Here is a 60,478-nt window from a genome sequence, read left to right on the forward strand (position 1 = left end):
GCTAAATCACCTGAGTGCTGATAGCCCTCCAATGTCTTTCCCCCCAAAGGACATATAAGTTCTTTGGCAATTGCAGTATTGCCACTTTTCACGATTTTATCACAAGTGACAGGGTTTTGGACCCCGTCTCATGAATATACAAGAAGTTCCAGCTCCCTTGTGAAGTTCAGCCAGAAGCTGGCAGAGTCTCTCCCCTCCACTTGCCATTCTTACAGGAGGGGAGGAAGTTGCAAAAAGCCCTGCGAGGCTTTGCTTCCTCCTGTGAGGAGAACAGACAGGATGGCACCTCTGCTCCTCCCCACTCCACCCTGCAGGGGAAGGGCAGACAGGGGGGTGGAGAGCCCCAGAAACAACCCCCTCAGCATGGAAAAGGGGAGAGAAAAGTGGACCTACTGCAGCCGCAGGAGAGGATGACCCTACAAGAAGCAGAAGGTAAGGCTGGGAGTGGGGGGCCTGAAATGATGGTGGGGGGGGATGAGAAGTGCTGCAGGGCTCAAGGAAGGAGAGAGGCCCTGAAGGCAACAGGAGGGAAGAATAAACTATAATAAAATAAATTTTTAGCTATTTGGACAATTTGAGGTTTTTATAAAAAGAAACTAAAATGTATATAATTTAATTATCAAATTTATACAAAGAAAGATTTTATATTATTTTTGAAGTATTTTCAATGTGACTGAATGGATTTTAGAAATATTTCAGAATTATAAATATTAAAGAACTGAAAAATATAAAACCCTAAAAGCTGGTTGATCTTTTAACAATATTCTTGTATGTAAAATATTTGCAGCTCACATACATCTTTACTGAAAAATAAATGGAAAGTTTGATAGAGAGTGCACTTTGGGTTCCTTGGATGTTCGTTTTCCAGCTCCATTTTATAGCCCTTATATGATATATTTCTAAATGTGTGACTTATGTTTTTCCATCATATTTTAAACTTTACCATACCATAAAGCTCTCCACGGAGTACATATACAAAAAAAATGAAGTAGTACCCTGTGAAAGGGGTCAGCTCACCACAGGAACACCTCCTGATAGCCAGGCATCTCTCTCCCCTAGAATTCCCCTGCCAACGACTCCATTTCTGTGGTGGTCCTTCATCACATAACTTGGCCTCCTGGCTAGGTCATGATTTATTCCTCCCCTTCCAGGGTAACAGAAAGCCCAATATAAGATAGTCTAATGTCCTCACAGAAGGTCTTTGACCCCAACTCCAGGCTTATGCCATTTTGCCAGTAGCTGGTATGGGAACCTATGCCCTCCTACTACATTGGGGTCTAGTCCAGAACTCTACAACCAACACAGTCCCACTAGTTTTCATACCCAGTCTCTCTCAGGAGCTTCTTTCCCAGAGCTTCTCTAGGTTGACTCTTCTTTTAGGGCTAGGATCCTGGGCTTATCATTTCCACTCTCCCAGTTTCTTCCTCATCACATCTCTGTTCCCAGAGCATGACTGTAGACTTTCTCCCTACAGTCCCCTTCTAGGGGCAAGCTTACTTTCTTTTATACTTACCAGCCTGCTTCTGCCCAGCTGGGCTGCATGATCAGTTAAGCCTGGCTCTACCTCCAGGTGTAGCCAGACAACAACCAGGCTCTCAGGCCCACATTAACCCTCTCAGGGCCTATGTGGGGTACGCATCTCATCACATACCCCTTTTTCCCACCAGCATGGATGCCTTCCTTTCATTCCATCTCCATTTTTGAAGGAATACTTTTGAGGGGATATCCTTCCTATTAATGAGACACCATTAACAGAAGCATTACAATTATATGAAAGTGAGTGGCTTGCTATTTAGGATGAGCCCAAATAAAACAAACATTTACCATTTTGTATCTTCTCCATTCAAATTCTCCTTAAATATGTTTGTGTACCTTCAGCATACACTGAGTCTCTATTTGAGCAGCCAAAGAGAGGCATGTGTGCATTAAAGGTTGACTTTTCAACCCGAAATTATCACACACATCTTGCCAGAAAAGTAGAGGGGAGTTAAAAAGTCACAAGAGACATAGCCTTGTCACCACTGCTTCAACTGTGAGGCTGCAGAAGCTCCCAAAGCTCCTGCATCCCCACTCCACAGCATCCTGTTGACAAAATATGAATGATGGAGGTGATGAGTACAATTAAAAGCAATTCAGCTGTTCCCAAAGGAAAGGGAAGAAAGTACAGTGGAGTGTTTGTGCAGAAAATGCACATTTAAGACAGCCTTTCCATGATAGCCCACTTTATCACATGGTTGGATACCAGAGGGTATTTGGCTTGGCTTAAATTGTGACACAAGACTGCTGGGTTAGCTTGGATTATTTTTTAAACATTGTATACAGATCTTGAGAAATGGGAAGGCAGATTATAAACATGTTTAAAATATGTCAAATTTTGATCCTAACTAGGTTGACCATATTGCTTGAAATTGTGAGCTCCTCTGGGATTTAAGTAATCACTCCACGTGACCCTCTGACTGCCAAAATGGTGGATTGCCACAAGTGACTATCCTTCCCTACCTTCCTTAGCTTTCACATTCACTTTTCTTTTGGACAAGCAGAATTGAATTCACCCACTGCGTTCCCACACCGACGATAAGCTTGTTCCCGCAACAAAATAGATTTAAGGGTTATTCACTGTTCTTTTAGCTTTGTGTTATGCAGGAAGTAATGTTTTGACCATCTTTCAACCTGTCATCTGTTTTCTGGAAAGGGTTCAATGTGAGCCCTTTTATATATTTGCATTATTTCATCCCAGAGCTATTTTATTGCTGTTAAATATCAATAGTGTTACATTACACTTAAACAGGCTACATCATTAGCCAGGTATGGCAGCCTGGTGAATGAGACTAGCTTGCAATCAACAACTCCTTAAAACCTTCCACATACTTCAATTAACCTTTCACTCTCTTCCACACATGCCTCCAATGCTGATGCATGCAGCAAATAAAGTTCACTCTCTCAGTAGGGTGGCATATTCATAAGGTCATGGACAGTAGGTGCTTAAAATGTTCACATTAAATTAGAACTGAGTTTGAACTAGCTAGTGCATGTAGAGAGGGAAAAGTGGGCTACATGCTATCCTGTGCTGAGGGTCCAAAACTCTGCAAGTTTGAACTCACAGGACCTGACTCTGATCTCACACACTAATTTGGTGCCAGTGTAACTCTATTACTCTAGTGAAAGTATGAGAAGAATCAGGCGCATGGAGTTAAAGTGATAGCTTCTCCTCAAGGTGGAATTGACAATGGCTGCAAGGAGGGGGAAAGGGATGTGGGCTATGAGGAGAGTAGATCTACAAGGAATTCACAGGCCATCCCCACAGAATTCCTACCCACACACACGCAGCTGCTTCGTTTCTATCCTCCCCAGACAGCCTGGCTTGAGAGGGAGAAGTGCTGCAACTAGCTAATTCCCTTGTATTTTTGTCCTGCTCCCCCAGCAATGGGGCTGGGAGGTAAAAGGTTAAAAGAAGTAACTTTCAAGCAGACTTCCACCCCATCCTGTAGAGAGTTTGCCAGAGAGAGCAGATTCAGCTGCGGCGTTGGAATGGCAGGACCTATGTGACAGCAACTTGGAATCTAGGCTGCGTGTATTTGGCAGAGCTGTAACTAGGCATTTTAGCATCCTGGGCAAGAAAGCATATTTGCACCCCCTCCCAGGCTTTTTAGATGATATGAGTTAGGATATTATAAAGTAATTATAATGTATTTATTTTTTCATATTGGTACAGTACATAGACAATAAAAGCTACCGTATGATTCTGTTAGGTGCCACATTAATTTTCACACAATCTTTTATCATCCCTCCTGGGGGCGTGGATCACCATTCACGTTGCACTCCCTGTCAGTACTCATCCCGGGCTGGGGAAGTTAATGATCCAACTAGCAGACCAAATTCGGTGATGAATCGTTGCGCATACGCTAAGAGGAAATATCCTCTTATATAACCTTTAAGTAAACTCATTGATAAGTACTGAAAAAAACATGGAATGAAAATAATTATAACATATATATACTGCAATGACTTAATAGCGTGAAACATATTCAGAAATGCATATCTGTTTATAAAAAAGGGATTCGGGTGGTTTTTCCATCACCCCACAGTGAGACTGTGGCTAAAATAAACAGCGACCTCATAGAATAAAAGGGACTCAAGAGTAAACAAAGAATGAAATTACCACGGAGGTGGATTATCTAGCAATTGAATTACCAACATAGCCTCTGGCACTGTATAAGCAGAAGCCACCCTTTCTCTGGCCTTTATATGAGGGAGACAAGCAATTTGTGGGGCGTGGGAGAGGAGGCTGTAGGATTTCTGGTTTTTACCTTTTGCATTGTGATTTTATTTTTCTAAGAAGAGTACTAATTATTGTTTGCTTCCTGGTACAATATTATGGTTGGTTTATACCTGATCATTTCTCCTGCTGAATCCTGCCAAGCAAATTGTGATTATGCCCCTTTAAAGGTGAAGAATCATAGCAGCATGGCTTGTTTGTATAATACCAGTGTGGGAAGTATCATTCAGCTGGGGAAGCTATGTTGTGGCAGCTGAGAAGAGGCATGACGCATCCTGCATCTTTTTGCAGGGGGTTAGACTAGATGATCCTTGAGGTCCCTTCTAACCCTATGGTTCTATGACATTTGATTTCTGGCCAGGCAAGGGCCCTCATACCTAAGTGTGGAGACAGAAGAAAGTGTATGGCTGTGGTGACTGTGATATCAGATTATGCTCTGCTTCAGTGTGAGACAATGCTAATGCCATGGTTGTAGTGGTTAGTTGGACATATCACCGAGGTGATGGCCCCAGTCTTACAATGTGGTAATTGTGGATGTTGGTGTCTTTGTTGTGAAAGACTTCTTTGGGGTGGAGTTGGCAAAAGAATTCTTCTAGTTCTCCATATTAGTATGGTATTAGGTTCTGTAGTGAGGCACAAGTTCACAAGACTTTAAGTTATATGCACTTTAAGGCAAGGACAGTCCCCTTCCTTCATACCTGGAAAGCACCTAGCACATTTTTGACACTTCTGAATTATAAAAAAATTACTTATTAACCTGTTCTGGCAGTAACCTATGTAAATATATTCATTTATTAAACAGTGCTTCCATTTTAAAAAAAGTGTGCCAAGCGAAACAGACCCATATAATGTTAAGAGCTGAAGTATTAAAAAGCAAACAGTCTGAAGTGCTTCTGAATTGGTACGTGACAAAGAGCCTTCTTAGCAAAGGGTCCCCTGTTCTTTACAAACAGCTCTCACCTAAGACCTGACAAACTCACTAAACCAAACATGTCTTGCAGGATATTTTTCCATAAAGAGTAACATGTAAAGTATCTATAGCTCCTAACTTTGTCAAGATTCAATCACTGCAACATATATGTACAGATAATATTTAAGGAATAATGTATTTCTACTGAAAGTATGTTTTATGGACTTGGAGTAGAAATTAGTCATCCGATGGTAATGTGTCTGTGATAAATGAAGTGGGGGGTAGATCCATTTTATGGACACCCAGCCAGCCAGTTAGCTATAAAATCCGTCTTAGTAGCTGTTCTCTACTTGCTTTACCTGTAAAGGGTTAAAAAGTCCACAGGTAACAGGAAAGGAGTGGGCACCTGACCAAAAGGGCCAATGGGAAGGCTTTTTAAAGTTGGGGAAAACTTCCCTTTGTTTGTTCTGTTGTTGTTCTCCAGAGAGAGGGGACAGAGCAGAGACAGGGCTGGGACTATGCTGTAAAAAGCTTTTTGGCAGGTATGGAAATCATCAGATCATACCTAAAACCTACTCATAAATCAGAAAATGTCTAGAAAGATGCAATTAGGTTTATTTTTATTTCTTATTGGCTTGTGGACTCCTCTGTGCTAACCCCAAATGCTTTTGTTTTGCTTGTAACCTTTAAGCTGGGCCTCAAGAAGGTTATTCTTGATGTTTAATTTTTGTAAGTGGGTTTTTTTTAAATCTTGCAAAAGCCTAAGTTCCAGATGTATTTTCTTTTTGTTTTTAATAACATTTACCTTTTTTAAGAACAGGATTGGATTTTTGGTGTCCTAAGAGGTTTGTGCATATGTTGTTTAATTAGCTGGGGGCAACAGCTAATTTCCAGCTGTTTTCTTTCTCAGCTCTTCCCTGGAGGGAGGGTGAAAGGGCTTTAGGGTACCCCACAGGAAGGAATTCTCAAGTGCGCATTCCTGGGTTCCTAGGCATTTTGCATTTGGGTGGTGGCAGCATCTACCCATCCAAGGTCAGAGAGAAGCTGCAACCTCGGGAGTGTAATACAAGCCTGGAATGACCAGTATTAATTTTTAGAATCCTTGTGGGCCCCCACCTTCTGCACTCAAAGTGCCAGAGTGGGGAATCACCCTTGACAGTGTCTTAGAGATGACCCAAGATAGAAAAGAAACTGAACAATGACGGAGGGGTTTGCCCTGACTGTGAATAGAAATAAAAGGCTGTTTTCAATATAACAAAGTGTGGGGAAAGGTACTCTGGATCCATTCACTGAGGAAAACCCCTGGCAAAAGGGGGTGCTTTCACGAACATTTGGATCCTGGTTCTTGAGAAGACAGCCACCTCTGCAAGACTGAACTTTGAGAGGGAAATCTATGTTCTTAGATAGGAGAGGTAACTATTGATAAGTGTGGACCAGATTTGCATTTTATGATTTTGTTTTTTATTGTAAACACTTGTTTCCACCATTCTCTCTTGTTCCTTGTTAAATATTTATCCTTTTCTAAATAAAATTTTTGTATTTAATGCTTACAAGTGCTGCATGGTTGACAAAAGCGTTGGTTTAAGGTAAAAATGGTAAACTGTGGCAAGCTGAACGTTTGGGTGCAAAGGATCTAGAAATTCTGTGAGTAATTGGTATCAGGGGCTGGATATCACAGGGGAATGATTCAAAGAGATTCGAGGAGTGGGGTGCACCTATCGTTAACCTGCAAGGCAAAGGAAGGGCTTGCCTAGCCCAGAGGAGAGTGCTTGAGTGGCTGAAGAGCAGGCAGTGTCAGGAAGCTGACACCCAGCTACCACAAGGAAGACACCCTTTCACTGGAGGCAGGAATAATAAACTCACTCAGTCCTGGGTACCCCAAGAACTGTCACAATTCATGCTACCTAAATTGTCAGCGATTTGGGCCCTTTCTGTATTTCTAGAAACTAAGCTGAAAGTTTGATGGCTACAGCAGCAAAATTATACAATTCTGTAAATATACAAAATATGTGACGTTATTATGACTTTCATTATCTCCAACTTTAGTACCACATCTGCTTTTAGACAAAAGTTTATCAGATGTAAATATACTCTACCAACAGTTAAGTAAATACCAAAACAGTGAGAGAAAAGGTATGCTTTATTTGAGCTTCTTTTGGCCTGGATATAATCTCATTTAGATAAAAGAAAATTAAGGAAATAAAACTAAGAGCTATTGATTTCATCAAGTTTTACAGAATTTACAGACAAACAGGAGAAAACTCATGCCTATCTCATGAGCATATAACTGGATTTCTAGGTCAAAATTATCTCTCTTCCTTCAGTCATTGTATAACATGTTCTTATTATCCACTACCAAATTTTATATTTTTGCTTGTCAAAATAGCATCAGCAATGTAAACATCTGTTCCATATGTAAACTTTAAACAGTAAATGTGAACACATTAATTTACAAAAAAAAAATCAAGAACAGAGTATCACTAAATTTATTACAATTATGGCATATAATGCATAATACTGTTTCAACAAAAATTTGCAGCCTACTGAATTTATAACAAAAAGGAAGCAGAAACAAAAAAGCATATGTGTAGTGCCACACATCAGAGTAAATATTATTATAAGGCTATAACAAAAAAAATCTATGTATCCTAGGGAAAAAGTAAATTTTCTGGCTAAGACAAATCAAGACTACATTTCTAATCACTTCACAACTGTAGTGTAGGGTTTTTCTTAGAACAATCTAAAATGCATTGATATTATTCTCCTTTGCCTTGAGTATATTCATGTATGGTAGTGTTTGACAGTACTAACTGTAATAGCGTAGAATTACTGGCAGAGATATAACGTGGATTGTCAGGTTTATGCTTTGGACAAGAACTGATTTTTTTAAATTGTGCTCAAATTCTTTAAATGGAAAGGAAGGAAACAATCTGTTACCAAAAAAGCAAAGGTAAAAAATAAACATAAAGAAGTCAATACTTGAAAGAATATTTTTTCCTAAATAATCACCACACAAACATAACTGATTATTGAAGAAATTAAACGTTCTGTAGACTAAGTCAGAGTGAGTTTATTTTATATGCTTTTTCTGTATCTTTGTTTGCTTTTTGTTCAAAATTAGTAAAGAGAAGTAGTCACAAGGCAATCTAGAAAGCCCAGTGCCACTATAGACTTCCTTTGTAATGTTTAACATGTCTTTGTAGTGCAAGGCAGAGTCACATTCTCAACCATTTAAAAAAATATCACATTTCAAAGTTATCCTCAATGGTCTAAAAATAATATATATATAAATCATCATGGTAACCAAAAAGACTTTGTTCTTTTTCCTCTAATTATATTCCATTAAGACATTTGCTGTTAACAAATGCTTTCTTGAAAACTACACCACTTTGAAATCTAGTTAGGCAGCTTGTGCATATCACAGCATTCTGTTTGCAGACACAATGAAAAGGAAAAAGAAAGCCGAAATATAGTTCAGCTTGTCAGTGTCTGTAATGTGTTGCATCATTTTTAGGCAGCACTAGAGACGGCAAGTTTCTTCAGATGATCCATAAAGACTTGCAAGCTGACATCATCAGTCAGAATAGGTGCTCCAGACTCCTCCAAGAGAAAGTAAAAACAAGGAGAATTCATTAGATTATATTAATTATGAAGCAAGTGTAGTTGGAAAAAACAATTTTTAATGCACAGTATGTTCTGTAAAATAATCTAATATTTTTAAAGGGCTTTACAAACATCATTTTGACAAAAATGCTAGATTGTAGGTTTACATACATTTAATATATTTGCATAAATTCAAGTATAAACCATCACAACTATATTCCTTCCCATTTTAAGCAGATTCTGCAACAAGACATAATGTGGGGAGATAATTAAATGTATTTGTGGGAAGCCTAAAGTTTTAGATAGCTGACAAATATTGAATATATATTTTATAGAGAAAATTAAAAAGTCATGCCATATGTCCGACACTGTTCCTATAAATTGGTTAGTCTGTAAGGTGCCACAAGTACTCCTTTTCTTGTTCCTATCTTAGTGCACCAAATAAGAAAAAATAGAAAGACAGAGGAATGCCTGTTACTACCACCACTAAATTAACTATGATTTAACACACACACCCAAAATATCAATGGGAAACAAGACAGCAAGCTGCCCAGGGCCTGATCCAATGCCCACTGAAGTCAAGGGGTATGTCTACACATTGACGTTCATGTCACTCCAATGTATAGATCTAGCTAGCTTGAGTACAGAAGCAGTGAAGCCGGGCAGCACAAGCTTCCAAATGAGTAATACATTCCAGGCAGGCTAGTATAGTCCATTGCTCCAGTACCCAGGCCAGCTCGGGAATGTCAACATAAGCTGTAATTACACCCCAGGATTGCACTATAGACATACCCAAATGGAGAAGTCTTTCCATAGACTTCAATGGATGCTGGCTCAGAGCTGAACAGCCGTTCCATTCTGCGATTCTTAAAACTGGTAATGATATCTAAAGGTCATACACACTGCAGAGTCAGGGATCAAAAAGATGCAGTCTCCCCATTTTTCTTTTCTTTGCTCTCTGACCTCAGGGAACAATTTGAAGAATTCCAAGAAGTTCCCTGTGAAGTGCTCATGGCAAAATACAAGCTTTCAGAGGATGAAATGAAAAAACTGAGTGTGGATATTGAAGAGACATATTTGCTTGGACTCACTTGGGAGAGAGCCTTAGAGAGCTAAGAAGTCAAGGAAACAGACAGTAAATTTTCAACATTTTAGTGTGAGCACTATTTTTAAAACACATACAAGTGGTTCTCTGATTTCATATCAGATCTGCCTATACTAAGCAATGAGCCGAGCATTAGAAAAAAATTGGCAAATTGCTCAAGTTTCCATGTAAAAAGGCCAAAACCTGTAGTACATAAAGAAAAACAACAGACCTGGCAGCTCTGCAAACATTAAGTAATTAAAGCTCACAAGACCTCTTAAGAAGCTCAGTCTCATTATACCCATTTTACAGAGGAGCAGGAGGAGCACCCCATAAACACCAGCAAAGCTGCCTCATTGTCCTCCCTCAAATCCCTCCTTGAAACCCTCCTTTGCTGTGATGACTACAAAAAACCTGAGAATAATTAGGCTGTGGTTGTGCTGAGGCCACTGCCTCTTATGCTGACCTATACTGTCTTCATGTACTCCCGCATCTGTCTGTCTATTTGTCCATTTATGATATTTTTTCTTACAAACTGTAAGCTCTTTGAAGCAGAGACCATCTTTTTGTTCTGTGTTTGCACAGTGCCTAGCACAGTGGGGTCCTAGTCCAAGGCTGTGGCTCCTAGGCACTATAAAAATGCAAATAATAATACAGATGAAGAAAACAGACAGACCACAGAGGTTAAGGCCACATTTTCAAAAATGCTCACTATTTTGGGGTACCTGTCTTTGCATGCCTACCTTGACACAACTAAGATTTCATTTCAGAGACACTGAACACTCATAACTCCAACGAAAGTCAGTGAGCTGAATGGGTGTTTGTGACACTTTTCATGATCAGGAAACAGATGTCTAAATTAGGGCACTCTAAATTAGTAGACATTTTTTTAGAACTGGCCGAAGCCCCAAAGTGATCAGTGGCAGAGTTGGGTTTAGTAGTTTAGTCTGAATTCTCCTCTCCTTGTGCAAGGAGCAGCAACAGGATTACAAATAGACTGTCATCAAGGAGTGAGAGTGTGACTCACCACTCCACAATTTTTAAATTGGAAGAGAGCTCGACATCACCTAATAATCCAACACTAATGTAGCTGAAGACCATCTAGAGAGTAGCTCAGTAAACAACAAATCAAACACTTTGTCTACTGAGAATTCTGGGCTCTATAGTTTACCAGTGAGAAAACTAGCAAGGTTTCATTGTATGAAACTGAGAAGTACATGAAAATTAGCTTTGTTTTTGCACAGACTGAATATATAATTTCTGTTCATTTAAAAACCCAGCACTGCGGCATGCAAATATATACAAAATTTAAATTTAACACAGGCAGATATATTGATGCCAAGAAGTTTGGCATTAGTAGAGACTTAAGAAATTGTATGCAGCTTTTTCTCTTAAAAACTGTAAAATGCCCAGTCACCACCAAAGAAAGAGTACAGTTGAAAGCAGTGACAAGCACAGCTAGATATTATCTTGTACCAGTTCAAATTAAACTATTACAATTGCTTAAAGAGTAATTTGAAGATGTACTTTCAAGTAAATACAATGGAACTCTCTACTGAAATTTTAAGTTATTTTTTCTGAATATGTTTTAAATACAGTAAATGCACATACAGGGCCAAAGTCTGAAAAATCTTCACTTCCAATTAGATATTAAAGTGTAAACTATATGACTCATTGCCTCCTGAAACACGGTTTCAATGGTGTGCAGGTGCCCTCTTCAGGGCAATGTGGAGTATCAAATTTTATTGGTGATTTTCACCAATTCAGACATCAGCCAGAATTACAAGAAACAACCCACATAACTCAGGGAAAGGTTAAAAGCAAAATTAATTAAGTTTAAAATTGAAAAAAATGGCATGTATCATGTGATAAATGGACTAGTTTATTCGGCTGAAGTCTGTTTGCACAAGTAACTGAAAGCTAACCTTGCAGGAGTTCATGCAGAAATTATATAATACAGTGTCAATGGAAATGTGAAAAATTCTATTTTTACTTTGCAGCTGAGTCTATGTCAATAACATTGGCCTCAAATACAGTTACTTAGTTTTCAAATTGGGTCAAAGTTTGGTTTTGGTTACATTATAAATTTGGAGAAATACTCTGACATCTCGTTAATGTTTCGGACTGAATATGCCCTTTATCAGACTACTTGGCAAGAGCTTCTGCTGTTTTGGTCAACAACAGAAGCGTGTACATACCTAACGTCAGTACATTTTTGTTTGACAATGCCACTAACTTAGCATTTACCCATAGTTATATTTCTTTTCCTGTTATAAAGTTCAAAGCTGGAAGGGAGGGTAGGGGATTGGGGTGCAGAGCTGTTATGGCTGTAACAGAGTCAGAAAAGTGAATTGCTGTAGGTAGCCCTACCTCCTGAATTTCTCTATATTTAATAAGCTTTCTTCCTGGAGCTAGGACTTGAAAAGTTAATTTTCCTGGTTACTCAATGGCAGCCTGGACCATGGGAAACCCAAGTATCAATGGTAGGTTTCAGAGTAGCAGCCATGTTAGTCTGTATTCACAAAAAGAAAACGAGTACTTGTGGCACCTTAGAGACTAACAAATTATCAATAAAATCAAGTATCAATAAAATACTGGTTCACTGCCCCACCCTTGTTAAACCTTAATCTCAGAGTCTATCAGTTTGTAGGACAGTTTTCTGGCACTTTTTGGTGATCAATTCCTGAACTATATTGCTGAGATGAATAACAGATTTTTCTGGATGCAAAAAATTCTTTGCCCAAGGATTAGTGCCCTCTCATCAGCATTCTTTTCACTGTAAAGAATTTGAAGATAGTGTCTGATTTGGGAAGACATCTCAACTCAAGCCTAAGAGAAGTTTCCAAGCAGTAAACTGGACCAATTTTTTCAGGGGAATAAAGTAGCAATGATGCATCTTCTCTTTAATCTTGGTAGTTCTAAGTGGCGGCCAGGAATATTGTATTTTTTTCTCATTTCATTTTAACTGTGGACATTACTGCCTGTATGCAACTAATATTTCACTGTGTCTAAAGCTGGGAAACTCTGAACGTAGAAAAAAAAATTCCCTCAAGCATATTCACCACTGAGATAAGCTTAGCACAATGTTTTGTATGCTTACCTGTCCCCAGGCATACATGTTGTTGTGAGTCTGAGAGGGATTGACTTTAGAAAGCAGGAAGCGGGCCTTTGAAAACATAAACCAAAGAGGAAATAAATCACTAAATTTAAAACAAAATAAATCTTGTAGCCACAGAATTTTACCTTGATTATCTGAAGCAAAGCATGCAGGGTTGTCATTTTCTTAGTATTTTCTTTTTGGTAAAGTTAAGTTTTTGTAGGGAAAAGTGAGTATGCTCTAAGTGACAGTAAATGTGAACCAAAACTTAAAGATCCCTGGATTCCATAGCTACATCACACAAATAATTTGAGATGTTGACAACTTTTCAAAGTTGTGGAAAATTTAATTTTTTTAAAGAAAAACCTAGTAAAATAAATGTAAATAATAGAATACTAAGAAATGTTTCAAAATCCAAAAACGAATGGAAGAATAATAGTGTCTAAAAAAGGGAATCAAGCATTAAACAAGTTACTTCTACATACTTATTTCTGTCAGAATTTCAACCTCCTAATTGCTAAGTCACCATTTATATATCTATCCACTACATTTATTTTAATAATTAAATGAACATTTATAGTATCTTTAATTTAGACACTAATGACACCTCATTTCTTAAATGTACACAATTCACTGTACCTGGCTTCCTCCATGCTCTGTATCAATGTACCGGGGCATTGGGAATCTGGAATGGAGAATTTCCTGGGCATCATCTATTGGAGCTTGCAACAGATGGCGAAAATTTTCATATTCTGGCATGTCTTGGTAGCCTGACTTGCGCCACTGAGCTATGGTCTAAAGAATAAAAAATTTAAAAAGCACTCATTATTATTATCATTTGTATTACTATCATAGTACCTGGGATCCCCAAACATGGACCAGGACACTATTGTGCAAGGTGCTGTACAAACACAGAACAAAAGGACAGTCATCCATTTTCACAATACAGTTGATATAAACAGGACTTTCAGAGGGGAATGTTCCAATGCTCACCTCTACTCTACCATTCCTGCCCTCTTGCTAGACTTTGCTCCCTCCAACTATTAATACCTATTAACTTATAAAACTGACTCTCTAAACACAAAATCTAACAAAACGTGTATGTAACAAAAGCAGGTAATATAAACTTTTACTTTTGTAGCCATTGTCCTTGCCCATACTTTTGCCCACCTTTGTCTGTCAGGCTTAGCTGTGCTAAACTGTAAACTTGTCAGGTCAGGGACCAATCTTATTTCCTGTAAAATGTCATGCACACCTAAGGCACAGAATAAATAAATAATAATAGGAATAATGTGTCCAAAAGTACAAAAAAAAAAAAAAACCTTTTGCTGTTCTACATAAAAATTTAGCATGCTGATACCATGTAGGACAAGTTTTAGCTTGAGGTGTGCGGAAGAAAATGAACCTTAACCCCCTTGAAAAACAAGATTTATAACGGAAATAGCAAGTAATACCAGGTGCCACTATATTAAACCACATTAGGCCATAATCCTCCAAACATTTATATACATGTTTAATTTTATGCATGCAAGTAGCTCTATCGGGTTCTACTCAGGTAAACACAGTCAAATACTGTACTAAATGCTTACAAAATTAGGGCCTTAGTTTGGTAACAGAATATTTCTACGATGAGCAGGATGTATACATAAGAATGACTGGATCTTACCTCTCCATGATAAATAAGGATCTGGAAAAAGGTGTCCATAAGAAGAATGCGATCTGGCAAAATGCTGCTGCTATCAAGAAGAACAGGCTAAGACAAAGGGGAAAAAATTCAGTTGAATATGGAGAACAGAGTAAACTAAGTATTTTACAAGCCTCTTTGAACAGATCACCAAATTTTAGGAAATGCTTTTCTTTAAAATTACTACTAGTTCTGCATCGTTACTTCTCAAAATTACACATCTACAACCCTCATAATTTCATTTTAAAATTAGACTGCTTGATTCCAAATACACAATATTTCATGAACATGTAATGTAAAAAAGTAAATACGGAAGTCGAGAGTTGGGAGAATTATTTCATCACTGTGCCTTTGCTTTGTCTTTCAAACACCTCCATTTTATCAATACCATGTCACCAGGCCCACCCACAGCAATTCCGGGCCTCAGAGCAGAACAGTCAATGAGCCCCCTAGAAAGGGATGGCTGAGGTTTGATTCGTGCAGGGTACGTTGGAGCCGGGCCCCACGTTGCTGCTGGCCAGGCGTGGTGCCGCCACGTGGGCGCGGAGCTACCACATGCGGCGACTGGTACACACATGTAGAAGACACGGACGCAGGCTGCCTGACATTTAGGCGGTGCTGCGCCTGCACTTTTCACCACTGCCAGTACTACCCCATGCGCGCCTAGGAGCCCTGTGTCCTGTCCAGGTGATTTAAAAGAGACCGGGGATCCCAAGCCCTTTTAAATTGCCTATGCTCCTGGGCAACTGCCTCCTGCAAGCGGGCCCGCATGTCACTACTTTAAAGATGCTTCAGTGTGTAAAGAAACAGTTGTCATCCTGGAACATATTTTCCTTACAGCCTTACTTTTGCAATTAGATAATAGTACTATAGTATTGTCTATGCTGCCCTATATTCTGTATATTGAATACCTAGGCATATATGAATTCTGAGGTATTATTACTTAAAAAGGCAACTGGAAGGCTTTTAATGTTGCCACTATGTGTTGATGTCATGTGAGGCAACAGGATATATCATGATAGAGATACCTCAAAGTATTGATTGTACAAAAAAACGGACAAAGAAAATTGTGACTAGACTGATGTTACTTCACCTACAGCTTCCAGCGCATCATCAAGGATCTACAACCTATCCTGAAGGACGATCCCTCACTCTCACAGATCTTGGGAAACAGGCCAGTCCTTGCTTACAGACAGCCCCCCAACCTGAAGCAAATACTCACCAGCAACCACACACCACACAACAGAACCACTAACCCAGGAACCTAGCCTTGCAACAAAGCCCGTTGCCAACTGTGTCCGCATATCTATTCAGGGGACACCATCATAGGGCCTAATCACATCAGCCACACTATCAGAGGCTCATTCACCTGCACATCTACCCATGTGATATATGCCATCATGTGCCAGCAATGCCCCTCTGCCATGTACATTGGCCAAACCAGACAGTCTCTATGCAAAAGAATAAATGGACACAAATCTGACATCAGGAATCATAACATTGAAAAACCAGTAGGAGAACACTTTAAGCTCTCTGGTCTCTCAATAACAGACCTAAAAGTTTCAGAGTAGCAGCCGTGTTAGTCTGTATCTGCAAAAAGAAAAGGAGGACTTGTGGCACCTTAGAGACTAACAAATTTATGTGAGCATAAGCTTTCATGAGCTACAGCTCACTTCATCGGATGGCAATTCTTCAACAAAAAAACTTCAAAAACAGACTCCAATGTGAAACTGCAGAACTGAAATTAATTTGCAAACTGGACACCATCAGATTAGGCCTGAATAAAGACTGGAAGTGGTTGGGTCATTACAAAACCTAAACCTAATTTCCCCAATACTAATTTCCCCCTACTGTTACTTACACCTTCTTGTCAACTGCCTGAAATGGGCCACTCTCACTAACACTACAAAAGTTATTTTTCCTCCCTTGGTATCCTGCTGTTAATTGATTTATCTCATTAGACTGACCTCACACTTGGTAAGGCAACAACCATCTTTTCATTTATTTATACCTGCTCCTGTATTTTCCACTCCATGCATCTGATGAAGTGGGTTCTAGCCCACGAAAGCTTATGCCCAAATAAATTTGTTAGTCTCTAAGGTGCCACAAAGACTCCTCATTGTTTTTATTTTGTAGCGTGGAGATCTAACCACATGAGAAAGCATGAAGCCATTATAACTTCAATGAAAAGACAGGGCCAAATTCACTGGCATACCTGGGTGCAACTTCATTGACTTCAGTGGAATTGCTTCACATACTAAGATTGAATTTGACTCAGAATTTTTCTAGATTACTAGCTTTCTCGAGCAGAGACTGTCTTGTATCTTATCTGTTCCAAATAATAAATTATTTAGTGTGTGTGTGTAAAATCATCCAAGTATTATTCTCTATGTACAAAAGTTGTTTTAAAATGTTTGCAGAAAGGTATTTGTTTCACTTGACTATTACTGTAGCTTCTGGTAAATCCATTTCAAAATGGAATGCAGGGTACTCAGGATATGGGATCTAATAGTTTGGGACTAATAAGTACTAAAGCTTTGGAAACTCGCCTACATTATATCTAAACTAGCCAGAATTCTTGGGTTTGCAAAATTGGCTGCAGTGTAACTAATAGGACTGCAATATTCTAATTAACTATAGTCAACTGTATGAGAATGGAGGGGGTCAGTTCTGGGTGAGATATATGGTAGGACTATGACATCACCTTTCATAAACAGCCTTGAAACTTTGTTTTTCCTAGTAATTGTGTAAAATCCATCACACCTACTAAAAAGTAAAACCTAGGGTTAAAAATAGGTTTATACCACGGGGAAAATCCTGATGTCATTGAAATCAAAGGCAAAACTCCCATTTGACTTGAAAGGGTCCAGAATTTCATCCCATGTGTCTTGGTTTGGAATGCCATCATACAAAAAAGCGAGTTATGCTCTTGAGGCTATTGTGCAATAATCAGATTTCATTGTTCACATAGCTGCCTTGCTCACAATTTTCTGTTTTATATAAAATACATTACACACACACACTTTCACAGGCGATGATGCATAAGGTTGTTTTAATACTTACATAAATATCTGCAACAAAGCCATGAATACAAAATTCCACATCTAGTGCACTTTTGCCCTATAGTTGAATTAAACATTGTCATACCTCTGGAGGTCCACTGAAAGAGTAGGCATAGAGGATTGGTTGAATCATGATAAGTGACTGGGTTAGATCTTGACGCATGAAATGATGACGATAGTATGAACTCTCATCAGGGCTGTTGTTAAAGACTTGCAAGAAAGGGGACCTCCTTAAGTGAAACATAAACTGCAAAACAAAAAGTCCTACAGGGTTGGACAAATAAAGTGGAAAAAATATGTTTCCAATAAAATTAACAAACTACTAGGTAGTGCAACATTACAAATGTACCACCCACAAAACTGCATCTCAAATAATTTAACATTGCACTTTTCTATGAAAATAAAGTAAGGTTATTCTCAAAATGGGTAGGCACAGAAAGGAGAGTTTAACATCTCTTCACTCCCCTATATTTATACCTAAAACAGAATATTCTATACTGTTATAATCTTTACTAAAATAGCATGTGTAAATTAACTGTATCGTTTTTAGGAGTTAGTGTACTATGTTTTAAACACAGAAACTGGGCAAAGCGCAGTTTTACTATGAGAAGGAATACAATTATTATCAACTGCAAATTTGGACCTTTCAGTTCAAAATGGAAAGCCCAAACCCTTTATTGCTGGACCAATGTTTCTACACTGCAGACAGTTTACGCTGGAGGTGCTTTGAGTTCAATGGAAAGTCCAGATTCAACAGGGTTTAATAGTGCTCTGGAAATGGTTATTTACTAAATGCACAATTCCTTTTAAGCTCAGCTGCATTAAACTAACAAAACATCAGTGAAGTGTTTCCTCATCAATTTAACATTTTTAAGTAGTACATGAAAGACATCACCAGAGCAATCCTGTATAGCATGAAATTTAAAATATTTGTGAATTTCTTTTTTTAATAGCTGTCCCCAACATCTATTTAATATTATTATTTGTATTACGATAGTACATAGAGGCCTCAGCTAAGAACAGTCCTCCATTATGCTAGGCACTGTATAAACACATTGTAAGAAACAGTCCCTGCCCTGAAGAGCCCTAAACTGACAAGAAGAAAGAGGGTGGAAGGGAAAGAGAGGCACAGAAAGGTAGAGTGACTTGCCCAAGGTCACACAGCAGGTTAGTGGCTGAGCTGGGAAGAGAACCCAGGTCTTCTGATTCTGAGCCCCAATCCAATGTCCTATCCCCTCCACTGCCTCCTAAATCCATGCTTTTCCCCTAATCATTTACTCTTTACTTTTAACACTTTCTTTCTACTCACCTGTGGATAAAGTGAGAAGGTTTCTGAAAATCTGAAGGAGCTTGGATCATCTTTGTGATATTCTCCAAATTTCTGACACTGAAAGAAAAGAAAAATGAATCTAAATTTGTATGGCAGCTTTGTTTATGCCACTATTGTATTTTCAAATATTTCATTTCATTTTATCTATTTTATAATCAATATTTTTTTCCTTCCCCAAGTTTCCTTTACTGTACAAATGTGGTCCAGGATGAAACTTGATACAAATGCTCTTCTTGGCAAGTAATAATTTCCTTCCATATCGGGTTGTGGAGTTGGTTTTTTAAATCCCCAAAGAGGAATTACAAAATTAAATGTTCCCAGACAAAAATCATTATGACAGTTAAAGTTGTAAATAAATATCACTTACATGTGGGAGGCAAATTTAACACTACACTGAATAAAGTACTAGCTGAAAAAATTTCACCCACCTCCAGTCACAGTACAGTAAGACTAACATTACTAACAGAGACAGCTTAGAAAATGATCACAAATTTTAACTTTGGCAAAGGACTTCTCTAAGGATGCATTTATTTGGTGCTTGCATAAGGAGTTAGTGAAGCTAGAAATAGCTTGTTGCAACTATCTAGATGTAGTTTAACTAGTATACAGGCATTTAGACAATCCATAAGAAACCAATGGGGGGGCAAAAAAAGGGGGAATTTCAGATGGCTGTATCTACATCCATTTAACCATATACACTTCTCAATATATGGGTCTGTCCTTCCCCAAGTGTAATACATTTCTTTTCATGTCTTATGTGTCCATCTTAACTGTGGTAAGCTACACTTCAACTTTCTCGGTTGCAAAATTAGGTTGAAATGCATACTTTTCTTCTTTCTCTCCACCCCCCACCCAGCTTTAAATTTCTACTCCCCAGAGCCAGATCTTTAATCTTATTTTAAACTTCTTGATACTTGGCTCCTTCAGAGCAGTGACTCTGTGCTGAGAGTTGAACACATACTATCTAAAATTTAACTATACTAAAATAATTCAAGTAGTTATGATTTTAGTTAGTAAAATAGGAAATCTTGGTTAGCGATGCATTCATGGTGGTGGTGAAGTATTCAGTCTCTCTGTATATAGTATTTACAGATTACCACTGGACATCTGAATTATTTAACAATGTAAAGTTGGAGAGAAAAAGTATGTCTTCTTACCAGTCGTATCAGCTGTCTGTCCAGCCACCTAAGTACATCAGGTCCTTCTTCTGTCTCTGCCCTATAAACTGCCAATCTGGCCATAAGAATGGCAGCTGCCTCTTGGTCAAAAGAAGCAGCAATGTTTTGGATCTGTGTCTGAGCATCTGCCCAGCTGTAAAATAAAGCAATAATTTTTACCACATCTAAAGGAAAAACATCCAGACTCAGGATATTCTATTAAAATTAAGGCAGTAGCATAGCTGTAGCAATTTCATAACAGACAAGCCCATGTTGGAATTCCAAGATCTTAGTTAGGGTGGACTCTTTACTTCCCAATTGCCCCTTCTCTTTTCAGAAATCTCCTAATTTTGAATCAAAATGCAGCTCCACCCACAAAAACATAATGTAATGTCACTATTATTATAAGTCATTTATATCAAAAATGCTGAATTATGAAAGGAAGGATACAGAAAAATGTTAAACTGAAAATTAATCTCACATTCTGATTCCTGCAATAATAATTTCCTTGTGCCCCTCTTCTAGGTCTTTGTGTCATTCTGTGCCCTAATTTTGGGCCCTTGCAGATTGTGAGGAATGAGTGTACTGTATGCATACAATGTCAGTTCCGTTGAGTACTGAGAAGATTTTAATTAAATATAATGTAATAAGTGTAAGTCAACCTGGGACTCATGCTAACAGTGATTGCCCACACCTCTTTTAATAAGGGGAAATCTACCACCAATTAAGCATGCAATAGTCTGCCCAGTACTAAAGAAAACATCACTCAGTGTTGCGAACTGCCTTCTTAATGGCTAACTTCCGTTTTCTAAGCAAGCTAATTGCAATGCTAATTGAACCCATGAAACTGCAGGTGAGGGTTTTGGTGGTGGAGGAGCAATTGTATATAATGACCTTCTGGATAGACCTAATATTCATAGATTTTTAGATCAGAAGGGACCATTATGATCATCTAGTCTGACCACCTGCAAAACACAAGCCATAGAATTTCACCCAGAGATTCTTGTTTTATCTACAAGGATTTGGGGCATTTCAGGGCATTTCCATTCAGCCCTGCAGCTTCTTAGAAATCGGATGCCTTATAGCTCTTCATCCAGAAGACATACATAGTGTATGAAGCACAATCCCATCCTTGCCATGTGCACTGTATAGGTTAAATAACTGAATAATTCTATTTGAAATGCAACAGATGTGTATCACACTATTGCTAAATTAATTCATCACAATTAAAGCTTACTTTCTGGCAACTGTGGTTACTTTGATACGTCTCTGTCCACTTGAATGCTGGTACTGAGTCACAAACTGGATTGCACCACGTCCACCTTGAGGAATTGGAGCATTGTGCTGTGTTAAAAAAAAAATTAACAAAATCTCACCAAGATTCAGTAATATAATCATCATATTAGGATTCCTATCACTGCCAAAATCCATTCTGAAATTAGAAATTATACGAAAGAAGCTACTTTAATAAATCTAATATGCTCAGCAAATGTCTAGTGGATAAAAAATATAAGCCAGTAAACTCACTGTCAATCTTGAGCTATAGATTTAAGTCCTAAATTTGTCTAACTTTAAAATTGCAGTAATCTAATGGAGAAAGTCCTACATTACAAAAAATCATCGTGCCAGCAGCAAGGTTTTAAAGCGAGACTGTTGATTTGAAAAATCTAATTTCTGTATAATTGTTTTTTAACCTACCAATAACACCCAAGATTACTACAATGGAAAGACGTTAGAGAAAAAGCAATAGGCTTTTTTTCCTTTTTGTTCATTTTGTATACTTGATAGCTTTTGGTGTATAGTGATATGATTAGTTCACTTCACATAAGTTAAGTGGGAGCGGAGGGAAGATCTGGAAAGAGGATGTATTGTCAACTCATGATTTTATTGCAAGTGTCACAGTACTGGGTGGTTTTACTTTAAGTCACAGGTTCCAGGTTTGTGTGATTACATGAAAATCTCAGCTATCATTAAAAAAAAAGTTTCTAAACCTCATGTGTACTGTGAAATGCTTAAAAAATGTGACCCAATTGCTCCGTAAAAGCTCAAATACCAAACTCAAAGAACCCAAAACACTTTTTAATTCATGATTTTTAGCTAATCTCATGATTTTGGGGGATATGGCTCATAATTTTGATTTTTAACATTTGGAGTTGGCAATACTGAAGACTTCCTCCTAAGTTTCCTGAGATATATAATAATATCTAGTATAATATATAATAAGATATATAATAATATAATATATAAAATATATAAATTCAATATTATTTTGAAACTAGTTAAACTACCCAAACATTTGCATTCCTGAAAGATATAAGGAAGTATCTTTAGTGTTGCTTATAAATGTTACCATTGTAAAGCACAATATGGTGAATCAATGTCTGATATGAGTAATTTCTTAATGGTACTGTATTCTCTATGTTAAGGGTTTCATGCTTTAAAAGAGTTAAAGCAATTCTATTTTTAAGGATTAAAAACAACTGATAATAAAATAACAAACAATGTACAAATATCTGTCATTGTCCCTTAAACCAGAAGTAGTGAAAATGCTGAACAATAATTCACAGCACAGTGTCATAGGAACTGGAATACTGATGCAAACTGAAATTTCAAAGCCCAGGTCAGTCGTCACAGTACGGTATATAACTGAGTGATATACAGATTTCTGAAAGCTCGAAAGCTTGTCTCTCTCACCAACAGAAGTTGATCCAATAAAAGATATTACCTCTCCCACTTTGTCTCTCTAATATCCTGGGACCAGCACAGCAACAACAACACTGCATGTAACTGGTTAAGTGTGACTCTTATACCTTTGAAACAAGTATCCACTACTTTAGTTTTCAAAATATGCCTGACAATAAGTGGATGCTGAGAAGCGTTAGTTTATTAAATCGCCATTTTATACACTTTTCTGTGTAAGGCTGACTTTTAAAACTATGTTAGCGATTGTTAAATCGCAAAACAATAGATACGATTTACAAAAAATTATATACACACACATACATAATGTTTACTGGCTAATGCTGATTTTATGTTCACTTTTCCCCATTTCACAGTATCTTCTGGTATGCTGAACTCCTTATTGTTTCTGTGAAACTTTTTGTGACAATCATATTTCAGTAGAAAAGGAATGCAATACGACCGGTGCTGCAAACATCTGGGTTAAATCTATGTTTCAACTCAACTGTACAAAAGAACATAGCATACCAGATATTAATTTATACAGATTAAACAATAGAACATTAAAATTAAATTCAGTTGTGGCTGAAATGGGGGAAATACACTGAAAACATCATATTCTGCAACTGAAGGGGAAAAAATAGCAAACATTTTGCCTTTTTCTACAAACTAGGATGTCTCAAATATACTGCAGTACAAACCTAACAGAAATAGAAGTAACCATAAATAGAAGACTACCTTGTTAAATTTAAGTGAAGCATAATTAATGCAATCTTATCTGGAAATTTTCGAGCTACGATACACCTCTAACATACTATAAATTTCTTGGGGGTGGCTGTCTAGTGAAAATTCACAAAGAGGAAGGCAAATTATATCTAATTCATCTTAATGAAGGCAGATATCATCCTAATTTTAAAAACAGAGGCTTAACATTATATTTACGTGACACCTTTCATGTTGAAGGATCCCCGGAGTGCTTTACCAACTATACATGAATCATTTCACCTACTACTGAAATGCAGCAAAAAATGAGGTGTAATGATGAAGCTGTTCAACAGGAAAAGCAATATTACACAACAGTTTCAGACAAGAAGTGAAAAATAATGTATCCAATTGCAAATGCAGAGAGAATAAGTGGGTAGAATGTAGTTATTCTAATAATTATGTAGGACATTGGCACTTTTTGCAAGAGTGTAAAAAAAATTTAGCTCTACAGGAATTTTAATAAGTAAATCTAAAGTAAATGTAAATCATCAATCACTGAGCAGGTCTCTCTTCAATTTTTATTTTACAAAAGCTGACTGTCATATCTATTTTTCCAATGCTTATAACCATTTACTGAATCTAAAAGATTTTCATACCTTCTCACTTGAATTAATCGTAGTTTTAAAAACAAGGATTGCTACAAGTCTTGCTCAGAACTTATTTTGCATCTCTGTTCTCTCCTACTATATCTGGGTGCAAGATACAGATTGTCATGTTTGAAATCTTTGCCACAATGGCTTGAGAAAACAACCTCCTCCCTCTTTGGAGGTGAACAGAATAAAACTTATGTTTTCTTCAAGTTTCAAGCATTTCTAATTAATCCATAACACTTCTAATAATTAGCAATTTAAATATGCTTCAGAAATAACAAATGTAGATTTTCAAAACCCCTATCTAGACAAAGAATAACCAACAATTTGATAGTAGCCTAGAATTTCATACACAGGACGACATTTTCAAAGTTACATGGGGGCAGCCATTTGTGTACATCTAATTTACACATGTAAATCAGATGTTTGCTCATGCTGATAGCAAGTAATTGGCCAAGTATGTTCATAAATCCCTGATTTATATGCATACATCAAGTATTGGTTTATGTTAGGCACGTACAAATGGATGTGCACAATTGCAGGTGCCTAAGATTTAAGGTCTGATCAGTAACATTCAATTTGACAACCAAAACAATCCATATTTCAAAACAGAAATACAGTACAGAAAAATACATTCAGTTACTACTAAAGTACTACATTATTTTCCAAACTCTCAACATCTATTTGGTAATGCAGAGCTATTACAATTGCTGTTTGTTACATATGGGTATTTTGAGTCAATATTACTGAGGATTTTAAAGAGAACATTGTAGTTTTGCCTATTAAAAGAAATAAGGAATTATTTTTTCCTCTCTCTTCTCAGGCGGTACAGAATAGATGTATCTGCAAATTGAAATAAGTCTTTATTCATCTGGAACAGAATCCTTTGCCTTCACCTACAGAGAGAGACTTAAACCTAAAATATCAACATTCAAAGTACCACTCTGGCTTCTGTTCTCACATGAAAAAACATGTTAATATTCAGTTTACTGCAAAATCAAAACCTGGAACTGCTGAATTCAATCCAACAATGCATATTAAAGAGTGTTTACAACAGTCTGAAAACTTGCTAAAATATTTATAAAGATCAGAGATTTGGTTGGTTGGTTTTGGTGTTTTATTTTGTTTTTTTGTTTTTTACTAATTTGAAGAAAAATGCACAACAATGTAAAGCCGCATATTTATATATCTGGTTAAAAGCAATGTACAATGTAACTCTCCAATTTTTTCTCCAACTACACGATACCAATTCCTCTCTTATCACTAGATTATCTGCTTATTGAAGCTTAAATGGCAGAATTTACAATTATCTAGGTTTTTTTTATGTATTAAAAAGTAAACATTTTACAGCTAATAAACACTCATTTGTTATTCTATCTTCTGATATCTGTCATTCAATAAATGGATCGCTGCTAGTGTACGTAATGTAACATTTATAAACAGTCAACTCATCACATTGGGTGGATACAAATCAATTTAAAAACTTGACTGAGGATGGTAATAGACTGTGGGAATGGTTGAGGGAGTAGTAAAAATAAAATACAGTATTCAAGATTTACCTAAAAATCAAACTACTGTGTTCTGAGTTTATTACAAGTGGAGTGAAACTTCTCTTACCTGATTGACCACCTCAAAATACAGCGCAAGGGTTGTATTGGGATTAAGGCCACAGATCTTCCATTGACATGTACCTCCTGTTCCTATCTCCTGTCAATAAATCATATAGAATGATTTTTAAAACAGGAATATTTTGTTGTTGTTCACTAATATACATATAGAGTGATAAAAAAAATGATGCACTTCTTGCATCTGATCACTACAGGCCACTGTTTCCACTATTTCCTCTCTGTTATGGATCCTCAAGGCTCCCTCTACTGGCTTCTAGAGGCAGAGAGGCTGCCAACATGAGCAACAGCTGTAGGCCAATTCCCTCAGAAAGAGCAGAAGAACGGGCACCAATTGGGGGCAGAAGAAAGCAAAAGAACTCCATAGGGAAGGCAATAAGGGGCACTCCCAAGATGGCACAGAGAGAGTATGGAAGGACAGACATCACAGGAAGGGAATGGAAAGGGGAAGAGAAGGTGGTATTCCTCCATCACAAAGGTGGCAGCAGGAAAGTCAGATGGAGGTAACAGGCTACTAAACGTCCTCTAAGAAAGAGGCCAGAGGTATAACTATATGGGCACAAGGTTGGCTTAGGAGAGAGATGGTGATTGTGCAAGAGCGGTTCTTGGGGCTAGATAGACGCTTCCACTGGTCAAATAAATTCCTACATACTGGATACTTATCAAATTTCCTAAATGTTTAGTTCCCCGTCACTGGTTTAATACTTATTTTTGCTATATTTGTAGTTAGGCTGTGCATGTTTTTGTGTGTTTTTACATTATATCATATTGATAGAATATTACGTATTGATGCAACGTCATGATACAACATAAATGGGCCACAGGATGTAGGACTTCATGGAACTGTGGTCTTATAAGAGAGCAGAGAACACAGTGAAAAAACTACTTCACCGTTGGTGTCCATCCAAAAACAGAGAATTAAAATATATCCAATATATTTTAAAAAACCTAACCACCTAAATTCACCAGACTCTGTATATAGCCCTCTGATGACTGAGGGCCTTGAGGCGTGAGTCAGGGGCATATCTGAAAAACCGTTCATGAACAAATTTTGAAATGCTGATAATAATTTAGACAGGGGTTTTGATCCAATAATTAAGTAGTACCAGTACATTCCTCTACAAATCGAGAAAACCTAGGTTTTATTTTCTAGCAATTCAAAATTGCACCCACTTACAACAAAAGTAACTTACATTTTCTGACACACAAGGTCCTTTGGAATTGAGAGAGACACAGGGTCCAATAGCTCCTGAAATCTTGATTTCTCTTGAGGTCTTTATATTTAAAAGAAAAACAGGTCACATATTGAGCTATGCTAACTTATACATTCAATACTGATAAAATAACATTTATTTTTCTTTTAACCCTTCTGGCGGGTGTTCAGTGTTTCATCCACACCTTTAGAAGAGGTTATAAATACATAGGATGTTCAGTATATTTATAATTCTTTCAGCAAACAAAGCCAACTGCTGTTGCAAACATGCAAATCTAAAAAGTGAACTCTGCTACATGTGTAGTTTTCTAAGTCTGAAATTGTATTGTTTATGAATTATAGCATATAAAGAACACCTACTACTACTTAGACCTCTGAGTGCCCCAGAAAGCATATTATAGGTGATGTCTACATCACATAACTAAAGGCATTTTCTACTGAAGATACAATCATTAAAATATTCATGAGATAAGGCTCAGATGAGGGGCTGTGGGATGGGCCATACGATTGTACAAATATCATATTAAATTAATATTCTGTATCTCCTAAACATGCTTTGGTAAAATCAACATCTAATAACTTAAATTATTCTAATACAGCTGTACCGTACAATGGTGTCCTGAAAGAGTTGGGTTTCCCTATTTACCCTTGCCAATTTCTTCAACCAATTTCATAGCTATGTACATACAAAACAAGAAGACCAGATCATTACTTCCAGTAATAAAATCCTCCTGAGGGGGCTTTGGGAAAGGAAATACCCAAGAGCAGGCCCTCTCAGAGGTCCAGAGAGACCTGGGCCACTTCCAGCTTTTGAGGCCCATAGCCATAATAAAAATAAAAAATGATGTCACATGAAAACAAAATGAGGCACCAAAAAAGAGTGAGACATAATTTGAATATCTTTTTATTTAACAAATGCTTTTCTAGCCTTTTTCTGTGCAAATGCACTTATTATTGAGGAAATATTTAGCTTTCATGCAATGTCACAGTTGATATTAAGCATAGTGAGCCCATTCAAATGCTCTTGTCCCATAGTTGAACGGTGATTGTTCTTTACTTGCTTCAACACGTTGAAGGGGTGTTCACCTGAAGCCACTGATGCAGGCAAACTGACAAAAATACGCAATGCAATTGTGATATTAGGAAACATCCCAGAGAGTCCAAGTTCGAGTATTTCTTGAAGCAATTCCTTTGGCTTGCAATCCAATTTAAAGTTTGTGGAATATATTCGTTTGAGGAAGATGACCTTGTCACTGAGATCTTTTGAGATTTCTTTGTTGTACTGTTGCTGAAATTGTTCAGCTGCAGAAAGTAGATCTTCATTATTCAGTCTGTTGAACTGCCAAACAAACTCAAAAAGGGTACAAATTAGTCGCTGTGACTCAAATCGATGTGTAAGACCTGAATGAATAGCGTCAATGATGACAAGGAAGACATTGACCCTATAATGATGCTCGGCATCAGATTCAGTCGGTAAATTGCGATTGGTGGAGAACTCAGATGAAACGCCAATATTCTGCGCTACTAATTTGGACTCGGTCAGGATCGCATCCCATTGTTCACAAATCTGTTGAATGTAATTGATAAAACTTTCAGTGTTATCCCTCTCACCATCAAGTGTAGCATTGCGTGCTTCAATTACCAGATTCGTTTGGTGGATCATTGTAAGTAGCTTCATCCACAAAGATGACATCAGAACGCATTCAAATTTGGACATGTGCTTCTGAATAGACTGAAGTTCAGTTCGAGCCCGAGCAGTGAGATTGAGAGATTCAAGCTCATTTAAGCCTCTCTCACTGAATTAAATGCTGCATAACTAGTTGAACACCATCAATCCATGCAGACCATCTAGTTTTGGACATCCCATGCAGTGAAACAGGAAGATATTGCTTCAGAATTTCCCACCTTTGTGGACTGCTACTGGAGAGATTGTACATTTGCTGAACAGTTCCAAAGTAAGTAATTGCCTCCTTGCATGATTCAGCATAGTCAACACCTACAAGGTTTAGTGTGTGGTTTCCAGAATTGAAGAAAATACAGTTATTGTTTGAATTATGCTCAAGCAGAACTGCTTGTACTCCTTTGCATTTCCCAGCCATATTAGATCCATTGTCATAAGCTTGACCAATGCAGACTTGAAAATCTAACTTAAAACCTTCTAGAATTGCTAGAACTCAAGTAGCAATTTCTTTTCCAGTTTTTCTCGTGGAATTATCAAACAAAATAAACCTATCTACAATCTTAACATCTTAACCATAGTAGTCTGTTCCTTGTGAGAACAATCTGGAGTGGCATCAACAATGATATAAAAATACTTGGCATTTCGAATCTCATCAAGAATTGTTGTTTGTACGAATGACCCACATAGCTCAATAAACTCGTTCTGTATGCGTGTGGAGAGATAATGGACTTGCATGTGCTTTTGACTCTCTTGCAACTCTCGAACACATTTTACATGCTCTCATAAAAGTGGGTCATATTTGCTGAGGAGCTCAACTATGCCTAGAAAGTTTCCATTTGCATGATCACCAATACGTTGACTGGAACCAAAGAAAGCCAGTCCCTGCTCAGAAAGAAAAAAGATAACATTCAGGATGCACTCAAGAAATTTTTTCCAGTTATTAGTTTCTGTACAGAGTTCAGTCAAGAGTAAATTCTCAGCTGAACTTTCAGCTGATGCTGCCCTACTGGCTGATTTCCATGTAACAGAGTTTTCTTTGTGTGACGTTCAACTCTCATATGATGGTATTCAGTCTTTCAACTTCCTCCAACCTCTGTTGATGCTCCATCCTGATTGATCAGAGAGAACTGATGCATTTGCATCACTTTTGTTCAATATGAAGCAGGGTGCACAGTACAGAGATTGTTTTTCTGTACTCCAGCATAACCAATCTCTTGTGCATGTATCACCATTTGGAAGAGTTTTTGTAAGCAGACAAGTAGGGAAAGCACGATTATCAGCATCTTGTGGAATGTTACTTGGAATTTCAAAACAACTAATTTGAAGGAAAGATTCCAGTTGAGCAGCACTGCTCTTGTCAATAATTCCAATGTCAGCCACAGTCAAACCTGTAGTACTCATGAATTGCTCTTGCTGAGTAATATTTACATCTTCCTGTTGCTGTTGAGTTTCTTGATCGTACACAGGATCTTCTTCTGCATCTGTTACTGTTGGCACATCTCCTTCTTGAATTTGGGCCTATAGACTACAAAAGCCTACGATGATGGCCAAGCAAGGGCTCAACCAACCAACCAGTCACCTCTTTTAGCTACCATATGAAAATAAGAATGAGGAATTCTCACACATAAATAATTCCTTAGTCAACTATACCTAAAACTATAAAGACACTAAAAGTAACAATTCTCTACCTTCAACGCACACTTGATCCAGCACCAGCCTAGTTGTGGTTTGTTTATATAATCGGCTGATCTGAGAGGACACGTTCATCACAGTCTAATCTTGTGTCATCAGAACCGATATATTTTTATTAATATTTATGAATATTTTTAACTCCTTAATATGACAAAATCTATATCAGTTAACAAAAAAATTATGTCTTTTAACAAATCACTTCTCTTATTTGCTTAAATTTGCAGCTTTAAGCTGAGAGTGTCTCTCTCATTTTGGTCCAATATGGATGTTCATAAAAACAAGTTGCAAAACTTATCAAACGCCAAAAAATTAACACGTGTCTAAATTTGAGGCCCCCTTTAAGCTTGAAGCCCAGGCCAAATGGCCCTCCTGGCCCCCACTCTGATTGGTAGGGTTCTCATGGGTAGGGCCATTTTCCTGATGGGGGCAGGTTCCCCGCATAGAGAAAGTCCTGGGACCCCACACCTGATCCTCGAGGATTTGTGGGAGGCCAGTGTGCAGCTACAATGATGGCCCTTGCACCTCCACACCAACTCTGGGCCCTGGCAGGACACCTCCAAGGAAGACATGCTACCAGGAACTCTCCCTAGTCACAGTTGCTCCCAGGTTTCTGAGCCATACATACAGGAGGGGACAAACAAGCACTGAAAGGTACCAAATGATCATCTGGCCTTTTGAATTCCCATTACAGCAGACCAGATTAGTTTTCACATTACTTAAAATTTGCTTCATGCTTCCTCACATTGGCGTACCTAGTATATTATTTTGTTTCTTCTGATATATAACAAAATCTCTCAGGACATTTATCAATGTATATATCTGAATTTCGGATACGGACTGTACTTTCCATTGGATCTGAGCCTCTACTGTACAGGTGCAATGGTGGGAAGAAGGTTGGGAAGAAAGAATATAGAAAGCCTCTTATCCCGGTGCTGGCAACAGAAAAGGATCTCTTCTTAATGCTCAAAATGTGCTGGAAGGGTTAACTACCATGCCTGCCCACACACTGTAGCCCCCAAGGCATGTTGCGCTGGATATGCATAGCCTCAGCTGACGAGCATGTATGTTGGATTAAGGATTGTTTTGCCTAAATAAGAGAAACAGGATCCCAAGCACTCTTGCCTCAAGACCCTATTTTTATGGTAAAGTAATAAATCCCTAAAAATAAAGGTTTAAAATGAAAGGTTACTGAACCGCTACTATAAGCAATGCAAATACATCACTAGACTTGATTTGTTAGAACTTCTGAATTTCTAACATGTGCATGAGTTTAAGTCTGACCACATCTGCAGTGGTATCTAAGGGAAGTGGAAGGAGGGAATACAACATCAGACCCTAATAATATTCATATTAAGTTTTGACTCTTACCTTTATTTCTAAAGTGCCACCAAATCCCATTTTAAATTGCCCTTGCATATCTTTGGTAAATACTCTCTGAAAGGTTTGTTTGAATAAGGATGTATTGAAAGAGTCTCCCATTACCATGTAGCCTCTGGATGAAAGACCAAAAAAATACCAAGATAAAACACAGAAACACAACTAGAAAGCATCTGGACGACTTATTATGCATTAATTTAGCAAACAGGATATACTTAACTTAGCTTTCAAAGAGCTATCAAAGAATATATCTACACTACAATTAGACACCCACGGCTGGCCTCTGCCAGCTGACTTGGGCTCACAGGACTTGGGTTGCGGGGCTGTTTAATCGCACTGTAGACTTCCCTAAGGGTCCCAGAGCCTGGGCTCCAGCCCGAGCTGGGAAGTCCACACTGTAATTAAACAGCCCCACAGCCTGAGCCAGCAGGCACGGGCCTGCTGCGGGTGTCTAACTGCAGTGTAGATATACCCTCAGAGTTTAAAGTAAAAACAGTTCACTATGAAATATTCTGAAACATTTTTTTCAAAATCACCTTAACAGGAGCTACTTTCAATTATCTCATCATAAAGCTTAATGGGGAACTTTGTAAACAGGTTTCTAATGGGGAACTTTGTAATTAGGTTTCTTACAAGATCAGCATGTCAAAGTCATCAGGCTCTTAATTCAAAAAAGCTTCAACTGGAGAAAACATTGCACTGGACTTTATCATTACAGCTAGTTTTTAACCCTGCCTTGCGGAAATGCATCCGTTGATTAACTTACCCTAATATTCTGATACTTTCCCATATCGTTTTGCCTCTCTCAGATAAGTAATTATTTCAAACCTGAATCTATTCTCATAAAACACATTTTGTGTGTGAGCTCAGCAGTGCTCATTGAAGATGAAATTACTTTGACTGCACTGCAATCTGTAACTACTCATATTGAGCAGTGAAGTATTTTTAAATCTATCTGATTAGCATTTAAGGAATGAGCATAAGACATGATTAGTGTGTATCCCCAGTAGTGCTCACAGTGTACAAATATAAGGCATCCATGTTTTTAATAATACGGTTGATAAGTTTTGCGTTAAGTTCTGCCCTCCAACTTTCCCTTTATAAATTGACTAGTTTCTGGTACTCAACACAGTAGAAGTGCATCTTCAAGAGTTATTTAAATATGGAGAAAACAACAACTATGGGGAACCAACTCAGAAAGAACAACCCTATGCCTAACAGGCAACATAGCAACAGACAGTGAGAGAAGTAGACAAACAGGATGTCAAGGCTGGTATTGTTGGAGGGGCCAGAATGGGCTGGGGCATTGCAGAAAGAGACAGAGGAAGGGGCAGAATTACATAGCACCTTGACTTGAAGTACAAGAAGCTTGAACTTGATGTGACAGAGGAACAAGAGCTAGCAGTGGGATTCTAAGAGGGGTTGACATGATCACATTACAGGCATGGAAAATAATCTTAGCGACAGAATTTTGTACTAACTGTAGAGGGGTAGGTAACCTGAGAGTCCAGGAAGCCACAAAGCAAGAGGGGTAGGTAACATGAGAGTCCAGAAGGCCACAAAGCAAGAGGTTACAGTAATCAATATGGGAAATTATGAAAGCCTGAGGGAATTTTAGCTGTCGGGACTGAAAGGGTGGAACTTAGAAAAATTGTACAGCAAGAAGTGGCAGGATTTGGACATGTAAGGGGCAGTGCAGACAGAGGAGTCAAAGATTAACCCCATGCCATGGCCTTGAGTGACATAAAGGATGAGGGTGGTGTCAATAGTGAGACAGACTGGGGGAGAGCAGAGAGTTTCACTGGAAAGATCAGTATTTGTTTTGACCATGGTAAGCTTTACTGGTGATGCCATCCAGGAGACGTCAGAGACATGACTGAATGAATGGAGATAAGTCAGGAGTGAAGAATTTGAGAGTCATCAACACAGAGACTATAGTTGAAACTGCATGAGTGAATCAGAATGTCCAGAGAAAGGGTAAGCAAGAAGATGAAGGCTCCAAGGACAGATCGCTGTGATATCCCCATGGGCAGTGGAAAAGAGAAGGAAGACAACAGCCCACTCCTTCTCCATCCTCCCCCCAAAAACCACTCAGAACAGCCAGAGAAGGAGAAGAATCAGGAGAGAGCAGTAATATGAAAGGTGAAGGAAGCAAGACACTCAAGTAGAGTATGGCTCACAGTGCAAGGCAGTAGAGTGGTCAAGGATGATAAGGAAGGCGTAAAGAACTGAAGATGTGGCCAAGAAGAGGGCTGTTTGAATCCTTGATGAAAGTAGTTTCAGCAGAGTGAAATGAGAGGAAGTCAGACTAGAGACAATAAAAGATCTAACACACTGTTCTGAAAAAACTTAGTTTATTACCCAACTCAATAGTAAAGAGAATGTTTTCAGGGAGGTCAAGAACACACTATACACAGTACATCATGCATGAAGAAATTCAAGACACTCAAAAAATGACATCTAGAGAAGAAAGATTTCCCCCTCAATCAAAGGACAAAAGGAAGAACAAAAATGTAAAAGAAATAAAAATCACTGTGAAAAAGGTGTGTGCCTGAGCATTACTGAAGCCCAAGATACATATATGGAAAGGAAAAATAGATTATTTGGCAACAGTACACAGGCTAAATATTTTAAAAGGACATTTACACTATCTAAGCCCCAAATATTTAATGTTAAAATTAATGAGAGTATATGCCCTCATAATTAAACCCAAAATTATGGTGACAAATTCTTCCCAGGTTCACAACAATTTAGGTCTATATGCAAGCTATCCATGATCACAGTACACAGACATGGAATAGTGATTTTTCCTTCTATCATTTGGAACTAAAACAAAGTCATTAGTATTTTTTGTTAGGTAATGACCACTCTATTTTAAATACTTTCTTTTTAAAGTGCACCTTAATAAACTACTTTAAACAAATTAGTCACATACCCAGTATAGTTGGGACAGCACTTCATCTCCAGAAGACCAGTCTGATCTAGTGCACATGCATATATGTCAATAACATGACCAGTTGTAGCAGCACGATTAGCCAGAGATTCAAAATGCTAAATACAAGATTAAAATGCATTTATAACTATGCAAACTGAACTTGCCACACTTTAACGTTAAAACATAAGCTCTCAGAATTATTGTACAACAGCTAAATTAAATTGTATCCATATTATACTCTAACATTGGCTAAAAGATCTTTTTTTGAGAAGTAAAAACTAAGTGAGAAAGGTCTAGAACTTTTTTTTGACTATTCCCTACTTTTCCCAGCCAGCTTAAAAGATAATTTGTGGTAGATTGATCAAGGTGGCATTCTACTTAAAAATCAATGCTACCGCTCTTGATCACTGTGCATTAAGGCCCTGATCCAACTCCTAAGTCAGTGGAAACACTCCCAGTCACTTAAATTGGAGCTGAATCAGGTTCTCACTCAATGTACTGAAAATCCTTATGAAATTTTGGAAGATATGTAGTTATTCAAGGAAAGTTCAACAACAACAAAAATGTCTAAGTTCTATATCACTTTATACATATTCTAATATCAAATGTCTTATTCTAATTATCTGTCAAATAAAAAAAATTTACATCTCTCTTCCCCATCTATTGGTAAGTCTTACCTTAGTAGCCTTTTTAACATAATTAGCATTGTCTTTTTCAATGTCGTGCCATGATCTTATAGGTAACTTCAGTTCATCCCCTACAACCATCCCAGGTCCTTGAGTGCCTGGTCCTCCAATGAACATCAAAATATGTGCACCAGTATTAGGGAAAGTACACTGTAAGACAGAAAGAAAATCTCAGAGAGCAACTCTTTTTGCTATAATAACAGTTAGTACATAATATTAATAGAGGAAACAACTATGAATTTGTATCTGTTGTATTGCTTAGACTAAAGTAAACAATTAGAATATCTCAAAATTCTGAGTAGTAGTTTAACTTAAAATACCATTCTTGCCTCACTAAAACTAGTATTTTTCACTTTTAAGACAGTTCTGCATATATCTGAGGTCGGATCCTCTGCTAGTCACCACTCTACTGACTTCAACTGAGCTAAGATAATTTACACAAATTGAGGATCTGGTCCATGGTATTTTTGGTATTTCTCTTTCCCTATTAATTATTACTAGGAATAGCTGAATGGTGGGGAGGGGAGACTATCTTTACGTTCAAAATTTTATCTGCTTCCATATTCTGAAATCACAACCCTCCTCTTAGTGCCATTACATCAACTTGTTACTGAAATGGTTGTCATCACAAAATAATGACGTAATATGGAAAATAAACTGCAGAAACAAATGGAACCTTCGTACAAAACATCTTGTTTCCATGTGAGTGTCTTGAGAGATAAAAATATCAGAGAGGGGCAAATATTAGATATTAGCAGAATTGTTCTAAATAGAATGTTTTTTTCAGTTGACTTTTGTGCCTCTGTGAAACTAGTGCCTAGAAATCAAGAAGCTAGTTTCTGCTCAAGAGGTGTCCACCACACAACTGGCAGTCTCAGCAGAGAACTGAACGGGTATGGAGGCTGAACTAGTTTCTCCTCCTTAGAGGTGGATCCTTCTGGAAGCAGCATAAAAGCAAGGGGAAGCTTGCAGTTTGTTGCCCAAACTCAACCTCTTCTATAGTTAAACAGGATTTTTGTCACCAGAGCAACCAACCTGACAATTTTCACTAGGACTGAATTCACTTCTTTAAATTAAAGTTTGTTCCCCTTGGTGTCAATACATCTTTAATGACATAAAGAGGAACAATAGAAGTTAAAAGGACTCTCGGCCTGCGAGGTGCCAAAAGAGACTAATCTCAAAAATGGATTTTAAATCAGAAAAAAACATAACAGTTCCCCCAGTCTTTTTCAGCTAAGCTGGGATATAAAACAGTCACTCAACTTTCTGCTATGGTCTTTTTAAAAAAACCCATAGAACATGTGCAGGCACATGAAACATCCCAGTTAAACTCAACCAAAGTGAGACCCTTCCCATGCTGTACTGATTAGTTGGGGAGGAAAAAAAAAAAAACCACATCATAAAGAAACCTTCTAGGTTATTCCTGTGAGGAAATACAACTTTTAAAGGTAAGTAAACTTATGTAAATTAAATCCCATTAACACAGAAAGTCCACAAGGGTAGGGGAGAACACAGGCAAGATTTCACAAGCCCAGCAGTGACCATGAGCATCTTGACAAGCTGCCCTCACTACTTTAACAGGTATCATCACCCAAATATATGACTACAAAGGCTGCAAAGTAACATTACAGGTAGAGGAGGCTGCGCTGTTTAGAGACTTGAAGGAAGGAGCCCAGACAAGTATGCTGCCACAATATCATTGGCTTTCAGTATCCAAAGCAAAGAGACAATTCTTAAAGGGAAGGGAATAGGAAGAACAGACTACTGACTAAGGGTTAAAAACTGTAGAAAATAGTGTTAAATAGTAAAGAGTTATAAACAAAAGTCACAAAAATCAAAATGGGAAAAAGTTAAAACAGGAAGGGAATAAAAACAACAAAAATAGAAATTAAGGAAAAGGCTAAGAAATTACAATGAAGAATCGAACAAAAATAGGTATAAAAAAAGATTTGTAACAAACACAGTCAAAGCAAACAGGCATGATTTAAACAACTAAAAGACAAAGGGTAATAAAAATAACTGGATAAATTAGTCAAGAACTAAGAAAAAATGTATTTTTAAAAATCTTGGGCTGCATCCCATTTCCTTCTCCCTCTTTGCTCAATACACTTTCAATATAGATTCTTAGCTCTTTGACCAGGACAGTACTCTTGCTTCATAGAGTGCCCCGCACACTTTTGGGAATATAAATATGAAGTTAATATAGTAATAAAAGACTGGTGGACTTCCTTTAATCTAAACTAAAAGACAAAAAGTCACCAACTAAACAAGCATAAGGTAGTAACATAATTGTGTGGAATATAAAAATAGAATGAGATGCATGCATTTACTCAGATTAAATAGAGGAAAATTCAGTAAATGTCATGTTTGTCTGAATCTGAACACAAGACTAATATACATGAATTACAGAGATTGTTATTGTTATGTGTTGATTGCAGCATCCGCCATAGGTTTTATGTAGGACAGTGATCTATTGACATTTAAAAACAATTTTAGGTCGAACTATTACCTCAAGGAGTCCTACAGCTATAGAAAGAGCCACTCCAGAGGAACGCAAAGGTCTCTTCCCTTGTGGAACAGGCCAAGGATCCCGTTGTAATTCACCCAAAAGATCAGTAAGATTCATATCAATTTTCTGCACTGGCTGTAGGAATCTAAATATAGATAAATGGCATTATGTTAGCTTTAGGATTCTTTTGGCTATATGACTTTTAAAAAATAATCAGGACTAGTAATTCATTGGCAACGTGTTAGATTGCAATGCCAAAGATCCAAATCTGGGTTCAGAGCACAGTCTCTTGCTCAACAGGCTGGCAAGGTCTGGAAGCACTACATACACGGCATGCTCAGCCTAAGGAGACAGGAAGCTCCACATGGAGCACTGTAGCAAGGCAACCAGGGTCCAGAAGGAACTACATGCAGACAAAAACACATCAGGTCACCATGGGAATTTGAGACAGAGACTAAAGGAAAGAGGATAATCTTGGAGGGAAGACAAAATGAAAATGTTAAGGGTTAAAATTTTCAGAATTGTCTAGGAATCTAAATCCCAATGGATTATTTAGCAAATAGCCTTTTTTGCCTATCATCATATCTAAGAGAATGAAAGATCGAAATATATATTGATAAATACTTCTGTTGATATATTTTAAAATGTTGGATATATTCATACACATAGGAAGACAGAAACAGCACCTCTATATATTCTCAAATGTTCTGAGGCACAGTAAGTTTGTTAAAATACATCTTCGGAAGAAGTCATGAAAAACATGTCAGAAACAATGGAAATAGCAGAAAGGCCACAAATACTGATGTCTGCAAGCAAACTACCCTTGTAGACAGGGATCTTTTAGTAAAATCTTTTTGAAGGGTGAATCAAATGCATTCTTAGATGTGGAATCCCTTCTCCTTAAACTGACAGGTTTCAGAGTAGCAGCCGTGTTAGTCTGTATTCGCAAAAAGAAAAGGAGTACTTGTGGCACCTTAGAGACTAACAAATTTATTTGAGCATAAGCTTTCGTGAGCTATAACTCACTTCATTGGATGCACTCAGTGGAAAATACAGTAGGGAGATTTATATACATAAAGAACATGAAACAATGCGTGTTACCATACGTACTGAAACCAGAGTGATCACTTAAGGTGAGCTATTACCAGCAGGAGAGCCGGGGGGAAAAAACCTTTTGTAGTGATAATCAAGGTGGGCCATTTCCAGCAGTTGACAAGAACATCTGAGGAATGTGGGGGGGGGAGCGCGGCGGCAGAATAAACAAGGGGAAATAGTTTTACTTTGTGTAATGACCCATCCACTCCCAGTCTCTATTCAAGCCTAAGTTAATTGTATCCAGTTTGCAAATTAATTCCAATTCAGCAGTCTCTCGTTGGAGTCTGTTCTTGAAGGTTTTTTGTTAAAGTATTGCCACTTTTAGGTCTGTAATCGAGTGACCAGAGAGACTGAAGTGTTCTCCAACTGGTTTTTGAATGTTATAATTCTTGACGTCTGATTTGTGTCCATTTATTCTTTTACATAGAGACTGTCCAGTTTGACCAATGTACATGGCAGAGGGGCATTGCTGGCACATGATGGCATATATCACATTGATAGACGTGCAGGTGAACAAGCCTCTAGATAGTGTGGCTGATGTGATTAGGCCCTGTGATGGTGTCCCCTGAATAGATATGTGGACACAGTTGGCAACGGACTTTGTTGCAAGGCTAGGTTCCTGGGTTAGTGGTTCTGTTGTGTGGTGTGTGGTTGCTGGTGAGTATTTGCTTCAGGTTGGGGGGCTGTCTGTGAGCAAGGACTGGCCTGTCTCCCAAAATCTAAGAGAGTGATGGGTATTCCTTCAGGATAGGTTGTAGATCCCTGATGATGCGTTGGAGAGGTTTTAGTTGGGAGCTGAAGGTGATGGCTAGTGGCGTTCTGTTATTTTCTTTGATGGGCCTGTCCTGTAGTAGGTGACTTCTGAGTACTCTTCTGGCTCTGTCAATCTGTTTCTTCACTTCAGCAGGTGGGTATTGTAGTTGTAAGAATGCTTGATAGAGATCTTGTAGCTGTTTGTCTCTGTCTGAGGGGTTGGAGCAAATGCAGTTGTATCGTAGAGCTTGGCTGTAAACAATGGATCATGTGGTGTGGTCCGGATGAAAGCTGGAGGCATGTAGGTAGGAATAGAGGTTAGTAGGTTTCTGGTATAAGGTGGTCTTTATGTGACCATCGCTTATTAGCACTGTAGCGTCCAGGAAGTGGATCTCTTGTGTGGACTGGTCCAGGCTGAGGTTGATGGTGGGATGGAAATTGTTGAAATCGTGGTGGAATTCCTCAAGGGCTTCTTTTCCTATACCACCTTTACAGCCTAAGCTTCCATCTACGCTACAAATGTTACCATGTTAGATGTTCTAGTTATCCCTTGAAATGGTTAAAGCAATTTGACTATTAGAGTCCCCCTTAGAATGACCAGTATGTATGGTAAGAGGGGGAGTCTGTTATCTGGGACAGACTTTCCCCATTCTTTTCTAATGGGAAATTCATTACTGTCACAACTCTTCCAGCCTCAGCTTCCAAAACTACATTCACAGTCTCTAAGGACAGCCAAGCTAAGATTCTGCTCTCCAGAAACCTTCTCGTATGATCCTTAAACCTAAAAAGCCATTTGCATTAAAAAATGTAGGATAACACACAACACTCAACCTACTAAAGCAACAAAATGTGTGACCCTCTAGTTGTATCAATCACACCAGAAAAAAAATCATGAGGTAAAGTTCTCTGGTAAAGCAATTTAGCAATGATTTTTTTTTTATTTTATTTTTTTAAATAATACCTGTTAGAAGGTGGTGGCTGCTGTACTTGAGGACCCCGGCCTACTTGTGAAACAGATACTTTAGTAAGCCCCAACATTTCCTGTAAAAAAAGTAACTATATATATATAATTTGATTACAGAGCATCTTGAAATTCACCATTATGATCATTTTCAGGGTTTGAGGGGTTTTTAATTGTTTTTTGTCTGTTACCTGAAGTTGTTTTGCAGATAGGTCCTTTGTGCCTCTGAAGACATAGCTTTTTGAAATTCCTTCACAACCAAGCTCATGGACCTGCACCATTCTCCCAAATGTAATAAGACCTACCAAAGCAGTTGGTGGTAAGAGACTTAATGACATTTGCATGGATTCCTTCAGGGCTTGCAAATCTTCATCTTCCATGCATGTGTCCACAACGTAAAGAAATATCAAAGGCATCTGAGGACCACGCTTTAAGAAATAATAATAACTAAGTGAAAAAGCACATTGGGCAGTATATATTGTACAGAAAATAATCAAATTGCAAAAATAAACTTTGTTCAAGTTATATTAATTTTAGTAAATATAGAATTTGCCACACTAGCTCAGACCAATGCTCAATCCAATTTGGCAACCCACCCGAGGCAGTGGCCAATACCTAATGCTGCACAGGACTGTGAACTCGGTACCATAATTAACTCTATCCAAAAGTGCCATGTTCAATATAGAAGAACAAATTCCTTCCAGGCCTCACCAGATAATTTTGAATCATGAGATAATGTTATTAACCTTACAAGATGAAAAACAAAGTATTACTCAAAGTGCTGCTAGTGGTCATTAAATTTATCAAAACTTAGAAAAAAAAAACAGAAACAGTATTAGATCTTCTGTGACATTTCATTCCATAGTTTGACTTGATACATTAGCAGTTCCCCTCATTCTAAAATCATTCCTCTGTAATTTCAGCAAGTGTTCCCTTTTATCTAGTATTACAAAGCTAGCCAAAAGGAGTGGCTGACAAATTTTAACTTTACCTTTCTTAATTTGAATGCCTCACTGCAGTCCCCTCCTAACTCCTTCCTTTTCCAGTCTAATTAATTTTATTTTTCGCAGTTTCTTGTTGCATGGCTTTTTTCCTCTACTAATCTCTACTAAGACACTCCCATGCCCTACCATGATGAAATGGAGATAGATAAATTATGTTACCTATGCCTGCTTGGTGTGGCACTCTGTCCCCCACTAGTGGCACCTAGCCCAGCTTGAGACTGATGAGTCTGCTACAGTGTTGGCTAAGGGCCACATAGCTTTTAACTCATGCAGTAGAGGCTCATACACTAAGATTCAGAGGTCCCAAATTCAATCCCACCTACCAGGGTCTGTCGGTATTACAATTAAATAAGAAAATCCAATTTATATTAACTGATTGGCCAAAAAACAGTTATCTGTAAACTTAACCAGTTCACTACTCACCTTCTCCTAGAAATAAATTGGTTCCAATATCAATCCATGATTATTCAGATATAATCTTCACTTCAAAGACCAACTATTCACTAAAACTTGATCTAAGTTATGTTGGCAAGCAGCAATAAAATGGTTTCTCCAAAACAAGCACAAGAGAACTGAACTCCTCATGAAGAAACACATCCCAACAGAAGCTTAAATCTCTACAACATATAGAGCTTCCCTCTCTTGTATTGCCCTTAATAATCAGATAATGTTCCTATAATTTTATTATAGTCACTATAATCAAAAATAGTACTCTCCATTTCCAATGAATGATACCGGTCAAAGGTCTACAACTGAAAACGAGTAGATTATTCACTGCATTTTAATCACTACTAAATCAAAACAAAAGTAAAATAAGCCATGCTCTACATAGCTAGCTTCAATGCAATTTAATGTCAAAGATTTTATTTGTTTTTGTTTTTTTTACCTGTACTACATATTCAATACTAGAAAACTGAGGTAAAAGTTCTGCAGGCTGGTTCATCTCTGATATACCAGCGTAAGTAGGAGGAAACTGCAAAAGCAAAAAAAAAAAAAAAAAAACATTAAGTACACATTTCAAAATTACAAGTTACAGAAAAACACTGAAAAATAAACATCTGCATATATTATTTGCTTCTGTCTCAAAATGGGCAGACATCCGCATGTTTAGCGTCCTGTTGGCAATTCCAATTCACATGTATAATTTATAGGAGGAAAATTAAATGCACCATTCCTAAAAGGGTCATTCTATAGTCTCAAAAAGAAAAGGAGTACTTGTGGCACCTTAGAGACTAACAAATTTATTTGAGCATAAGCTTTCGTGAGCTACAGCTCACTTCATCGGATGCAACTATAGTCTGAGTACTTTATTTTCTTACCTGATTTCTTTGATAACAAAAATTGCAAGCCCAAAGTTTTGCTCGATAATCCACTTGGCTATAAAAATAAAATTAGAAAAGTATTAGTAATAGTTCGTTTTACATTACCAAGGGGCTTTGACACTAAATACATATGTTGTGTGTACATATGACATGGATTCACCCTTTATCTGTTTATCATGCCCTTTTTCCTAATTGTCAAAGATGTGTGCGCTTCAAACAAGAATTTCCCCCCTCACAATGCATCTTCTCCTTAATGATCCTGCTGTAAATTCACAATAAAGAATGTATAACTTCGTAATTATTTCAGTAGCAGCAGACTGATATACAGTAACTCCTCACTTAACGTTGTAGTTATGTTCCTGAAAAATACGACTTTAAGCAAAACGATGTTAAGGGAATCCAATTTCCCCATAAGAATTAACGTAAATAGTGGGGGTTAGGTTCCAGGGGGAAAAAAATTCACCAGACAAAATATTATATTATATATATATATACACACACACACACAGTATAAGTTTTAAACAAACAATTTAATACTGTACACAGCAATGATGATTGTGAAGCTTGATTGAGGTGTTTAAGTCAGAGGGTGGAAGAGGGTGGGATACTTCCCAGGGAATGCCTTACTGCTAAATGATGAACTAGCACTTGGCTGAGCCCTCAAGGGTTAACACATTGTTGTTAATGTAGTATCACACTCTACAAGGCAGCACAAATGGAGGGAGGGGAGACAGCATGGCAGACAGAGACACACAACCTGCGTGAGAGAGAGAGAGAGATGCGCATTGCCCCTTTAAGTACGCTAACCCCACTCTGAGTACATTGCCTTTTTAAGTAGATCAGCAAGTTGAGACAGCAGCTGCTGCCAGCAAGCTCCCTCCATCCTGAGCCCTGTCTCCCCCCCCACACCCCGCCCCGGCTCTATAGAGAGGGGGTAAGCAGAGGGCAAGGGCAGGAGCAGGTGGGTGGGGGACACCCTGACATTAGCCTCCCTCTTCCCCCCTCCTCCACCCGCACAGCAAGCAGGAGGCTCCTGGGAGCAGCTCCAAGGCAGAGGGCAAGAGCAGCAAAGGGCAGTGGGGGGAGGGACAGCTGAACTGCTGGCAATTGATAGCCTGCTGGGCCACTGTGGCACAGGGAACTTAGGGGAGCAGGGAGATGATGGGGGCTACCGGTCCACCCTGGTTCCAAGCCCCCACCAGCTCGCTCCAAATGGCTGCTCTTTCTGCAAGCAGTGGAGAAAGCAGGCAGCTGCGGAACAACGTTATAAGGGAGCACTGCGCAACTTTAAACTAGTATGTTCCCTAACTGATCAGCAATGTAACAACATTAACTGGGACAACTTTAAGTGAAGAGTTGCTGTAATTAACACAGTATCATGGCTATTAGAAAGGAAGGATGATAATTAAGGCATTGGACTAGGATGTAGGAGGCCAGGTTCAGTCCCAGCTCTTACACAGACTTCCTGTGCGGTTTTAGGCAAGTCACTCTATGTCTCTCTGTCTCAGTTCTCGACCTGTAAAATGGGGAAAGTAATACTTCCTTTCTCTTACCTTCCATCTATCTTGTCTGGTTAGATGCACGCTCTTGGGTTCAGAGACTCTCTCTTACTATATGTATGTACAGTGCCTAGAACAATGGGTTCAGGCCCGTTGATGTTACTTGTAATACAAATAATAATAATAATAATGGGTTCACTACTGGTCCAGACAAAAGGAGAAGTTAGCATGATAAAAGGAAAACTCCTACTCAAAAAGATTCCTTCAGTAATAACGGGTGGTGGAGAGGGTTAATACACTGTTTTTATATAAATGTTCTGGTTTTCCAAGTATACCCAAGAGCAAAAGTCCCTAACTGAAGATAAACCAGATACCTATAATTTCTTAAGTCCTCCTAAAAATTAAAATAGATACACGCATTTCAAATTGCACCAACACTGCTATTTGCAGTAACGTAAACCATGTTAGACTGTGCAAACAGAAAAGGTACATGCCAACTCTGTCTACCACATCCCAAGCCAGCTGATCTTCAGAGGTATTATTTTCTCAGCCTTCTTTTTGCAAACAGGATATTAATGCAATAGCTTCCACTTAGACATGATAAAAAATAATTAACTGAGTTTAAACACAACAAATTTCTTTAATAGAGACACACCCTAAGACAGCTATGTCATATATTCAGGATGTCCAAAATCCAAAAATTTTAGATACAGTTCACCATGTGGGGTTTTTTTAAGTATATAGCACCTTTCATCTGAGGATATAAAATTACAGAGGTCAGTAATTATTATTACCCCATAACAATAATAATAAAAGTCAATGGAACTTGTGCCAAGTCACGTAGGCGCTTTTGAAAATCCCACCCACTGTCTTTAGACAAATAAGTAGTATGTGTTTCCTAGTATTTTTTTAACCTTATTCTTGTCTTCTCCTGACAGCAGCAGTAATAGGGCAGAACAGTTAATGAAAGATGACCACTAAAGTCTTTGGATCAGATCCTCAGCTGCTGTAAATAGGCCTAGCTCTACTGAAGTTAATGAAACTGTGCCAATTCATACATTTTAACGCCAGAAGGGATGAGCAGATCATCTCGTCTGACCTCCTGTGTAACACAGGCCACAGAGTGTTACAACATTATCCCCTGTACTAAGCCCAATCATTTATATTTGACTACACGTCTCTTCCAAAAAGGCATCCAGTCTTTATGTGAAGACATCAAGAGATGGACAATTCATACTAGCTGAGGATCTGACCCTTCGTTTACAAATTTTGTTTAGCCATACTTTTAATTTTACATGTAAAAAAACCTTGAGTGAAATTTAATGCTTCTGATAAGGATAAGCTTACACTAGACCTGATTTCATCTATAAGCAACTACTGTTCCAGCTTCAAAACATAACACTGAGACCTCTATCCTGACACACCACTTTACAGCTGTTAAAGTCCATCCTTTGTCTCCCAAGCTGGGGACACTGAATTACATAAAATTGAGCTAACTGATTTTGTGATGTGTGCAAACATCTAGTACAGTAAGGACTAGCTGACAATAATGAATTTATTTTATAAGGAACATAAGTCACATACAATCCAACTATACAAAAGATGAAAAGCTGTTACACTAACTCACCTCTTCATGACAGGTTTCAGAGTAACAGCCGTGTTAGTCTGTATTCGCAAAAAGAAAAAGAGTACTTGTGGCACCTTAGAGACTAACCAATTTATTTGAGCATAAGCTTTCGTGAGCTACAGCTCACTTCATCCGATGAAGTGAGCTGTAGCTCACGAAAGCTTATGCTCAAATAAATTGGTTAGTCTCTAAGGTGCCACAAGTACTCCTTTTCTTTTCACCTCTTCATATTTATTTTCTAGAGATAAAAAAATTTAAAACTGTATCTACTATCCCATGTGACTTGCAGTTACTGAAAACTTCAGACTCTTATAACCTGATTCAAACTAAAGTTAACACAAATCAATTTAATTAACTGGATAATTTTTTGTGAATGTCTTCCTTCAAAACAACTATGAGCTGGATCCTGAAATCCTTAGTGGTCACAGGTTTGGGCCCTACATTTGTGCCTAGAATATGCAAAATTTTATAAATAACAATTTATGCATGAGATGCAGTATTTTCAAACCAGCATTATGAAGAAAAGTTTTTGAATAAAAAATTTAAGTATTTTGTATATATTAAATATTAAAGTATTATCTAAATTATGTATTATGATTACCATAAGGGATTCAGAACTGCACGACAGGTGGTCCTACTGCACAGAACTGGCTCATACTGAATGGGAGGCAAATCGGGACGCTCTTTCAGTGGTGTAAAAAGAGAAGCCACTGGGACTACCATTCTTGTGGCTTCAAGGCGACTTGAAGGCCAAACATTCCAGCTGAATCTAACTCCATCTCTGTCTTCATTCTGCTGGATGAATTCCAGGAAGGTTGTCATTGTTAACTTCTTTTCTTATTTCTGAAATAAAAAGGTATAAATTAACAGGATATATGTGGATTATATATATTAAAAGAAAAGAATCACAATCAGGAACAAAAGCTTTAATTACAACCAATATTGTCTGGTTAAACACATGACAAAATGCCACATACTAAAATGTTATGTATTCAGCTAAAAAGGAGCTTTCAGAAATTCTCTAAAACATCTAATTCTAAATGCATTGTACAGAATTCCAAGAAAAAATGAAGAAAATAAAACTCTCGGAATGCAGCAACATCATGAAAAGTGCTAAATGTTTGCAAAGTTAAAATAAACGTACCGCACTGAAACATGCCATGTTGCAAATTCGTCTTGGTTGAGGAACATAAACTCAATCCAGCAGTGTTACAATTAAAGCAAAGATTCATGAGGGGAAAGTGGGAGGCAGGGCAATGTAAAGTAAGTATTTTAAACATATTTTAAAAGATATGAGGCTTGTTTAAAAAAAAATATCATCTCTGTTTTGTAGACCACTCTAGGCATCTCCCCTAATGACACTCCCTGTGATTTAATTATTCATTCCACTTTTACTGTAATTATTTAATCTGTCACTTTCCATTAGCTAATTCAAGAGAGATCATTTTAAACTCGTGGTTTACATTTTCTGTTTTGATAGAAAAGTTTATAGGAATGTGCTAAGAGCACAAGCAATATTTAGAGACGTAACACACCAACATTTTTTTTTTAAATAAAGCACACTACTGGGCCCATCCACAAATATAAATGTGTGGCAATGCAGTGTTCTACCATGGTTAGGGAAGTGCACGTTCTGGGACAATAAGGGTTCTATACGCTTGTTGGGGAACAGCATTACAGGTGGTACATTTAGTACCACCTTATACTTAAGGTTGCCCAAATGTTTCCATTACCAGACCTGGTTTTCGGTTGCTTGTAACTTTGCCAAATTTAAATTCAACCCGAACAGTTTCTCCTGTCAGGTGTTTGCTTCAGGTTGAATTTTTTGTTTCAGCTAAAATGGTTTGTTTCAGAAAACAAGGCTTGGGGAAAATATGTTGTTTTATGCATGTTAAAATATTCTTACAACTGTTTCATTCACCAGAAACTTTGGTGCCTCCAAGCTTAGCATCAAGAACTTGAAATTTGGCACAGGATGATCACCCCAGTACTAGGGATGTGTAGTTAGCTGTTCCTGTGAATATCTGTCCAAATTTGGCCAAGTTATGAGCCTCCACAAAATCTCAGTTCACATATGCTCAGTAAAGACTTGTTAGAGTACAGCAGCTAAATTCTCGGAGAGCTCTTCTGCATTGAGTCTTCTCCATCCCAACAGAGCACCTGCATGCTGACCCAGCACTGAAATTCCCTGCAATTGCTACTGCTGGGTGGGCACCACTGTGGCACCACACACCAGAACTGAGAGCAAGGACACTCTCTTCTGTGTTCTCAATGCTCCCCTTGCTTGCACCTAGGCAATGAAAAGGACACAACCTGATTCTAATGCAGAATGGTAAGGAATAGGAGGAGAGGATAAAAGAGGGGGTTGGGAGGATAGGAAAAGGAGCTCGGAGACAAAGGATAGCATTCAGAAGGAAGGATGACGGGCAGTAGCCAAAAAATTGATGAGGACAGAAGCAGGGGCAGGGAACCATGGGAATGAATGGGGGGTGGCGGGGAAGGCACAGTGGGCAACAGAGCAGAAGTTAGCCAGTGGGGATCGAATGGGCAGAGGTCCAGGAACAGCAGCAGGGGAGGGGCCAGGGAGCAGTTGAAGGGACACAGGCAAAAGGTCAGCAACCACTTGATCACATTCCCTATTGTGGTTAAAATGCCAGTGGACCAGTCTACTCTAGCACTGCCACCACTGATAGCAGTGAGGCTGCACAATGTTAGACTCAACAGCAGAAGGTCTCAACGTAGACAAGCCTAATACAGTTAGAACTGAATATATGCAAAAAGAAAACAAACAAACAAAGTCCAGGATCAATCCACATGGATCCAAATGCAGGACTGGTGCCATAGTGTGGATAGGCCCATAGTTTCATATACTTTACTTATCACTCGAGTGGCTAAGCAATTGCTTACTTTCTAAGTTATAAAAATACTAAGGGTCAGAATCATCCCCATGAGCACAGCTGCACAGGAAAGAAGATTTGCCTTGATAGAGGGCAGGCAATGGTACACAGAAGGAGTAGGGGTTCTGAAAGAGGGTGAAACTTTAAAATACGATCAATACCAACCATCTAAGCAGAGGTTGCCTCGGAAGATACTATAAGAATCCAATTCAGCAAGGTGCTTAAGTACATCTGCAGTTTTAAGAACACAAGTAGTCCCATAGATTTCAGTGGGACTACCCACGTGATTAAAGCTATGCACTTACTTAGGTACCTTGCTGAACTGGGGCTTAAATCAGCACATTTCATACCTATGCTTTAGTGGGTGCTTGAAAGCAGTGTGCAACTCTGAGTATGTCTCCTGGCAAACTTCCCATTGCCAGGGATCTGGCTCTCATTTAGAAAAGTTTTAATATTTCAGATATGGCATATACCACTAGTTTACAGTGTTGATGTAGGAGTTCAGATAATCCTTAAATGGACGTCAAGTTTTTTAGTTCTAAAATATCAGCGGTGAAAATTATCCAGAAGGTAAATGTAGTATCTAGATTTTTGTTTCATTGTAAAGTGCTATTATTCCATTATTGGGAAACTTAATAAACAACTGCCAATGCAAATGGACAATTTGAAAATGGCCCACAGTAACCATTCCCAAAACTGACTGTGTACAGCACAATAAAATGGAGATAATAACATAAGAATGGCCAGAATGGGTCAGACCAAAGGTCCATCCAGCCCAGTATCCCGTCTGCCGACAGTGGCCAATGCCAGATGCCCCAGAGGGAGTGAACCTAACAGGTAATGATCAAGTGATCTCTCTCCTGCCATTCATCTCCACCCTCTGACAAACAGAGGCTAGGGACACCATTCCTTACCCATCCTGGCTAATAGCCATTAATGGACTTAACCTCCATGAATTTATCTAGTTCTCTTTTAAACCCTGTTATAGTCCTAGCCTTCACAACCTCCTCAGGAAGGAGTTCCACTGGTTGACTGTGCGCTGTGTGAAGAAGAACTTCCTTTTATTTGTTTTAAAACTGCTGCCCATTAATTTCATTTGATGGCCCCTAGTTCTTATATTACGGGAACAAGTAAATAACTTTTCCTTATTCACTTTCTCCACACCACTCGTGATTTTATATACCTCTATCATATCCCCCTTTAGTCTCCTTTTTTCCAAGCTGAAAAGTCCTAGCCTCTTTAATCTCTCCTCATATGGGACCCAATCCAAACCCCTAATCATTTTAGTTGCCCCTATCTGAACCTTTTCTAATGCCAGTATATCTTTTTTGAGATGAGGAGACCACATCTGTATGCAGTATTCAAGATGTGGGTGTACTGTGGATTTATATAAGGGCAATAAGATATTCTCCGTATTATTCTCTATCCCTTTTTAATGATTCCTAACTTCCTGTTCGTTTTGACCGCCGCTGCGCACTGCGTGGACGTCTTCAGAGAACTATCCATGACGACTCCAAGATCTTTCTCCTGATTAGTTCTAGCTAAATTTGCCCCCATCATATTGCATGTATGGTTGGGGTTATTTTTTCCAATGTGCATTACTTTACATTTATCCACATTAAATTTCATTTGCCATTTTGTTGCCCAATGACTTAGTTTTGTGAGATCTTTTTGAAGTTCTTCAGAGTCTGCTTTGGTCTTAACTATCTTGAGCAGTTTAGTATCATCTGCAAACTTTGCAACCTCACTGTTTACCCCTTTCTCCAGATATTTATGAATAAGTTGAATAGGATTGGTATAGACTAATTGTCAATGTCTACAGACTGGATCCTTTTCCTTAAACTCTTCCACAGTTGCTACCCCCAAACACTGTTCTAGTTCAATGGTGGGAGCACTAGTACAGACTAGCTGCCAGTGTTTTAACAACCATATCATATAATCCTACTATGAGCAGGTCTACAGAACATGATAATTAAAATGCAGGGAGCTGCCAGGAACTCTGTCCACACTAGCACTCCCTTCATTGCTAATAGTAGAGGTACATCAGCAGTAGTCAGGGTGGGAAAATTTAAGAAAAGTAGCCTAGTGTAGACATGGCCATTTGGTAGAGAGGGAAAGTGTAGACTGGGGGGTGAAGGGGAGAACACACAAAAACTGGGATGTACGTGGAGGAAAGAACAGAGAGAGGAGAAATATTTAGTCAGTTAAGGAGTGAGGGATAGACTGGTACTTAAAAGAAACTAAAAATTAAAAGACTTCTCCCCTAATATTTCAGGATCCAGCACTGTAATGTTGGGAAATAGATAGGTGGGCATGGGTGAGAGTGAGAGAGAGAGAATGTTACCCCAATGAAAAATAAAATAATAGGCAATGTGCATGAAGAAACAACGATATCTGGCATAGCGGAATCAAATTTGAAGGGAACAGTTTCTTTTGTTAAAATGATTTACTGAACAGAGATAGGAAATGGCAACTCATTACGAGAGGAGCACTATTTCAGACACTATACATGAAGTTTTAAACAAAAAAAGGGGTAAATAGCGAGATGGCAAAGTTTGCAGATGATACAAAATTACTCAAGACAGTTAAGTCCAAAGGGACCTCACAAAACTGGAGACTGAACAACAAAACGGCAGATGGAATTCAATGCTGATAAATGCAAAATAATGCACAATGGAAAATGTAATCCCAACTATACATGTAAAATGATGGGGTCTAAAGTAGCTGTTTCCACTCAAGAAAGAGACTTTGGAGTCACTGTGGATAATTCTCTGAAAACATACGTTCATTGTGTAGCAACAGTCAAAAAGATAACAAAATGTTAAGAACCATTAGGAAAGGAATAGATCATAATACACTATATAAATCCATGGGACACCCACACCTTGAATAGTGTGTGCAGTTCTGGTTGTGTGCAGTCCCATCTCAAAAAAGATACATTAGAACTGGAAAAGGTACAGAAAAGGGCAACAAAAATTAGAGGTATGGAACAGCTTCCATCTGAGGAGAGATTTAAAAGACTGGGATTGTTCAGTTTGGAAAAGAGATGACTGGGGGGGGGGGTATGATAGAGGTCTGTAAAATCATGAATAAGGCTGCGAATCATTCACAGAGGTCACAGCTTCCGTGACTTTCCGCAACCTCCATGAATTTTGCAGCACTGGTACAGCTGACCCCAGGACCACCCCAACAGCTGGGCAAGCCCAGGGGCCAGCCACACCAGCCACTACTCCGGCAGGCCCAGGCTGCTGGTCCCGGCGCTGCCCTGGAGCAGCAGTCTGGGACCCGTGGTGGTGGCGGCAGGGCCCTGGCCGCTCCCCACCCGGAGCAGCAGTGGGGCCCCGCGCCGTCCCCCACACACACCCAGAACAGCGGCAGCAGCAGGGGGGCCCTGGCCGCCCCCCACCCAGAGCGGCAGTAGGGCCACGGGCCGCTCCCTCGCCCAGAAGTTACAGGGGGCCCCAGGCTGCCCCCGCCCTCTCCAACGGCAGGGAGACCCAGGCTGCTCCCCCCCCACCCCAACGACAGGAGGCCCTGGGCCACCCCCAGCTGCAGGGGTGCCCCAGGCTGCCACCTCAGCAAAAGCGTCAGCTCGTGCTGCCCCCACCCCAGCAGAAGCGTCACCCCGTGCTGCCCCCACCCCAGCAGCAGTCTTCAGGAGCGCCCTCCTCCCAGCACGTAAGATTTAGTCACAGGTATTTTTAGTAAAAATCACAGACAGATCTCTGGGCCCTGACTTTTTGTTTATTGCCCATGACATGTCCATGACTTTTACTAAAATACCTGTGACTAAAATGTAGCCTTAATCATGAATGGAGTGGAGAAAGTGAATAGAGAAGTGGTATTTACCCTTTCATGTTACATAAGACCCAGAGGTCACCTGATGAAGTTAATAGGCAGTAGGTTCAAAACAAAAGGAAGTACTTCTTCAGACAATGCACAACCTGTGGCACTCATTGCTAGGGGGTGTTGTGAAGGCCAAAACTATAACTGGGGTTCAGAAAATAATTAGATAAGTTAATGGAGAATATGTTCATCAATGGCTATTAGCCAAGATGGTCAGGGACACAACCACATACTCTGGATGTCCCTGAGCCTCTTACTGCCAGATGCTTGGACTTGACAACAGGGGTGGATCACTCAATAATTGCCCTGTTCTGTTCATTCCCTCTGAAACATTTGACATTGGCCATTGTCGGAAGGCAGGATACTGGGCTAGAAGGACCACTGGTCTGACCAGTATGGCCATTCGTGTGTTCTAATGTAAAAATAGCCCACCAACTCCAACTCTACTCAAGACACAAGTAAAAATCAGAAATTAAGAGAAAGTATTTCAAAGCTAACTCCCTTTTTCTGTATGGTATCTTTTAAAGTCTTATTTCCCCTTCATTTTTCCCCTACTTTGAAGTACAGTAGCTCCATATAGTCTTATTTTTATCCCCTTATTACTTGGTTATGTGCTCTACAGAGGGCAAGGTATGCAAACTCTGTATGGTGACTCATAAAAATGAAGAGCATGCATGCATACAAAGCCCCATAATGTGCAACGAGTTAAATGCAGTTGCATTTCTAAGATAACATATGCTTCTTGTTTAGATTTAGGAAACATTTTCATGCTAAATTTTCCCCCCTTTCTTTCCATCCTTTTCTTCCAAGACCTGACTTGGTTTATGTATCACAGTTTAAGTTACCAAAATAGGATACAGCTTGTTAAGATATGGGTTTTGCAGTTATACATACAACTTTCTCACTAAAACAAAGACATTCTGCTAGACTTGGAGGGCTTAATTCGGTAAACCTTTGCTCATGTGAATTACCCTTGCCCATGTAAGTAATCTCATTGGGATTTGAGGACACTTAGCACTTTCTAGGATCTTGCCCTTAGTATGTACCAAATATGTTTGTTATACTTTACAAAGATATCCCATAATTGTACAGTTTTAAAATATATGCTGTTAAGTAATCATTCTGGAAACAGCTGTTAGTTTGCTGATTGATGCAAAACAAGCAATGATATGTTTTTTTCAACACAGATTCATTCTTTTAATATCCCCTCCTTTATTACAGCACTTACAAATACCTTTAAATATTTCTAAACCTCTTTAATTTATTTCAAAATAAAACCTACTCAGCTGATGTAGAACATCTGAACACCACCGATACCCTAGAGATAAACATCTTGTTTTTCTAAGGGTCCCAGTGGGGCAGCAGTCATATTTCAATACCATAAAAACAATATAATGTAGTACATACTCATTCTAAAATAAAATTAAACTGGTAAGCATGAAATTGTAGTAATCACGCTTTAATCAGCTTATTAGGTCATTATTAACTTTATTTCTGATTTGGTTATTTTCTTTCTAATTTTTACACCAAAAGAAAAAAATCAGACAAATGTGTTCCAATTCCAAAATGTTTAAATTCGGGGAAACAGTTGGCACAGATCAGAATTAACTGTAAATTGTCAAAATGACAGAATTTAACCAGACAGTAATAAATGATCAGCAGCAGCTTCATTAATTCCTCACTTTTCTGTGACTTTCTTCTTGAACACAGCTGTACTCCAGACCTGCTTCCCAAGTCCCCTCCATTAAGGACTGATTTTAAGAGTAGAGTAAGTTATATGCCATCTCAGGAGGGGAAGACTTTTGCTGCATATGGGCTTACCTACAAGCAGTTTTTGTACTGCTGTGACTCTAGCTATTTAGGAGCTGCTATAGTCCCTCCAATCCCCTAGTGTGGGCACAGTAATACCAATAAAGGGTGCTTATATCTGATTTCTGAAAAATTACGGATATAAGCTATACCAGTGGTTCTCAATCTACGGCTCATAGGCTGCTTGCAGCCCATGTGATATCTTCAGGGCCGTACAGGTAGTGCTGAATGTGACCCACAATAGTAAATAGGTTGAGAACCACCGAGCTATACCAATATAGAAAAGGAGTACTTGTGGCACCTTAGAGACTAACCAATTTATTTGAGCATGAGCTTTCGTGAGCTACAGCTCACTTCATCGGATGCATACCGTGGAAACTGCAGCAGACATTATATACACACAGAGGTCATGAAACAATACCTCCTCCCACCGCACTGTCCTGCTGGTAATAGCTTATCTAAAGTGATCATCAAGTTGGGCCATTTCCAGCACAAATCCAGGTTTTCTCAACCTCCACCCCCCCACACACAAACTCACTCTCCTGCTGGTAAAAGCCCATCTAAAGTGACAACTCTCTTCACAATGTGCATGATAATCAAGGTGGGCCATTTCCAGCACAAATCTAGGTTGATCACTTTAGATAAGCTATTACCAGCAGGACAGTGGGGTGGGAGGAGGTATTGTTTCATGATCTCTGTGTGTATATAATGTCTGCTGCAGTTTCCACGGTATGCATCCGATGAAGTGAGCTGTAGCTCACGAAAGCTCATGCTCAAATAAATTGGTTAGTCTCTAAGGTGCCACAAGTACTCCTTTTCTTTTTGCGAATACAGACTAACACGGCTGTTACTCTTATACCAATATAAGCACCTTTATACTAGTTAATATTATCACATCTACACTAGAGGTTTGTACCACTTTAACTATTCTTTGCTGTGTCAGTAAGACAGCTCACCTCCTCAATATAACTGAGCATCTCCTCTTATACCGCTGATCCCACCCAGTCCTGCAGAGCAGGCCAGAGTATAACATATTAGCAAACTGGCAGACTGCTGTTCTTGAATGGCTAGTATCCCAAATTCCAGCCTCACAGCCACAGGAGGGGGCTCTGACACCGCTGAGCCTGAAGCACAGGCACTTGGGGGGAGGGGATCTTGCGATGGGCTCCCTACACGCATACCCCAGCCCATAGCATAGGGGTGACAGGACTTTAACTCCCTACACCTCCCAAACCTCAGGCACTGGGGGTGGACTCCCCACATCCCCCCCCATCCACTAACAAGTTGGGGAGAGCTCCCTGCACCACTCCCCTCAACCCAGAGACAACTGTACCCACCCTCCAACCCACAGACAACTGAGGTGGGGGGCTCCCTACACCACCACCCCACAGACACTCCTCAACCCACAGACAACTGGGGTGGGGGGCTCCCTGCACCACCACCCCACAGACACTCCTCAACCCACAGACAACTGGGGTGGGGGGCTCCCTGCACCACCACCCCACAGACACTCCTCAACCCACAGACAACTGGGGTGGGGGGCTCCCTACACCACCACCCCACAGACACTCCTCAACCCACAGACAACTGGGGTGGGGGACGTACAGACAACTGGGACTGGGGTCTCCCTGCACCACACACAAGCCGCGGGCACCGGGGTTCTCCCTGAAGACCCCCCGCCCCATCCACAGGCAGCAGGGGAGGGCTCCCTGCAACACACACAGCCCCAGGGCAGGGGCGCTGGGGGATTCTAGCGCCCTGCACCCCCAAACTGGGGTGCTGGGCTCCCACGTCACCTTGCTGCCCAGCTCCCCCCCTCCGCGCAGAGTTGTTATTCAGCTGCCGGGCCTCAGCCCCAGCCCCACTCACCTGCCAGCGTCCCAGCCCCAGCCTGACTCACTCACTCACTGAACCCAGCAGCCCCGCGCTGCCGACGCGACAACATGGCTGATGGGAGAGTCCGTGCCACGTCAAGGGGCAGAGAGCGCGGTCGGGGCCGGGGCTGCGCCCGCCCCGCCGTGGGGTCTCCGGGGGGAGGAGAGCAGGCACCCCCGCCCATGGCTCCCCCTGCCGATCCGCCCCCGCGCTGCAGGCAGAGCGGCCCGGGGCAGCTGGGGCAGAATTGACTCCCGTGGTGTGCGAATGTGTCTGGCTGAACCTCAGGGGAGCCCCGAGGCAGCAGCGGAACCACCCTGTCCTGCCGCGGGTGCTGCCGCCCAGCACAGGGCTTCTGACATCCTGCTCCGGGGTTTTGCCACAACCGGGCATGAGGGACTCCCTGCATCCACACCCCTAACCCCCACACAACTGGGCATGGGGGACTCCCTGCATCCACACCCCCAACCCAAAAACAACTGGGTGTGGGGGACTCCCTACACCAAAATCCCCAACCCACAGACAGGAGGGCATGGGGGAGTCCCTGCACCCACACCCCTGACCCACAGACAACTGGGCAAGGGGGACTCCCCTCACCCATACCTCACAGACAACTGGGTGAGGAGGACCCCTTGCACCACACTCCAACCTACAGACAACTAGGGTGCAGGGACTCTCTGCCATCATTCTGCTATATACAAAGGTTCTCTAGTGTTTCTCCCACCTACATGGCATCTGCCATCCTTCTGCTACACACCAAGGTTCTGATGTGGCACTGCCATTGATTTAAATGAGCTTTGGATCAGGACCTAAGTGAGTCACAAATCCTCTGAACCCCTGCTGTATTATTCACTACACAATGTCCATTCTGTCTAGGAAGGGCCCAAATGTGCTGTCATTTGCACTTGTGTAAATTTGGGTTTACTGAAGATTTACACTGTAATTACAAATAGAATTTGGCCAGAAATTAAGGACAGATTCTCAGGACCCTTGTCCCATTCAGTACATACTGCTGACTCATTCAGGCCCCAGTCCATGAAAACACTTTAGCACAAGCCTAGCTGAGCATGTGAGTAGTCTCACATACCCAAATATATGCTTAAAGGCTTCGCTGGTTCAGGAAGGGCTTTGTTGCACACTGCATGAGGCAGAGTTTCTGTGAGAAAAATATATATATTTAAGAAATTAAATCTCTTAATTGTGCTGAATACACTATTAATGTTAGATTTTTTTAATTTTTTTTTCAGGGAGGAGGAAGTTTGTCAATTGCTTGGTGTGTGTATGGGGGTGGGGGGGTGAGAAAACCTGAATTTGTGCTGGAAATGGCCCACCTTGATTATCATGCACATTGTAGGGAGAGTGGTCACTTTGGATGAGCTATTACCAGCAGGATAGTGAGTTTGTGTGTGTGGTTTTTGGGGAGGGGGGTGAGAGAACCTGGATTTGTGCAGGAAATGGCCCAACTTGATTATCATGCACATTGTGTAGAGAGTTGTCACTTTGGATGGGCTATCACCAGCAGGAGAGTGAATTTGTGTGGGGGGGTGGAGGGTGAGAAAACCTGGATTTGTGCTGGAAATGGCCCAACTTGATGATCACTTTAGATAAGCTATTGCCAGCAGGACAGTGGGGTGGGAGGAGGTATTGTTTCATATTCTCTGTGTGTATATAAAGTCTGCTGCAGTTTCCACAGTATGCATCCGATGAAGTGAGCTGTAGCTCATGAAAGCTCATGCTCAAATAAATTGGTTAGTCTCTAAGGTGCCACAAGTACTCCTTTTCACCTTTTGTAGACTTTTATCGCTTGTAATATCTGGAAGCTCTTCATAATTAGTCATTTCTAATTATTTTCCCAACTTTATTTGTTGTATGTTTTGGGGGTTTTCTTATTGTTTTAGAATTTCTAATTCTAAATCTTTGTGTACAATGTTGGTATCACTCTCAAAATAGTTGAAAATTATTTTTTGATCAACAACCACCAGAGGGAGCTTTTACCTTTCTTTACTTTTTCAACTTAGCTAACTATGATGTTCTATTGTAATATTTCTACCACAGATTTGATTATATTTATATGGTTAGATGGTATTGTGAAACCATTACATCACCCTTTATTTATTTTTATATACATACACACATGGTGTGTGTGTACATATATGTATTTGTATACATTTTTGTTCTCAGTCCTGTTTTTTCTACTCTATGGTCCATTTCAAGTAAACTCTTTGTACAGAGAAGACAGCTAGAACATTCCCAGGTTCCACAAATTCACTTTTCATGTTGCCTATCTTTTAGGATTTGTACTTAATAGGTGTTTTGGGTGCTTTTTATTCTGTAAGGTAGTATGAATGTTTTCTCAGAATTGCTTTTTGTCACTGATTTCAAAATTACTCTCTTTATGATTTGTTTAGGCTGCTTGTCTGTTGTGTAAAAGCAATATTCCTTTTGTTATTTCTAAAAGTATAATAAATTATGTAAAGAAAGAATACAGAGTTTCCCCATTTAGATCAATAATTAATCCATGTTCCAAATATCAGTGCTTAGTTCCCAAAAATAATCTGCTTTATTTCTTCCAGGCACAATTATTTTTTCTTGTTACAGTTTACCAAAATAAATTTAAAACAGAATACCTAGTTGTTATTTTAAATTGGCAAGACTGTATTATTTTAGTTTTCGTAACTAAACTTTGCATAAGCTTGTATGTGCTATAGTTCAATAGATTATTTTATTTCATAAATCTAACTGTCACCCCTTAGTTATGAGAGAAACAAGATGGGTGAGGTAATATCTTTTATTGGACCAACTTCTTTTGGTGGAAGAGACAAGCAAACACTTCAAATCTCTTACTTATTTCAGAGTAATTATAGCTTATATATATTTTAATGAAACTTCTGTGTTGTGCATTTGTTAATTTTACCCTATGAATTACTATAGTTTATTTGAAACATACAATGTTTAACGATTTAAAATATTTGTATATAGGAATGGAAGTGTATGTTAATAATCATATATAATAATAGGGTGACCAGATGTCCCATTTTAAAGGAACAGTCACTTTTTGGGGACTTTTTCTTATATAGGCGCCTATTATCCCTCACCCCCTGTCCCGTTTTTTCATAGTTGCTATCTGGTAACCCTATAGAATAATAATGAAATAGTAGAGGGGACCAAAGGTACTGACTTTCTGATTTCCTGGGGGATGCTCAACCCCCAACTCCACCCCAGGCCCCGCTCCCACTCCATCCCTGCCCCGCTTCTTCCCACCCCCACTCTACCCCCACTCTGCCTCTTCTGGCACTTTCTGCCCCCTCCCCTGAACGCACCCCACTCTAGCTCTGCTTCTTTCTGCTCCCAGTCCTCCCCCTCCCGCCCCCAGCACCTCCTGCCCTCCACTGAACATCTGATCCTTGACAGGCAGGAGGTGCTGGGGAGGAGGAGCTGCTTGGCTGGGCCCCGGAGCACCCATGGAGTCAGCGCCTATGGAGGGGACATCAGAAGTGGTCACCTAAGTATTTAAGGAGTAACCATTATATTCAAGGAGATACCTAATAAAGCAGGATATTATTACACTTTTCATTTCTTCATATGACTGTCCCTGATTATGTTCCCAAATGAATTTGTTTAAATGCAAATTTTCCAAAATACTTTTGCAAGTAACAATAACATTTAGCCCTCAATGTATCAGAGTTTTTGTTTAGGCTACAAGCTACTGTATCAGTTTTTGTTTTCTTCTAAAACAAAATTCTTACAGTAATTCAGTTTGCAAAGCAATGTTACCATGCGAGAACGATTTTAACCAACAACTCCGAGAAAGAGGATTAAAATGTCCTGGACAAAG

General features: G+C 39.2%; 1 protein-coding gene across 1 annotated transcript; it reads right to left on the minus strand.

Moving 5' to 3' along the window:
- Positions 1–7,308: 7,308 nt before the first annotated feature.
- On the minus strand, positions 7,309–56,860 carry SEC23A (SEC23 homolog A, COPII component). The gene is made up of 20 exons (XM_048854315.2): positions 56,638–56,860; positions 46,818–47,059; positions 43,088–43,145; positions 42,655–42,741; positions 40,956–41,192; positions 40,765–40,844; positions 37,956–38,100; positions 35,438–35,596; positions 34,761–34,876; positions 31,817–31,940; positions 27,056–27,136; positions 25,855–25,944; positions 21,441–21,547; positions 20,204–20,357; positions 19,026–19,103; positions 17,802–17,963; positions 14,637–14,723; positions 13,610–13,765; positions 12,974–13,039; positions 7,309–8,786 (listed from the first exon to the last, which is right to left on the minus strand). Exons 2-20 carry the CDS (start codon positions 47,036–47,038, stop codon positions 8,697–8,699), a joined length of 2,298 nt encoding a protein of 765 aa, XP_048710272.1. The 5' UTR covers positions 47,039–47,059; positions 56,638–56,860; the 3' UTR covers positions 7,309–8,696.
- Between the last annotated feature and the right edge of the window lie 3,618 nt (positions 56,861–60,478).

Source organism: Caretta caretta, chromosome 6 (genome assembly GCF_965140235.1).
Source record: "Caretta caretta isolate rCarCar2 chromosome 6, rCarCar1.hap1, whole genome shotgun sequence".
NCBI classification, from domain to species: Eukaryota; Metazoa; Chordata; order Testudines; family Cheloniidae; genus Caretta; species Caretta caretta.

Bases quoted from the DNA above. Each gene is read 5' to 3' on its own strand.
- SEC23A (XM_048854315.2), bottom strand. From the start codon at position 47,038: ATGACAACCTTCCTGGAATTCATCCAGCAGAATGAAGACAGAGATGGA. The intron at 42,742-43,087 runs GTAAGAAAATAA...TTGCTTTTGCAG, and splicing joins TTTGTTATCAAAGAAATCAG to TTTCCTCCTACTTACGCTGG. The intron at 13,766-14,636 runs GTAAGATCCAGT...TTTATTCTTTAG, and splicing joins TCCTTATTTATCATGGAGAG to ACCATAGCTCAGTGGCGCAA.